We start from the raw sequence: 72,089 nt of genomic DNA on the forward strand, positions 1-72,089 counted from the left end.
GAGCTGAGATGAAAGGATGGACCATGTAGAGACTGCCATATCCAGGGATCCACCCCATAATCAGCATCCAAATGCTGACACCATTGCATACACTAGCAAGATTTTATCAAAAGGACCCAGATGTAGCTGTCTCTTGTGAGACTATGCCGGGGCCTAGCAAACACAGAAGTGGATGCTCACAGTCACCTAATGGATGGATCACAGGGCTACCAATGGAGGAGCTAGAGAAAGTACCCAAGGAGCTAAAGGGATCTGCAACCCTATAGGTGGAACAACATTATGAACTAACCAGTACCCCGGAGCTCTTGACTCTAGCTACATATGTATCAAAAGATGGCCTAGTCAGCCATCACTGGAAAGAGAGGCCCATTGGACACGCAAACTTTATATGCCCCAGTACAGGGGAACGCCAGGGCCAAAAAGGGGGAGTGGGTGGGTAGGGGAGTGGGGGTGGGTGGGTATGGGGGACTTTTGGTATAGCATTGGAAATGTAAATGAGCTAAATACCTAATAAAAAAGAAAAAAAAAAAAACAATTGGAGGACAGATTAAAAAAAAAGGGGGGGGGACGTAGCATTAGGAAGGTTGAGAACCAACGGTTTAGAGAGTATTTCCTTCCTGCTCGGCATAGTCTAAGCTGTTTTACAAATGAGGACATAGACTTAGGGTCAGACCTGGCTACCTGACCTCCAGAGCTTGAAGTGTTATATCTATCAGATTGTACACTGAAACCCACAAGTAGGTAGTTAAACCAGCTAGGGATATAGCCACTGACCATGTTTCATTGTTTGGGTTTGGCTTTTTTTCTACTAACAGGAAGAATTTGGCAAATTTCCAACCCATCTGCCCATAACTCCACTTTATCTAATAAAACAGAAATAATACTCTGAAGATTGAATGAAATACATGCTTATAACAGTGTCTAGCCTGTGCTACAATTTGCTGCGAATTTCCATTGTATGTTACCATCAATAAATGCGGTACTTACTGTTTCTTTGGGAAACAAAAAAAAAAAAAAAAAGACTTCTGGTGAGTGGAACACAGCATCTGCTCCAATCCAATCGCGCGGGACCTAAGACTGCATTAGTTAGGAAAGCAAAAAACCCGGTCTGAGTAGGGGCACAAGCCCCCTCCGGTCTGAGCAGCACCAGGGTAGCTAAGGCACACAGTCGGCTGACTACCACTAGATACCCACAACACCAGCCACGCCATCTTAAGAATTCTGAGGATTGGGATCTGCCCGGAGCAGGAGGGCTTTGCCTGAGCATCAGCAGCAGACATCTTGGTTCCTCGACCCTGCCGAGTGTATCCTGCCCAGACAGCTGGCCATTTTCCTGGCCAGAGGATAGGGATCTGCCCGACGTGGGAGCATTTTGCCTGAGCATCAGCAGCAGACATCTTGGTTCCGGGATCCTGCCGAGTGTACCCTGCACAGACATCTTGGTTCCAGGACCCCGCTGAGTGTATCCTGCACAGCTCCAGAGAATACCAGATGGTGAAAGTCAAACGAAAGAATCCTACTAACAGAAATCAAGACCACTCACCATCATCAGAATGCAGCACTCCCACCCCAACTAGTCCTGGGCACCCCAACACAACCGAAAAGCTAGACCCGGATTTAAAAGCATATCTCATGATGATGGTAGAGGACATCAAGAAGGACTTTAATAACTCACTTAAAGAAATACAGGAGAACACTGCTAAAGAGTTACAAGTCCTTAAAGAAAAACATGAAAACACAACCAACATATCAAAATTTATGGGACACAGAGAATACAGTTCTCAGAGGTAAATTCATAACACTAAGTATCTTTATAAAGTATTAGATTTCTCATACTAGCAATTTAATACTACACCTGAAAGCCCTAGAAAGAAAAGAAGTAAACACATCCAATAGTTGTAGACAATAGAGCTGAAACCAATCAATTAGAAACAAAAAGAACAGTACAAAGAATCAAGCTAACAAGTTGGTTTTTTGAGAAGACCAACAAGACAGACAAATCTTTAGTCAAACTAACAAAAGGCAGAGAGACACTACCCAAATTAACAAATTCAGAAGTGCAAATAATGACAACAGGCACCAAAGAAATCATTAGGTTTTACTTCAAGAACTTGTACTCCTCAAAACTGGAAAATCTAAATGAAATGGAAGATTTTCAAGACAAATGCAACTTACAAAAGTTAAAACTCAATGTCAGGTTAACTGTCTAGTCGTATAACGCCTAGGGATATAGTAGTAGTCATTAAAAATCACTCATCTGCATATGTATCAAAAATGGCCTAATCGGCCATCACTGCAAAGAGAGGCCCATTGGACTTGCAAACATTATATGCCCCAGTACATGGGAAAGCCAGGGCCAAAAAGGGGGAGTGGGTGGGTAGGGGAGTGGGGGTGGATGGGTATGGGGGACTTTTGGTATAGCATTGGAAATGTAAATGAGCTAAATACCTATTAAAAATGGAAAAAAATCACTCATCCAAAAAATTCTTATGGTCAGATGGCTTTAGTGTAGAACTTTACCATACTTCGAAAGAAGAGCTTATGCCAATAATCCTCAAATTATTCCATATAATAGAAACAAAAGGAACACTGACAAACTCATTCTAAGGCCAGAGTCTCCCTGCTGCCTAACTTATATAAAGCCTCAACATAAAAGGAGAACTTCAAACTAACATCCCTTATGAATATTTATACAAAAATACTCAATAAAATATAGGAAACTGAATCCAAGAACACAACAAAGACATAATTCACCATAATCAAGTAGGCTTCATCCCAGGGATGCAAGGAGAGTTCAACATATGAAAATTCACCAATGTATTTCACCATAAATACAAACTTAAAGAAAAAATATCACATGACCATCTATATCACTATATGCTGAGAAAGCCTTTGACAAAAACTAACAGCCTATTATGTTAAAAGTCTTAAGGTTATCAGGATTCATGTTGGATATGTAAACATAAGAGAAGCAACATACAACAAACCAATAGGCAACATCAAATAAAAAAGAGAAACCTAAAGCAATCTCATTAAAACCAGCAACAAGTCTTCCCACTCTCTCCCTATCTACTCAGCACAGTACTTGAAATTCTAGCTAGAGCAAAAACCAAAGGATTTCAAGGGGACAAAAATTGGGAAGGAAGAAATTAAAGTATCACTAGTCACAGATCATATCGTAGTATAGATAAGAGATCTACAAAATTATATCAGAGAATCCCTACAGCTGATAAACACCTTCAGCAAAATGGCTAGATAACCAAACTCACTGTAAAAAAAAAAAAAAATAACCCTTTTTTAGACAAATGATAAACTGACTTAGAAAGAAATTAGGGAAACATCACCGTTTATAATACTTACAAAATATCTTGGTGTAACTCTACTCAAGCAAGTGTAAGACATGAATGACAAGAACTTCAAGTTTTTGAAGAAAGAAACTTGAAAGAAATTGGAGGAAGAAATTTAGGAAGATATCAGAACATAGAAAAATCTCCACATACATCGATTCATGGCCTCAATCTAGTGAAAATAGCTGTAATACCAAAAGCAATCTACAGATTCAATGCAATTTCCGTCAAAATTCCAACACAATTATTTACAGATATGGAAAGAACTATTATAATCTTCATATGGAAAAATAAACAAGATAATTAAAACAATCCTGTATAATAAAAGTTCTGGAGTCATCACCATCTTTGACTTCAAGTGGCTCTAGAGAGTAATAGTAATAAACCTTGAATCATTGGTATCAAGACAGAGAGGTTGAATCAAATTGAGGACCCAGAAATAAACCACTATAATTATGGACAATGGTTTTTCACAAGGAACTCAAAAGCATACAATAAAAAAAGAAAAGATCGCCGGGTGTGGTGGCACACGCCTTTAATCCCAGCACTCGGGAGGCAGAGGCAGGTGGATTTCTGAGTTCGAGGCCAGCCTGGTCTACAAAGTGAGTTCCAGGACAGCCAGAGCTATAAAGAGAAACCCTGTCTCGAAAAAACAAAAAACAAAACAAAACAAAAAAAAAAGATCTTCAACAAATGGTGCTGGTCTAACTGGATGTCTTCAAGTAAAAGAATTCAAATAGTTCCATATCTATCACCATACAGAACACTGCAGTCCAAGTGGACCAAAAACCTCAACCTAAACCTAGATATATTAAATATAATTAAAAAGTGGGTAATAGCTTTGAAACCATTATTACAGGAGCCATCTTCCTGAAAGATCCAACATCTCAGTCGCTAAGATCAAAAAGTAATAAATGGGACCTCATGAAACTAAAAAAAATCTCCTGTATGGAAAAGGAGATTTTGTCAAGGACAATGGTCAAAAGGACAAAACAGTAGCCTAGAGATTGGGAAAAGATCTCCACCAACCTTCCATCTGAAAGAGGGATGATATACAAATTACCTAAAGAACTAAAAAAAGTAGACACTAACAAACCAAGTAGCCCAAATTTTTAAAATGGGGTAGACAGCTAAATAGAATTTTCAACAGAGGAATATTTAATGACCAAGAAGCACTTACAGAAATGCTCAACATCCTTAGTCATCAGGGAAATCCAAATCAAAAATGACTCTGGAATTTCATTTTACACCCTTTAGAAGGGCAACAGTTCATGCTAGCTAGAGTGTGGAGCATGGGGAACACTCTCTTTCTTTGCTGGTAGGAGTGCAAACTTGTACAACCAGTCTGAAAATAAATTCAGTGCTTTCTCAAATAATTGGAAATAATTCTCTCAGAAATGATTATACCACTCCTGGCCATATACTCAAAAGATGCTGCATCATACCACAAGAATAGTGTTTTAACTATGTGCACAGTTTTTTTTTTTTTTTTTTTTTTTTTTTTTTTTTTTTTGGAAATAGCCAGAAACTTGAAACAACTCAAATGTCCCTCAACTGAAGAATGGAAAATGAATATATGGTACATTTACACAACAGAATACTACTCAGCTGTTAAAAACAATGACATCATGAAATTTGCAGACTAAACCGAGACTCAGAAAGGCAAATGTGGCATGTACTCATGAGTGAATATTAACCATAAAGTACAGGATAACCTTGTTATCCACAGACCTAAAGGAACTAAGAAGGAAGGCCCCGCAGAGGATATTTGGATCTTACTAAGAACATAAATAAAGTATACATCAGGAGTAGATGGATGGAGGGAACTATGTGTAAGGGAAATTCTGGAATGTAACCAGAGTTGTCACATGTGGTGAAGATGAGGTGATAGAGAAGTGGAATCTGTGACTTTGGAGAATCTCTGAGATGAGCTAGATAACTAGGACAATGGAAACTCCCTTGAATCTATGAGAGTGACCCTAGCTATCTATGACTTCTTGCAATAGGACCTATGGAACATGAACCAGTCACCTCTTGTAATTAGGCAAATCTTCTGATGGAGACAACAACTCACCCACAAACTTTTTTTTTTCCTGCTTATAAATATGCATGGATAAAGAAGGAGCAGAAATTGAGGGAATGCCTAACAAACGACTGGCCCAATGTGAGACCCATGCCATGAGAGAAACACCACCCCTGATGTTATAGTAACAATAGTGTGGATATTTACAGACAGGAGCCTAGCATACATGCCATTTGAGAGGCTTCATCCATCAACTCATGGAAACACATGCAGAGGCCCACTGCAAAACATTAGGCAGAGCATGAAGAATCTGTGGAAAAGGGGGAGGTAACATTGAAGAATCAGATAAGCCAAGGATACAAGAAAACCTACAGATTCAACCAACCTTGCCCTATAGGGTCTCACTGAGACTGAATTACCAACATAGGATAGAAATAGGCTCCCTACACAGATGTAACAGATATGCACCTTGTTCTTTCCATGGGATCCCTAATAGCAGGGCCAGGGGCTAACTGCCTTTGGATCCCTTTCCCCTAACTTGGCTGCCTTTTCTTACCTTAATAGAAAAGGATGCAACTAGTTCACTGAAACTTGATATACCAAGGCAAATCCATGGGAGGCCTCCACTTCTCTGGGGAGAAACTTTGGGAGTGGAGGGAAGGGAGGTGAAAGGGAGTGACTGGGAAGACAGGGAGGGGAAGCTTCACTCTGGATGTAAAATAAATAACTTAATACATTAATGGAAATCATCCAGTCTCTCCTCCTTTTGGGTTCCCTTGTACAGCCTTGATATGGGGGCCTTTGTCTCCCCTTGCTTTGTTGTCTCTGGCTTTCATCCCTTGGAAACCTGCTTTTTTTCTGAAGAGAAAACAAAGGGGGGTTGGATCTGGGGAGGGAGGTATATGTTGACAGTGAGTTGGGCAGAGTAGAGGAAGAGGGAAATGTGCTTTAGATGTGTCATATATATTAGAGAAGAATATTGTAAACAAAATATCCATTCGCTTTTAAAATACAAAATCTCCTTTCAAAGTTCAAAGTCCCTCAAGTTTGGGCTCCTGTGAAAATCAAATGTCAATTAAATTCTTACTTCAAGAGGAGAGAAACAGGGCACAGTCACAATCAGATTAGAGTCAACCTCAATGGCAAGAGTATAATGTACTCAATGTCCAATGTCTGGGTACTACCCTGTCTTTTCTGGGTTCCTTCAAAGGGCTTGGGTCACTTCTCTACTCTGCCCTGTATAGCACACAGAGCTTGTCTTCTAGAATCAGACTGGCTCCATTCCATACCTGCTGTTCTTGGTGCTCATGCCTAGGTACTGTATCTCCAAATGCCGGGGTCTCTCAACTGGGTAGCACTTTCACCCATAGCCTTTCCTAGACTCCAAGACTCCAAGACTCCAGCACTGCTTTCCAGTGCCAAGCTTCACCTGTTCTTCCCTTAGTAACTTCAAAAACAGCACCACCAGGGTGATTCTTTCACTACCTAGTTCAGCTGTCAACCTTCAATAAAGCTTCTTTGGATTCTGAAAGAACACTTTCCAGATGACCTCACCTCAATAATGCTGGTCTGTTATCTCAGCTGATTCTTCAGCCCCAGCTGACCTGTTGATATTTCAGGAAATCAAAGGTTTCACTTTACTTGTTCTGGTGACTTGTTAATCAAGAGCTGATTCTTAAGCTAAAATCTGAACTATGAAGTCTTAACTCAAATGACTCAGTAGTGTCTTGGCTTCCCTCTGAAACATCACAAGCCAGGCCTCCATCATCTGTACTGCTCTCATTGCTCTTACCTTCCAACATCCTACAGAACATCTAACTGAGATCTCCTCACTCTATGGATTTTCGAGTCCAAATTTCCAAAGTCCTTCCACAATCCTCCCTAAAACATGACCAGGTGTGTCAAAACAACAGCCCACTATGCCAGTACCAGGTTATGTCTTTGGGATTGTTTGCTGTGATGAACCAGGTCCACGAGCCCAGGGGTGGAACTACCCACAATGGGCTGTGCCCTTCCTCATTAATCACTAATTAAGAAAATGCTCCACAGGCTTGCCTATAGCACAGTCTTATGGAGGCGTATTCCCTCCTCTCAGATGACTCTAGCCAGTGTCAGGTTGCCACAAAACACACCACTCCCTCTCCCTCTCCCTCTCCCTCCACACACACACTTACACACACACTTATACACAATCACACACAAATTCCAACCCAACAGAGTTTTCTCTTATTAGCAAGAGAGGTAAACTCCTCTTCAAGATATTTAATGTATTTTTCTATATATTTCTCTTAACCATGAGAATTTCACTTTTCTTTAATGAGTCTATGTTTCCTGAATGCTGACAAGAAGTAAATGAAATAAAAGTTTAAATGTAGATACTAGACATGTAGTGAGTTGAAGGAAGGCTTGTCTAGCATGATTTGAGCACTCTTCATCACCACATGCTGTTAAGACACTTGTGTCCCACCACTTAGGAGGTAGAGGCAGAAGGTCTCTGCTGCTCAAACTCATCTAAGATACATATATATTTCTGGGGTAGCCTGGACTATAGGAGACCATGTTTCAGCTTAACAAAAAACTAACCAAGCAATCAAACTAGCCAGAAACACTAAAATGAAAGAGAAGATTCTTGAGTAATAGCCTGTAATGTCAGCTCCTGGGAGCTGTGGCTGGATTTGGTGACACATGCCAATGACTCAAGTATTCAGGAGACAGGGACAGAAGGACTGCAGGTTCCAACCACTCTTAGCTACATGGTCAGTTCCAGTCCAATCTGGGCAACATAGCAAAATGCTGTCTCAAAAATTAAAAGACTTACAAATTATCAAAGAAAACACTCTTTCAGTTAAAGCTAAAACTGAATTTGTCTTGCGCGCACTCAACTGGCCAGGAAGAATGATGCTGCAACAGGATCCTTCTGCACACATTTATTCAGTCCTGTTTCTTCTTGTTTAGATCTCCCTTGTTTAGATCTCCCTTGTTTATATCTCCCTTGTTTAGATCTCTTCCAAACCCTGGGCCTCTCACTCTTTTATACTCTCAGTTCCCATCCATGCATAGCAGGCCACGCCACCTCACCAGGCATGCAGCTTCAGCTAATCAGGGCAGCAGGGGCATATCTCCATCAAAATGGATTCACCGGTATCCTGGAACACCTGTGCAGCTCTCAAGATGTTTTTGGCTTATATGAGGAAGTCAGGGGCAAATCATACGACTTAGCTGCAGTCCCTGGCGCCGGTGGGACTGCCGCCACACCCGCTCCTCACAAATTTGGGTTTGAATTCAATATCTAATCTGCAAATTTGGGGTTAGAAATTACAGTGCCTGTTGCCACCTAATGTCCTCAGCATGGAGTGAAAGGGTGGGCTGCAGAATGCAGGGGTTTAACTTACCTGAGGTGACAGTGTCCCTAGTTCAAGCAAGGACAGGCTGAAGTTTTAGGTTCTACAACTCTGAAAGTTTTCCTGACTCCTCTGGAGCAAAAAGCCACTTTCCTCCTCACTCCTCCTCTTTGCCACCCCAGATCCACCCACAAGCTACAATTTGATTCGATGGGAAGGGGTAAATCTCAGAGAGCCCCACCTCTAGTTCAAAAATTGCAGTTAACTAAGGGCTGCTGAGAGAAGGGGGAATTATTACAAAAACCCGAGCCTCCTAATTGCTGTGCAGTTCCAGGTGGTTGGACTTGAAAACACATATACACAGTAAAGAGTAAATAAGACTCAGCAGGTTGTAGGTATATATATTAGGCATTTAAGTAATTTCATGTGTGTATGTGTAATTGTGTATGTGTATTGTTACTGGAAGTGATCCATGATGTCTCACAATGCAAAGCTCATGTTCTTTGCGTCATGAACAAAGAGTAAGATTGACACATCAATCCAGGGGAGAAGTGGAGTTCCTCTTGTTGATGAGAAAACAATAACAACAACCACCACCCCCCCCAAAACCAAGCAAACAAAATAACAACAACAAAAATAAAACAAAAGAAAACAAGACAAACCAGCTCTGATCTCCAAGGGAATAAAACATACTTTATTCTGGTGTCAAATAGGAGTAGCCATGTTCTGAAAAAGGATTTACTTTACACCAAATTTCATATTTGAACATAAAAGCAGGTTTATGAAGTTCTTATGGTAGCAACTCAAAAAAGAAATCATAAAGCAATTCTTAGATATATCGGTAAAAATTTAAAAATATTTACATCGGATGGATCCCCAGGTATGGCAGTCTGTAGATGGTCTATCCTTTCGTCTCAGCCCCAAACTTTGTCTCTGTAACTCCTTCCATGGGTGTTTTCTTCCCGATTCTAAGATGGGCCAAAGTGTCCACATTTTCGTCTTCGTTCTTCTTGTGTTTCATGTGTTTTGCAAATTGTATCTTATATCTTGGGTACTCTAAGTTTCTGGGCTAATATCCACTTATCAGTGAGTACATATCATGTGAGTTCCTTTGTGATTGGGTTACCTCACTCAGGATGATACCCTCCAGGTCCATCCATTTGCCTAGGAATTTCATAAATTCATTCTTTTTAATAGTTGACTAGTATTCCATTGTGTAAATGTACCACATTTTCTGTATCCATTCCTCTGTTGAGGGACATCTGGGTTCTTTCCAGCTTCCGGCTATTATAAATAAGGCTATGAACATAGTGGAGCGCTGAAAAGACCCTGATATAGCTGTCTCTTGTGAGGCTATGCCAGTACCTGGCAAACACAGAAGTGGATGCTCACAGTCAGCTATTGGATGGAACACAGGGCTCCCAATGGAGGAGCTAGAGAAAGTACCCAAGGAGCTAAAGGGATCTGCAACCATATAGGTGGAACAACAATATGAACTAACCAGTACCCTTCAGAGCTCATGTCTCTAGCTGCATATGTATCAGAAGATGGCCTAGTTGGCCATCATTGAGAAGAGAGGCCCCTTGGTCTTGCAAACTTTATATGCCCCAGTATAGGGGAACATCAGGGCAAAGAAGTGGGAGTGAGTGGGTACGGGAGAAGGATTGGGGGAGGGTTGTGGGGATTTTTGGGATTGCATTTGAAATGTAAATGAAGAAAATATCTAATAAAAAATTAAAGGAGCTAATGAGGAAGAGTCATGTCTTTAGAGTTAGGGGCAGCAGTGGAGGTCTGCAAACACAATAGAAAAAGATCGTCTACATAAGAAAATGGCAAAAAGCCCAGAATAGTTCAGCAGGCATGTTTAGAATTTACACAGGTATTGGAAGGAGAAAGACTGTATTCACAGCTTTGAGTTGGAACCAGGGCAACAGGCTAGTTTGGCAGTGAAAATGACTGACCAACTGGTAGTAGGGAAGTGTAAGAACAGCGGCTCATTATGGGGTTGATCATTCCTCCCATGTCCTTGGAATATCTTCAGGTGAACCAGCCTTCTTGTGGGATGGTCTCCTTTGTGGGATTAACTCACAAGATAAAGGGATAATATAATGTAATGTTCTAATCTTTGGTGCAGGTTAAAATGACAGGTTCTCTCAAGGTCAGGTGTATAACTCAACTCTCACATTCTATGCCCAAGAGAAAGTAGATTTCCTTTAGCATCTGTTAAAAAAATCTAATACCTCTGCCTGATTCCTAGTAAGACCAGTGACACTTGCTGTGAAGAAATTCCCAAAAGAAGCATTTTTCCTGGAAAAGGGTCTTCGTTGTCTCAAAGTTCAAGGGAATACTGTCCATCACAGCAAAGAAGACATCATGGCAAGAGTGAGAGGCAAGTGGTCAGGATGTGCACAGTCGGGAGCAGAGAGAAGGCAAGGGTCATAGTAAATTTACACTCCCTTTCTTATTCTCTCATGACACCAGCAAATGGGGTCAGCCTATGAAACAGTACCTCCACATTCAGATTGGAGCATCGGCCCAAAGCCTCTTTTCACAATGCCATCAGGTATGTTTGCTTGATGTATCTAAAGTGCACCAAGGTGACAAAGTTAACCATTTTATAAATGCTTTTTATGTTGTAGTTTGATTGGTTTTGGTTTTGGACAGTTTGTCTGTATAGCTTTGGCTGTGCTTGAACTCTGCAGACAAGGTGAGCATACAAGGCTCAGAGCTCTTTTTACCTCTCTGTTTTATGATGCTGGTATTGAAGGTAAGCTCCACTAGACCCAGCCCCATAAATGACTCTTAGCACCCAGAGTAGAAAACTAGAAGTTTTCACTGAAGTTGGAGAAAAGGTACAAGACTGTGGCTAAAGACATTAAATACTTCCAAGGATTTGCTCTTTGAGCCCTAGCAAGTCAGCAAATGGAATCCTCAAAGGTGAGAGCAAGTTGTGCTTTCTAGTAACAAACATTCAAACTACCACACCTTCAAACTTTAACTGAATTCAGAAACTAACTCTCCTGAATTCCCAGAAACCTCTTATTTAGGTGATTAGACCCTGTCTAGTTGAGAGATGATCTCTTTTGCCAAAACCTCATCCCAATGCCAATCAAAATATCTACTTATCTGATTTTGGTGTTTGGGTTCTGTATTAGTCAGGGTTCTCAAGAGTCACAGAACTTATGGATAGTCTCTATATAGTAAAGGAATTTATTGATGACTTACAGTCTGCAGTCCAATTCCCAACAATGGTTCAGTAGTAGTGAAAGATCCTGGCAGAATGTAAAAGGACACAGAAGTCCTGAAATTGGCAAGATAGACGTCAGTGTTAGCAGAACTAGCTTCACTGATTTAGAAAAATAGAGGTGCACAATGCTCTGGCCACTCCTTGAACCTGTGTGTCTGCCAATGTTCTGACCAGGTGTGTGTCCATTGCTGCACCTTCATTAGACTCTTTCCTTGTACCCCTCCCATACCCATTTCTTGAGAATAGACATTGTTTAGATCTGGAAATCACCTACTCTCCCTCTTCTCCTTTCCCCCCTGAGGGCCTATAAAAACTGGGAACTCTTTCCCCTCGAGGATGACTCCTCTACCCCTGTGTGGGATATGAGTCGTCCCCAGAGCTCTGGCTTTCCCCGAATAAAACCTCATGTGGTTTGCAACAAGCTCGGTCTGTCGTGAGTTCTTGGGTGTCCACTATTGTCCTGAGGCCTGAGCGAGGGGCTCCTCTCGGAGTCTTTCAGTAGCTGTGAATGGAAGTCCAAGGATCTAGCAGTTACTAAGTCCCACAGGGCAAGCAGGCAAAGGAGAGAGAGTGAGAATCCCTTCTTCCAATGTCCTTATCTGGTCTCCAGCAGAAGGTGTAGCCCAGATTAAAGGTGTGTTCTACCACACCTTTAATCCCAGATGACCTTGAACTCTGAGATCTCCCTGTCTTAATCTTCTGGAATCCATAGCCACTATGCCTTAAGATCCAGATCAGAAATTTCTATCTCCCAGCCTCCAGATTAGGGTCACTGGTGAGCCTTCCAATTCAGGATTGTAGTTCATTCCAAATATAGTCAAGTTGACAACCAGGAATAGCCACTACAGGTTCCAAGTGATGGCTAAGCATGTTTATGGATTTAGAATCTGTATGGAAATCCACCTGAGAATATTTCCTAAAACCTGCAACTGAGAAGAAAGGTAAAACCAACTAAAATGGGAGTGGTACCATCTAATGGACTAGAGGCCAGAACTGAATGTGTGAGGAGCAGGTGTGGCAGTAGTCCCAAGATGATGCCTGGGACTGCTGCTAAATCTTATGACTTGCACCTGACTTCCTCATACACCTGAAAATAAGCCACGACCATCGTGAGAACTGCGCAGGTGCACCATGATGCTGGCGGTGTAAACAAGTCCATATTTGGTGGAGATGTGCCCCTGCTGGCCTGATTGACTGAAGCTGCGTGCCTGGTGAGGTGACGCAGCCTGTTGTGAGTGGATGGGGGCTGAGAGTATATAAGAGTGAGAGGCCCGGGGTTCAGGGAAAAAGAGAGATGAAGAGGGAGAGAGATGTAGACTGAAGCTTGCTGAATAAATTGCTGTTAGAAGAACTGGTGGCCCTGTAGTTCTTTCTGGTCGAGAGCAGATGCGACATGAATTAAAGAGAGAAATCAAGCTGAGCACCACATACTCTCTGCTTCCTGTTAGGATACACTGTGACCAGGCCTCTCCTCTTTCCACAAGTTCTTTCCCACAATACCATGCTGTAGCATCCCAAGAACAGCAGGCAAAGTAAACTCCTTTCTCTCTTAAGTTGTTTCTTGTGAGGGTTCTGACGACAGCATTTGTTTTTGCAGCTACTAATGTTCAGAGCCTGAGGCTTGATAGACCTAAAAAGTCAGATGTGGTCACTCTTCCCCAGTAAGTCAATTATCAAGTAAGTCATCAGGACCTTGGGCCCAAACTCAGCGGACTGTCTTACAGTCCCCAGAGGACTCTCTACCCCCACCCCAGGTACCCTAGCATGCCCAGGATCTTAGGATCACTGGTGAGTAGGACACAACATCTTTTCAAAGAGAACCAGGAGTGCCTGGGCCCAGCTGGAGCACAGACACAGGAACCCCACTGACCAGTGTCTCAGGTTCCTTCAGGTTAGCTGTGGTCTACATTTGTTTTGAACTCAGCAGACAGTTCCCCAGTCCCCAGAGGAGGTACAACTTCCAGGCACTCTAACACCCAGGATCCCAGGAGCTTGGTCACATCAGGATCTCAGGGTCTCAGCATCACATGATCCCACAATCACAGGATTACAAAGAAAGCTGGACTTTGAGAAGTTCTGACGCAACTGGGGTTAGAGGAAACACAGGCTCCAATCAAAAAATCAAGGGCAGGGAGCACTTGAAATAATCAAATGGCAAGAGCAAGCATAAGAATAGAAGCAACACAAACTGAATCTTGCTTTTTGGGTGTGTTGGGTTATCCAGGACTCACTGTGGTGGGTGTACTGTGTTCTGATGATGTCCAGTGGTCCTGGTTACTGTTCATAAGATTCTTTTTGCCTTTCGGCATCTGGTAATCTCTAGTGTTAGATATTCTACCTGTCTCTGGCTGGAGCTTGTTCCTCCTGTGATTCTTTAGCCTCTGTCATCACTCATGGGTGACCAACTCTCTCCTGTGTCCCAGTGGTTAGAACATTTTCTGCAGGGAAGCTCTCCTCTTGCAGGGAAGGTGCACAGAAGTTTGGAGCTCAGATCCACCTCCTGATTCCTGGAGTCAGAGCCCTCCCTGGAGGCCGACTCTCCTCTGGCAGGGAAGGTGTCCATGGGTCTGGGTCTCAGCTCTGTCTCCTGGCTAAGGATGAAGGACCGAAGGGACCCTGTTCACGAAGCTCTCTTGCTTCTGCTGCCCCCATGCTCTCCTGCTTAGATTGGTGTTAGTGATCCCAAGATTCTGGGTTTGCTAGGGCCTGCCTTTGTCCTTTGACCCTGTTGCTGCTAGCACAAGACCCTCTGTGTATTTTGGAACTGATGTTGCCGAACTCACCAGTGATCTCAGGGTCCTTGGTGTGCTAGGGTGCCTGCAGCATGGAGAGACATCTGGGGACCTTGGGGCCCTCCGTGGAGATCGCACAGAAGATGGCATGGGGGTGGTGCAGACCAGAATGAACCCCAGCCAGCAGCCGTCCTTTGTCCCTGTTGCTGCTAGCACAAGACCCTCTGGGTTTTTTGGAACTGATGTTGTGTTCCACTCACCAGTGATCTCAAGGACCTGGGTGTGCTAGGGTGCCTGCAGCATGGAGAGTCCTCTGGGGACCTTCAGGCCCTCTGACTAGATCACACCCAAGATAGCGCAGGGCTCTTTACTTCTTCTTGTGTCTCCCTATCTCTCCCATCTCTAATACTGTCAGACTGCCTTCTTTATCCACTACCCAATAATAGGCTCTAGTGATTGCTGGTTATGCCCTATTATCTTGTGCCTGCCTTCACCTGCATATAGACAACAATCCATATTTCTCCTTTTTTGTCCAGTTAAAAGGCTCTTTCCTCTCCAAAATAAATTGAACACCACTATTACCATTTTGTAATTTATAAACTGTATCTTACACCTAATATAGAGTTCATCATTTTTGCCATTTAAATAGAGGCTTATAATTCCATATCTGTTATGTCCTAGTTTAGCTTGCATATTATTTGAACACTATCCTCTCAAATATATACTCTCTATACTAAATAGCCTGGGTTGACTATGAGACTATAACTAGTCTTCAATCCTGTCAGAAATCCAAGAAGGAACAATATTATCTGAAAATATAGGAAACCTAATACAGCTTCCAGAACTGAGACAAGTTGTAGAGACAGCTGCTTACCTATACCACCCCTGTGTGTCAGGAAGTTGGAGTATCAATCTTCAGCCTTCTGGCACAGGATCATCTGACAGTCCTTTGAAACAGGAAATATTAAGGACTAGCTTATTCTGTCTTAGCAGAACTAAGCTGTGCTATCCTGTAACGTGTGTCCTCTCATGAACAATATGAGACTATAGATGAACTGAGGCAACTCTTGCCTAGTGGTTGTCTCTCCACAACTAGAACAACTCCACTGATGCTTACTTTCTTCTTTGAATCCAGAAATGATGATGTCAGGAACAGATGTGTCTCAACAATAAATGAATAAATATCATTAAATGTCACATGATGTTGATTTCTGATGTTTTTGAAAACTACCTATTTATGTAAAATAATCTGGACTGTTTTCCATTAACTCAGCTATTTCTAAACAAAATATCTTGCAAATAATATATCTAAATTAACTAAGAGCCAAGAATTTGTTATCTGGACCTTATTTCATAATGTATAAGCATTTTAGATCAGTTTGTAATGACATTTATCGAAGAAGTGGATCTAGCTCTGTATTTTCAAAAATTTTGTATCAATAGAAGAAATTTATACTAATAAAAACCTTGATTCTGCATCAAAATAAATTCTGTACCCGTGTAAGAAATTATAACTTCGAGTTGGTAACAATTATAAAGATTTCTACCAAATGAGATTATGGCCACATAATCAATTCTATCTATATCCTGTTAAAGTCTGACCATTACTAAATTCCCCAGAAAGACAACCTCAGAATGATCACTGCCAGCCCCCAAGCCCAGGGAAGTGGGATGACTCTTCATAACTTTTCCCAGCCTAATATGGGCATTAAGAGATATTGAATGGGCAGGGTTAGGGAAAATGACAGAGTTGGTTGGTCTTAAAAAGGCTACATCAATGGTTGCTGTAGCCTCTGGTGTCCCTGTCCTGACTGGATCCAGCTGAAAGTCTATGAGATCAGGAGATCAGTTCATCATGTCTGGCAAAGAAACTCACCAAGCTGTGCATTCTGTAATACAGAAATCTCAAAACAAAATTTTAGTTCTATCAATATATCTGTATGGATTGTTTTAGTCTGGGTAGGGTGTTCAGACTAGTTAGGATGAAATTCTGTGGCAATCATAAGTCTTTGTTTGTGCCACATGAAGGATGGCATAAAAAGTCTTTACCTTTTTTGTTTGATTGTCTTGACTCTAGTTCTTCAGGGGGTCCCCCCTCTGTCACAGCTGATCCATATAGCTCTGGAAGGTGTCCAGAGTCTAATAACCTTCTCTAAAAATGCAAAGACAAAACCTTTCTCCCAAGTCAGCATATCCTCTAGTTGGCAACCAGGAAATCTTGTCGCTCTCCTTCTCTTCCAGAGGAATAATAAAACAACCACAAAATTCATAACCCTACCAATTTTGATAATAATACCTATTCAAAACAAATGAAGGAAACTAAACCAATACTGTATAAACCTATTTCTAGGCCTATTCTAATGTGACACACCAGGATATTAACACAAAATTCCCATGGAACCCACAAAGAATATGAGTATCCTGTACACTATATATATTAGACCATCTATCCATTATGCTCTCTGCCCAGAGCTACAGAAATTTGTTGTATTAATACCTGTTCATAGCTGGCAATTATCACTGCTCTCTGATTGGAGTCAGTGAGTAAGTTTTCCCTATACTAGTTCTGAACCACTGGCAAAATTCCCCATATGATTCGGTCAAAATCTGTATATAAATCTATCCTAAAAGCAAATAATCCCAATGTTATAAATTCATAGTTCAATCGATATCTGCTCCAAGAAGTAGGCAGCTTCCAATCTCTGCCTCTCTGTGACTCAGAGCAGCCTGCACTCCCCAGAGCAGGGGTCCTCAGAGCCTGCAAGCAGGAATCTGTCCATTTTCTGTTTTAAGGTTCGCACCCTTGAGTCATTGTATTACTTGTCCCTGTGAGGCTTGCCCAGACTAAATGACTGACTCACGGGCTAAGAATCTTAAATTTCTAGTGGATTATGGCTTCAATTGTTAGATCGCCACCATTGCATGAAATATTAAATAAGGCACCCACACTATTGTTGATTATGTTATATTCTCGAGGTCTCCGTGCCCTCAAGGTTTCCATGGTACTCATGGTGTGGCTGCCCAACTCCCAGTTCTCTTGCTGTGGGTCCTGCTTGCATTCCCAGCTATATGTCCCCTGTTGTTAGCTGACACAAATCCCCACAACCCGGTAAAATCAAAACTCTGGAGGCTTGTGATTTATCAGTCAGATTTATATCAGAAAATTCTCAACCAACAAAATGCCCACACAATAAACTGAGAGCCCATAGATACTGATATAAACTGTTCACCCAGACTAGTCAAATTATCCTGTCATTATCTATCCCTTATATGACATTTATAGCTACCTGTGGCAATTTAAAGCCACTCAGATCTTATTAGATCTTATTAGTCTTTCTCCTCCTCCATCTTTCTTCCTTCTCCTTGTGTCTCCCCATCTCTCCAGTCTCTAAAACTCTCAGCCTGCTCTCTTTATCCTCTGCCCAATTGCAGGCTCTAGACTTAAAGTGTTCCTGCCCTCACCTGCAAATAGACATCAATCCACACTCAAGCACAAAAACAAACAAATAAATAAGCAAATAACAAAAACAACGAAACCTGCCAAGATCTCCAACCTTCTATACACAGTTTATAGTAAATAAGACTCGACAGGTTGTATTTATATATTAGGCATCTATACATACACTCGTGTATTCATGTTTGTATGTGTAATTGTTTGTGCCTGTGTGAGTGTGTGTGTGTGTGTGTGTGTGTGTATTTGTAACAAAGAAATAGAAGTCGTGCATTTGGGGTAGATCAGGGAGGGATACATACATGAAAAGAGTTGCAGTGAGATAAAAGAAATCGTATAAACATATTTTAATATAAAATTATTTTAAAAACAAAAATATGGGATAAGTAGATGACTGTACAATAAAGAGCACCGCCTGCTCTTTTAGGGTACCATACTTGGGTTCCCAGGACTCCCTTCTGCTAGATCACAACCCTCTGTAACTCTAGATGCAGGAGGATCCATTATATTCTTCTGGCCGCCCTTGGGACTCCCACTCACCCACAGATACAAATGTTTAATTAAACGTTTTAAACCAAATTATTAACAGAAAATTAAAAGACAACTTTAAAATTATTATGTAGCTTAACTCCACAGTGGAGTGTTTTTCTTCTTCTACCTAACCAAAGTACTTTTATTTTGATTATCTTGAGTTTTCTGTTTCATGAGCCTGATCCTAGAGGTCTGTTTGCAAGCAAGATGTAGTTTCCTTATGGCTTAAGGATCATTAGTGGAAGTGATCCTATGATGTCCCACAATGCAATGCTCAGGTTCTTTGTGTCATCAACAAAGAGTTAAGATTGACACCTATTAGTGGAGAAGTGGAGTTCGTCTTGTTGATACAAAATCACGGCTCTGATCTCAAAGGAAAGAAAAAAAATAGTTTCTTCTGGGCCCAATTATGAGTAGCCATGTACTGAAAACAGATCTAGGTTACTTCAAATATCATCTTTCAACATGGAAACAGTTTCATGGAGTTCTTATGGTTACAACTCAAAAAAAGTCTTAAGTTAAAGCAGTTCTTAGGTATATCAGTACAAAATTAAAAATATTTCCATTGCTGCAAACATTAGTGTGTGGGTTTAACAAAGTTGAGATATTCATATTGGTCTCAGATGGCATCTGAGAATATTCTAAAGCCCTTTGGTGGGACTTGGGTTCTTTAACATAATACATTATAAGTTCTTAAAAGATCTATTAGGCTATTAGGTCCTGTTTTTTTTTTTTTTTTTTTTTGTTAGTGACAGGATGTTCAGTGGGACCTGTAGGAAGAAACAAGGCATGGCTATTTAATACACAAAAGCTTCCCCAAGTAACTGTGTTGGGAACCCAAATAAACATCCCCAAATTGTTTTGATCATGATTTTTCATTGCAGCAATAGAAACCCTAAGTAAGATAATTAATTTGGTTTGTAGGATCTTCTCAAATCTATAGAATGCAGCTATTAATGGATTGTGACTTTTCTGTCTCAGGTAATACATATTTTGAAGAATGATCCTTACTGGCTCTGAAGCAATACTGTGATTCAGATCAACCTGTTGGCCAGTAGAGGGCAGCACAGACACACACTAAAAGTGCTTGGGGGTAGTGTGTTCTCACCAAGGCCTAGGCTAAGAAGGTCCCCATCACCACCAACCCCTCCCCAACACGTGCAAGTATGATTTATTTGTATTTGAAAATATAACTAGATAGAAACTCATTAAAAATGTAGCTAACAAAAGCTGAGCTTGTACTGATCCTTCTGGCAGTAGAAAATGGGCTACAATGTCCTCACGTGTCTTCAAGGTTGTTTAGCTCACCTGGGCCTCAGAGTGATTTTATTCCACATTTTTTCTTCTTTTGATTCTTCTGCCTTTCCTACCAGCAGACTTTGCTCCTTCAGGAAACCATTGATAAGAAATGCCAGTCTCTCTTCCTCACCCTTGCTCAGGTGTTTCCAGAGCACTGTAATGTATACTTCCTCTTTAAGCTGCAGCTCCTGGTGGCTCTTGGGTATGGGAAGGTAAAAATAACATAGACTACCTCCTCCTTCGGCTCTTACAAACAAGAGGCCATGTGTGGCACTTCCCACACCAATGCTGTGGACAAAGGGTGTTTGAAGTTAGGTATTTACAGTCTCTCTATTGTGGGCTCCTGTGAAAATAAAAATTAAATTAAATACTTTCTTACTATAGAGAAAAGGACCAGGGCACAGTGCCAATGATACTAGAGCAAAATCAAACTGCAATAGTGTAAATAGTTCAATGTCCTCCACTCCTACTAACTTCTCCAGATACACAGAAACACTCCTCCCCAGAGATGACAGCCAGACAGGACAAAACAAGATGCTGTAAGTCAAGGCAAACATCTCCATGTCAAGGATGTAGAAGGGAACCCAACAAGAGGAAAACGGTATGTTTTCAGTCATTCTCTAATTTATTTTACACCCTATATTATGTTAGTTTACATATCATAGCTTCCCCTCCCTCCCGTCCTCTCAATCATTCCCTCTCTTCTCCCTTCTCCCAACTCCCCTCCCCTTCTCAGAGAAGGTGAGGCCTCCCATGAATATATTTTGGCTGACCTAGGTGCATCTTTTTCTATTGAGTCTAGATAAGGCAGCCCACTTAGGGGAAAGGGATCCCAAGGCAGGCAACAGTCAGAGAGAGCCCTTGCTCCTATTGTCCCAGGTGCCACATGAAGACCAAGCTGCAGAACTGTTACATTTCTAGGTGGCTCAGGTCTATCCTATGCAAGCACTCTGGTTGTTGGTTCAGTCTCAGTGAGCACCTATGGGGCTAGGTTGGTTGATTCTGTTAGTGTGTGTGTGTGTGTGTGTGTGTGTGTGTGTGTGTGTGTGTGTGTGTGTGGTGTGGTGTGCTTGACCTCTCTGGCTCCTTCAATCCTTCTTTCCCTCCTCCAGAAGATTCCCCAAACTCTGTCTAATATTTGGATGTAGGTCTCTGCATCTGTTTCCATCAGTAGCTGAGTGAAATCTCTCAAAGAACACTTATGGAGGTCTCCTGTTTGTAGAATATTATAGTGTCAGGGCTATTGAACTAATTGAGAAAGGTCACCACCTCCTAAACAGAACACCCATATTTCAGGTGCTAAGATCAACAATAAATGGGGCCTCATGAAACTGAAAATCCCCTGTAAGGCAAAGGACAGCATCAATAGGACAAAATGTCAGTCTAAAAGAATGGGGGTATGGATTCTCTTAAACTGCTTCCTGCTGTCTAGGGTGGTCATTAATTTTGGGGTGTAGCCAACATTCACTATTGGGGTCTACTTAGTAAATGTTCACACCAGGTTCATCTGTTGACAGCAGCTCCTCTGTAGACAGTGTCTAGTAATCCTGTAACAGGAACTGATTAATAGTTTGTTTATAAATTTTTTGTATTTGCCATTGAAGGAATGTAGAAGATTAATGAGGCAGGGTGTGAATAATAAAACCAGGAAGATGGCTAGGAGAGGCGTTACAAAAGGGAGTATCCACTTGGGTTGGGGGTATCCATGTTGGGTTCTGGAAAATCCCAGAACTGGAGGTCTTGGGTTCCCTGAAATTCTGTATGTCTGATTCTAGCTACTGGATTTTATTTCTCACTATCTTGGATTGGTTGACTTAGAAACAGCATTCTTCTTGGAGGAATAAGCAAAGACTACCTTCTTTAGCTGTCAGGACATCTAGCACCCATCAGTTCTGAAGCACCACAGCTGTCAAAGAATTGGTCTGTTTCTGGATAGTAAGAATAGTTTCAGACATTTTTTGAAAACTGCTTTCAAATTTAGAAGTGCACTTATTATATTGGGAAATGGAAGTCATTATCCCTGTGATTCAAGTTTCAGCTCCTATGGCTATTCCTGCAGTGACTTAGAGTGGCACAACCTGAATTGCCCTCTTATGTTGAGCAGCTGTCTACAACTGGGATTGGCAAGGGTTCATATCCATGGATTACTCCTAATTCAGGGAAAAGGAGTACCAACATGCAAATTCCTTACCAGCCAGCAGGTAGGTGCTGGGCTGCCTTGTCTGGCCTCAGTGGGAAAGGATGCATTTAGTCCTGATGGAACTTGGGTGTGCCAGGGTGGTATGGTACCTGGTGGGGGTGAGGAGTAGGTGTTGAAGTCTTACTCACAAAGACCACAGAGATCGCCATCACTGCAAACCGCATGAGGATTTTTATTGATCCAATATGTTGGGGACTCCCCTCTCTGTATGCAGGCCAGAGGAGAGACCCAGAACAAAAAAGAACACACTTTTTATACCTTGTAAGGAGCAGATTTAAGCAACAGGGTTCTCATTGGTGTAGCAAGTAACCCTTTCAGACATTGGTTGGTTTGTATAGTGACTACCTCTGACCTAGTGACTCACTTTGGTTGCCCCCATGGTGGGTTATTATGATTTGGTCAGCAAAGCAATAGTACATTTTGAACTTATGGGTCAGTCACAGCTACTAACGTCACAGGGAATCCTAGCAAGGTCAGTGCGGTTTGTGGTCTTTCTCAGAATTTAGTGTGGGGCGGGGTAGGGGATTTCTCTGGGAGCTGCTATCCTGTTATGGTTATTTCTCTGAGAACGGCTAATATTGTTTTGGCAGCTTGTAGGCTTAATCATTTTGAACACCCAAACTAAGTTTTTACATTTGTTTAGTCATCCAGCTTCCTTATTTGGCTCTGCACTTGGCCTGCTAGTACAGTTTGGAAAGTCCTTTTTGAAGGCGGAGGGTACTGGTGGTCTTGACTTCATTTTGGATATTCTGTCAGTAACTCTCCTTTTCTGGGGAGAATGGGAGAAGGAAATGAGGAGAAAAGACAGAGGGTAGGTAGGACTGGAGGGCAAAGAAAGGCATGATGTGATCACCTGGTAAAGAGAATAAATGAGTTAATGGAAACCAAAAGAAACGATAAAGAAGGAGGTAGATATTTTAAACAATTAAACTTTGTCCACTGCAAACAGAAATGAAACAAGTTTTCCTTGAAACATGTTAGCAACATATGTTTTCATGGGCCACTTTTAATTACACTAAAAAACCTCATGAATTATGCAAGTATTTTGGTATAAAATAAAGTTCTAAAGATTGTTTTGAAGCTTGATGGCTGTCATTAGTATGTACTTATAACTGATGATTAGCATATGCCAATTATACAAAGAATCTTGTTTCAGTCAGCCCTTTCCCTACAGACATAAATAGATAAAGTTATATTTATTCTTAGTTTTGTATCTCCCTCCCTCTTTCCTTTTTTCCTTTCTCCTCTCTTGTTAATATGTGCTTAAGATTTATACTATAGAAATCATTAAGGTTGTTTTTTTTCTGTTTTTTTTTGGTTTTTCGAGACAAGGTTTCTCTGTGCAGTCCTGGCTGTCCTGGAACTCACTCTGTAGACCAGACTGGCCTTGAACTCAGAAATCCACCTGCCTCTGCCTCCCAAGTGCTGGGATTAAAGGCAGGCGCCACCACTGCCCAGCTAAGGTTTTTTATTATTTTGATTTTTATTTACTTATTTTTCACAGCTTTTATTCCATTCCTGAGCAGGAATAAGATAAAGTCAAGAGAGACCAGAAGGAAAGTGCTGAGGGACACTAGCTCCATGTCAAAAAGAGGTTTCTTGAATTTTCACAGTAGGTATTTATAAAAGTAGATAGAATGATACTGAATTTCTGCTCTGAAGTCTCAACCTGTATGGTGTTGAGTAAACAGTTATGAACACCCTGTTTAATGGGGTTCACAGATCCAGTGAATGGATAAATAAAAACTCTAGGAAGTGAACTACATCCAGACCTTTCTTGGACTGACCCCGGCTGGATATTGCAATTGCTTTGGCAGACCTACATAGTGAATATGTAAGAAACCAACAAGCAAACCTGGAACACACACGTACAAAAAACGTTTGATAGACACTATTGCATACACCAGAAAGATTTTGCTGAAAGAACCCTGATATAGCTGTCCCTTTTGAGGCTATGCCAGTGTCTGGCAAACACAGAACTGGATGCTCACAGTCACCTATTGGATGGAACACAGGGCCCTCAATGGAGGAGCTAGAGAAAGTACCCAAGGAGCTGAAGGAGTCTGCAACCCTATAGGTGGAACAACAATATGAACTAACCAGTACCCCCAGAGCTCGTGTCTCTGTAGCAGAAGATGGCCTAGTCAGCCATCATTGGGAAGAGAGGCCCCTTGGTCTTGCAAACTTTATATGCCCCAGTACAGGGGAATGCCAGGGCCAAGAAGTGGGAGTGGGTAGGTAGGTAAGCAGGGTGGAGTGGAGGGTATAGGGTACTTTCAGGATAGCATTTGAAATGTATATGAAGAAAATACCTAATAAAAAATTGGAAAAAGAAAAAAAAAACATTTGAAATGTAATGAATTAACCATAATGCCAAACTGGTAAGTTTTTATGTAAAATAGACACCTCATTCCTTGTGATTGTGTATCCACAAGTACTTCTTGCATTGTCAAACATGGGCCGGGAGAGAAGATGGCTCAGTAGTAAGAGTCCTGGCTGCTCTTCCAGACAACCAGAGTTCAATTCTACACAACCACCTGGCTAGTTTACAACCATCTATATAGGGTTCTGATGCCTTTTCCTGACATGTAAGCCAACATGCAGCTAGAACAGGAATATACATAAAGAACATACAGAAATAAATATTGAACATTGACAACCTCCTAATTTCTTCTCACTTACCCATGGTGCAGGATGTCAAACTCTGGAGCCCAGAGCACCCTACACTATTGCTCACCAACAGAGGTCAAAGGACACACCTGAAACTCCACATGCTCTCTTCACTGAGCCATACAACTGCTGTCACCTCCCCAGCCTGAAACCTGTTTGCTCAGGTTTCAGTGTTAGCTAGAAGAGAGCATCAGGGCGGAGCTTGCAGCCCTATCATTTTGCCACTCCCACTGCCGCTTACTGTTCTGGAGTAAGTAAAATTGGTCACTTGCAACTTTACTCCAGGATGATTTGGCAGGAAAGGGCCCCTTCCCCTGCTTCATAACCGAGGGTCAGAAATAGTAAAATCGAACCTTGATCAGACTGGCTGTCTTGTTTCCATCTTTATCGCACCGCCTAGCGCCCCCCCCCCCCCGCCCCTTCTCTTGCAGATTCCAAGATGCCTTTGCAGACTAGAACCCACACATGTGAGCTGCTGGCCAGCCACAACAAACTGCTACTGATCAACATCACCATTTTAATTAATTGAGCCATTTTTTATTTCTTTGTGAAATTAAGTCATTATTTATTTATTTTTTATTTAAAGACTTCTTTGGCTAGGCCTATAGCTAAATGAGTATTATGTGGATTTGTGCTTGTGAAAGTCAGGGTCCACATAACCCAGAAAAGAGGGTCCTATCACCTGAAGACTGAGTACCTGTAAAGAACAACCTGATTATTTCCACTGAAATCAAACTTTGGTCCTCTGCAAAAGCAGCACATACTCTTAAGCTGTGAGCAATCTCTCTCAATATATGGCTTGCTTGTTTAAAGAACTTGAATGCATGTTTATTATTAGCAAATCTCAGGTGAGTTCACTGGTCCAAAGGAACAAGGCCAGAGAACCTGACATTCAGACAGGGAGTCAGGTTGTGGGGAAAGACAGAAAGGAGCCTGAGAGAGGTTTGTTGTTTGTCTTCTATCCCTTAAGCCAGCCTAGATGTCCATGTGTCCCACAATAGCTGATTCCTTTATCCACCTTCCAAAGATTGAATTGTGACAGGCCTGGCATCAATGTGTACATTTTGACTTATCTCCAGAGGGCATCTGTTGCCGAGGCCTTAAGTTTAGCTATGCTATTCAATGCAGAAAATAACAATGATATTTAAACAGAGAACTCATGTTCTAAGTGTTCGGTAAATACAGAGTAACAATAAATTATTTTATTGACAGTTTACCATACAGAAAGGGTTATAATGACTAGGCAGAAGGAGATTTTTCTTTTGCTTTTAATATAATTGGAGACTTAAAATACAAGTCTTTTTTAAAGTAAATACTTTATGTAGCAAAGTTACCCACATAATATTGTACACCATTTTATACTCTATGGTTACTTCATAGAGTTTGGGACTCCATAGGAATAGGGCTCTAGGGACATGTGGCATAAAGACTGTATATAGAGGTTCTTGTTAGTAAGCCCATTAAGGCATGAGAAAAAGATCAGGAGTTCAAAGCCAGAATGGAAAGCCTGTTTACTTTGCTCTATGTTGTCTTCTTACCTTTAGGCATCTTTGATGGGTACAAGGTGCCTTGTGGTCTCAACATACTGGATATTAACCATCTGTGATCATTTTAATCTGTCTTCACCAGATTTGTGTCTATGTTGCTCACATTAATGTAAATGTTTTGTGCACATAACTGATCAACTACACAAAAGTGTTATACATGTAGCCCAAGCAAGAGACTAGGGAAAGATGTGTCAAGAAAACTTTTATTTTATACATGCCATATTCACCTGGAACTTTGCTTCCTTCATAAAATAACAGTGTCTTTCCAATCCTGGACCTATTCTATCATCCTGACCCTGAACCTGGTAGTAAGGTTGGTAAAAGTCAAAGACCCTGGAGAGAGAGGTTATAGGTACACAAAAAAGCATCTAAATATACTGTCTGGGCAGAAGCCACATATAAATGCCAAACTGTTTTTCTGATTCCATCATGCCCCTGGTCCAACAGTCTATTGGAATAGTCCACATTTCTATCTAAGCATTCAGGGTCCCAGTCACTACCCATCTCTTTACTTCTAACCATATGGGAAGTGTCTGAAGTCACAGTCTCTGAGCACCCTGGATGAGAGATGTGTCCCAGGCATGTCATTTATTCATATTCAGAAGTCCTGTATCCATGTTTACTGCAAACAGGAACAAAGTCTTGCCCCCTGGCCATAGACACAGGTCTTGCCACAATTTTGGCAGACATTTGTTGCAAAAGATATGCTCTTAGGCTCTCTTTTGGCCCTGAGGGTATCCATGAGCTCCTGACAAAGTTCCACAAATCTTTCTCTGGAGACATGACCCAATGCATCATAGCACTCCAGAGGGACAGGGTATTGTTCCACATTCATCTTGCTCCAGTTGGCTGTGTGCTGCAAAAGGTCCTTCAGGATGGCCATGGAGAAGTCATTGCTGTAGAAGTTGATCTGGTTGAGCTGAGAGCATTGACTGAGGGCAGGTAAGAGGACAATGAGCTGGGAGTCCTTCATGCTACACCACTGAAAATCCAGAGACTCAAGAGTACCTGCCAGTTTTCCTAGGAGACCTCTCAGAGGCATAAGATCGAGAGCAAATAATGTCACTCCTCTGATTTCCAGATTTTTTAACTTAAAAAGGTTGTGACAGCAGGAAAAGGAATCCAAGTCTGTCTGTGAAATTAGGCAGTGAGTGATGGAGAGGGTCTGCAAGGGCGTCCTCAGGCACCTAGGGATAGAGGAGACCAGAGGGTTAGTTCTGGCAAGTGGTGTTGTAAAGGTTTGGCTGGGATGTACACAGTGGTAGAATGAACCAAGTGCCCCAAGGTCAGTTTAAGTAAATGATCAAGGACAACATCTATGATGCTTCCTGTTGGAAACTGCTCAGTCATGCCAATCTCACAATTCACCCTTGGGCCTCACCCTCAAGCTGAAAACCAGTTCATCACTTAAGCTAAGAAGGCACACAGAAGCTGGGCTTGGTGGTGCACGCCTTTAATGCCAGCACTCAGGAGAAAGAGGCAGGTGGATTTCTGAGTTCGAGGCCAGCCTAGTCTACAAAGTGAGTTCCAGGACAGCCAGGGCTACACAGAGAAACCCTGTCTCCAAAAGACCAACCCAAGAAACCCCTGACAGGATTTTGATATTTGCTGTGAACTCATTGAATCTCCATTCTATCATTTCCTCTGCAGTCATGCTGGCTCTAATTTTCAGTCCAAGTTATACTCCTTGTCCCATGCACTCAGTGCTACTTGGGCTCAAAACATTTCATCCAGGGGAACTGGGCAAAGATAGAAGGCTGTTCCCACAGATCTGAGCATATAGTTCACATTCACAATGAGCTGAGGTGTACCCTGACACCTTACTACACACTCCCCTGCTGGTCCCTTTCCATTTGATTGAGTGGGCATGATTGACGAAGAATTACAACCCATGCTTACTAGAACTGACCTCCTCTTTACATCAAATCACTTCTGTACTCCATGAGTGCTTATTTGAAACACTGAATTAACTTGTAAAATTTCCCTTGTATATGTCAGTATACATGGAAACAAGACATAACTTTCAGAGTGTTATGAGTATCTAAATTTTGTTCCTAGTGAGTGGCAGGCATTACGTACCACTAATCCTTAAGAGAAGAGAGACAGATTTGCTTTGGTAGCTGACCCAGGTCTCTATACTTGCTTACCCTAGTATCTGATGCAGGTGGTCTCTGAGAAAATGGACACGTTTCATGAAGACATGTTGGAGACAGTTGAATTTGGAAAACTGAGAAATAATTTTTTTAATACACTTGACTTTTGAGTCCCTTGTCAAATTCATAATAGGGGAGGTATTCTTGTGGAGTGGTGCCAGGAAGACTCTTTCAAGATTTTTCATCTGCCCAAAGTAGGGAGCAAAATGTGCCAGCCGCAACAGAGTCCAGTCGGTATACAGTTCTAATTCTGTAATGTGCTCTGGATGGAAAACATTCATGATTTCTCTGATAACTTCGTCTGGTGCATCCCAGATCTTCATCTTTGTACAGCAGAAATTTATGGACCCCTTTCTCTGCTTGGCCCAATTCAAGAAATATGCTTTTTGTTCATTGAGCTGAGAACTGATTGACAGATCAACTATGATCTTCAGACGCTGCCTCAGTGCATATCTGCGAGGGGCCTTCACTACTTGCTTTTCATCCAAGGTCTCTGCATCAGAGTCACTGTCATTTGCATCGCTCCATATGTTCCAGAAGACATGGTCCACGTTTCTCATGTCGAGAACCTGAAGTTTTGGCCTCCTGTGGGTGAAACTTATGAATGTCAGCAGTCATCTTGCTATATATATCTAAACTCAGCTCTCCTCCCTGCTAAAGCTTTTTTTTTTTTTTAAATTTTTAAAAAAATATTTTTGATACAGGGTTTATCTGTTTAGCCCTGGCTGTCCTGGAACTCACTCTGTAGACAAGGCAGACCTCAAACTCATAAATCTGACTGCCTCTGCCTCCCAAGTGCTGGGATTAAAGGCGTGTGCTACCATGCCCGACCCTGCTACAGTTTTTGTTTTTAAGCACTTCGATATCCAAGGTGGACTCAGGCATGCTACAAAAGCTTTCCTGGGCTTCTGTACACTTGAATACTTTTCTTTCACTAAGGTACACATTATTTCTATTATTATTATTATTATTATTATTATTATTATTATTATTATTATTGGGAAGGCCAGGGATAGGCTCATTCTACTGTGAGGCTAAGTGTATTCTAGTCCATATTCAAGTCTAATCCATATCCAAATGTGCTCTCTACAAGTAAACAGTAGATTTCCAAAACCTTGTATCTCTGCTTGTTTATGCAATCAGAAGCATCTAATAGACTTAGGACAAAGCCATTCTCCCTGGCAATGTCTACTGTGTACTCTTTATGCTCCCATATACAATACTTGGATATTGCTTACCAGGGGTGAAATTTTCTTGTTAGTCTCATGTCTACTCCATCTAGCAGAGCTTGCAAGGTTTCCAGGTTATGCATATTTATCAATGGCCCCACAGGGAGATCGTGGAAAGGCCAGGCTGCCACCATTGCCTTTATGAGCTTGTTGAGTCTGCCAGCAAAGGCCTCTTGGAACAGTGGTGGGAAGACCACAGCTGGCAGCTCCTCCAGAGAGGATATGGCCAAAGCCTCATCTCTCAGCAGTGTCTGCCTTGCTAGCTTCTGGAGTGTGGGTGGGGTCTGACCACTCATCCTCTCAGGTCTTCAGGAAGAAGGCTCCTGGGGAAGTAGTTAGAAAAGAATACATATTCAAGACAACTTTATAATACTTCCTCACCACCACATTAACTATTTAGTTTCTGAATTACTGCTCTAGAGTTACAGTGCTAGAGACATCAATTTATTTCTGCATCCTAAACTGGTGGTGTAAAGACAGACTGGCATCATGGGAGCCTCTCTAGTACTCTAATGGACACATAATTTTGGGGTCAAAATATTTTTATGTGTTTCCCTTTCTTTACAAAGGAAAGAATGAAAGGAACCAAAATGGAAGAGATTCCCAGGACCCAGTACAGATGATCCTAGCTGAAATATGGAACATAGAGGAGATAGAACTTGAAGAGGACACCCCAGTCGATATGCATGGCTCCCTTATGAGGGAAGGGGCCACTCATCCATCTCAAAAATTTTAACCTAGAATTGTTCCTGACTAAAGGAAAAACAGGGAAAAGAGATGGTTCAGAGACTGAAGATTAGGCTCTTGAGAGACTGGGATCTTGGGATCTATAAAATCAGCAGACACCAAACCTAAACACTATTGCTGTTGTCAACATATGACTGTCCTCTGAGAGGCTGTGCCACTACCTGTCTAAGGACAACTGCAGATACTCACAGGCAACCTTTGCATTGAGCATGTGGACCCCAATGGAAGAGATAGGGAAGGATTTAAGGAAATATAGGGGATTACAACCTCATAGGAAGAAAAACAACATCAACTAAGTGGACCTCTCAGATTTCCCTGGGACTAAGTCTCCAAACAAGGAGCATACATGAGTGGGTCTATGGTTCCTGATAACATATGTAGCAAATGGCTTATTTCAGAGAGGAGGCCCCTTGTCCTTTGGAGGCTTATTGTCATAGTGAAGGGTGAGGCAGGAGTATGTGGGTAGGTGGGGGAGTGATGTTTTAGAGGTAAAGGGAACACATCATGGGAGGGGGTTTGTGAGGTGAAGCCTGGAAGAGAGATAACATTTTAAATGTAAATAAGTAAAATCATCAAAAGGGTGGGGTGATGAGAATGAAGAATGTGATGAGGAACAAATGGCAGACCAGGAAGGGAATAATGACTGGACTGTAAAACTTAGTTGAAGAGAAATTAAATTTAGTAATAAAAAAGAAAAAAAAAGGACAAACAACACAAAACAACAACAACAAAAAAAGACCAGCAATCAAACAACAACAACAACAACAACAACAACAACAACAACAAAACAAGAAAAGAAACAATAATACAACCAAAAAGTTCGTGTGTTGTATAACAATATCGAATTTCCAGTAAGGAGGATAACATCTGTGGGTTCCTACCAAGACTGTCAGGCTCACCTTGGTTCCAAAAGCAGACGTTATCCAAAAACCACAGCTATGTGAAAATGATCTAAAGCAAAGACTAAGGTAAGACATTTGAGTAACTTACAAATGTAATTCCAGCTACCAGGAGTTAAAGATGATCAAAGTTACATGAGCTAAGGTCTCACAAAAACAAAAATAAAAACAAAAACAAAAACAAAAACAAATCATCATTTCAGTGAAAGGAAATATGAAAGACCACATTAGTCAGAATGATCTGATTTTCAGCTAACCCAGAGCAACACGCCCAACATCTTAGAAAATTCTTGTGTCAAAAAATATATCAAGCACAGTAATGAAATATACAAGTTATCTTAGAGATATAGTGGAGATGAGGCTAAAACATCATTGGGAATGAAACCCAAGGTCTTCAATGTATTTTATTAAAGAAACAGAAAATGAAATTTCCTGTACTATCCTGGAATCTAAAGGGTTTCAAATCAAACTGCTTAACCCTAGGGAAACCAGTTACATACCAGTTCTGAGTACTGCAGATAGGTCTCTGAGTCCTAGATAACCCAGGCAGTTATCCAATCTCCAGATCTGAATATTTTCTGTCTCCACTGAAGCCTCTCTGAATAACCCTTCCTATTGCAGCCATATAATTCAACCTCAAACTAGAATTGGATTGGATGGTTAAACTCTGCCCTTTTAATTCTATATGTAACATCCAGCCATTTCATTGATTGCACTAGAGCTCTCAGTGAGAATACCTCCATAGCATATCCCTCAAACATTTCACTTGTTACTTAATAACACATCACTGAATTTGTAGATTTTCTCCTTCATTTGCCTTATGATTACATAGTTTTGAGGTTGCTACAGGATTGGGTCTTGCTGTGAAGCCAGGGTTGTTTCTAAACTCTAAGTTCTAGCAATCCTCCTGCCTCAGCATAGTTCTTGCTGCTAGGATTAATGTTGAGAAACACCACACCTGGGCCAATTTTATTCATGTGCACAAAGTCAGTCTGATTTGCCTCAGATCAGGGTTTAATCTATTGATGATAATAGACAGAAAATAATTCATCGATATTATTGTCACTGGATCTAGGACAAAGAGTTTTTAATAGAAAGGAGTATGTTCTGGAGCTCAAGGCCTGAATTGGATGCTTTTTCAATAAACTGCAGTAGCACCTACATAAATGTTAGAGGAAGGAGCATTGTCTGATTCCATTAACAGTGTCCAAGTGTGCTGGGTGTGCACTCAGTTTGTAAGGAGCTACCCAGCATACAGCCATTCCTCTCTCCAGCACTGTATGCAGCAGACATAATGGCTATGCCTGGAAACTCACAGTTCAAGAGTTGGAAGCAGGGGAATAAATTCAAAGCCATCATCAGCCATATTGTAAATAGAAGGACAGCCTGAGCTTACATTTGGGTCTACTTCTAAATAGACCTAAAGAGCAACAGAAATTGGAGGGTCTGAGGGAGATGCTGCCTTTGGCTGACAGAAAACAGATAATGTGTCAGGTAGGATCTGACCAGCATGCTTGCCCAAGATGAAATCAGGAGTGAGCCGTGTGCTGAAGAGTTTGCTCCCCAATAATGAGCACCTATTAATACTCTATTCTGAACACCTACATGGTGACTTGAAATGATCTGTAACTCCAGTTTCCAGAAACCTGAAAACTCCATCTGACCTTCTTGGACACCAGGCAAGCATGTGCTGAACATTCATACATGTAGGAAAAACACCAAAACACAGTGAAGAAAACGCTTTTGTTTTGTTTTTTTTGAGACAGGGTTTCTCTGTGTAGGTCTGGCTGTCCTGGAACTCAAGCTAAGACCAGGCTGTCCTTGAACTAAGAAGTCTGTCTGCCTTTGCCTTTCAAGTGTTGAGTTGGGAATAAAGGCGTGTGCCACCACTGCCAGGCTAAATCTTTAAGAGAATTAAATTTGTAAAAGGAATTGTGGCAAACACCTTTAATCCCTGCACTCTGGAGGCAAAGGCAAACTGGGCACAGTGAGTTCAAGGCTAGTTTTATCTAAGTAGCTAATTCTTAGCCAGTGAAGCCTATTGACTAAGGTCTGTTTTACAATTAAGGCAGAGTGGGGTAGGGTAGGACCAGACTTTAATCCCAGCACCCTGGCTGCAGAGGGAGGAGCTGGATCTTTAGACTCCAGACTGATCTACAGATTAAAGTGTGGGACAAGGAGGGCTCCAAAATAGAGAAACACTCTCTCACAATCCAAACCAAACCGAACCAAACAAATAAAAACAAAATCTAGCTAGGTGTGAGATGCTACTATAGGCCTTTAATCCCAGAATTAAGGAGGCAGATGTAGGTAGGTCTGGGAGTTTGAGCTAGTCTGGTCTACACATTGAGTTCTGGATCTGCTATGCCTGTTAAACAGAAACCCTGTCTGAAAAAAACTAAAAACAAAAAATGAAACGTGTATTTTCTAAGAAAAAACTTTTTTTTTGGGGGGGGGGGGGACAGTGTTTCTCTGTGTAGCCCTGGCTGTCCTGGAACTCACTTTGTAGACCAGAGGCTGGCCTTGATTTAAGGCATGCACCACCACACCCAGCTCTAAGAAAAAACTATAAGGGAGTTTAGTAAACTGAGAGATGGCTCAGTGATCAATGGTACTTGTTACCAAGCCTGAATTCAGAATGGGACCCACAGGTATAAGGAGAGAAACCCTTTAGGGTCTAGTGGTTTCTAGACCACCAACACATTTTTGGGATCCAGGAAATATATGAAGACATAGATGGAATATAAAACCTAGGTAACTGTTACATATTGGAATATGACAAAATAAAGAAACAGAAAAAATAGCCCATGAAAAAAACCACAAGGAATGCATATAGATACAGGACAGGTTCACACAAACAAGAATCCAATAAAAACCAAAATTGGTAGTCATAATACATGAGCAAAGGAGCAGAAGGTTATTAAGACACTGTAGGAAATCCAGTAAGAGTCAATTAATTGGGACCCTTGGTGCTCTCAGAGACTGAAGCTCCAACCAAAGAACGTACATGGGCTGGGAGTAGGCCTCCCCACACAGATGTAGGAGATGTATAGCTTGGTCTTCATATTGGTCCCTTAACAAATGGAGTGCAGCCACTTCAGAAGTTATTGCCTGTTTGTGGGGTATGTTCTTCTAACTCAGCTACTTTGCCTGGCTTCAGAGGGAGAGGATATGTCCTGCCTTGAAAATACTTAAAGTACCAGGATGTGGGGATGCCCAGGGAGCCTCCAACCACTCAGAGGACATGATAAGAAGGTACCTAGAAGTAGTGTGCTAGGGTGTAACCTTGAGAACAGTTAGTGGGTTGTAAGATTAAAAAAAAAAAAAGAGTTAAATTAAAAAGCAAAACCAAAAAACCCCAAAAGACAAGAGGCCTGACAAAACATTATGAGACATAGGACCTCCAAAGAGGCCTCTGAGTTCACTTTGTGTTGGCCTGTAGACCTGCCCATATGAATGAGATTTGTACCCTCAAGGAGAGTCCATTTGAGAAAACTAATTTTTCATTTGTAAATGGTTTTCAATAATTTCTGGGTTTGGGATGGGAACTTGTGTCTACTTCCTTTCTCAACACTGATAGCCTATGTGGTATAGATCCACACAGGCCCTGAGAATTATACTTCAGTCTCTCTGAGTTTATATGTGTTTTAGTTCTCCTGTATTTAAGAAGGCCTGGCTTCCTTCCCTCTGACTCTATCCCTCTTTCTTTGTTCTCTTCTACAGGATTCCCTGAGCCTTGAGGAGAGGATTTGATGAAGATTCCCCTTTAGGTCTGAATCATCCAAGGTCTCTGTGTGAGTGAGTGAGAGAGTGTGTGTGTGTGTGTGTGTGTGTGTGTGTGTGTGTGTGTGTGTGTGTGCATGTGTGTGTGTGTGTTTCTGCATGGTAGCATACTACTTATTAAGCCTAGGAAAGGGAAGAGGATCCCAGAAACACTGAAGCTAAAGGTAGTTCCAAGACACAACCACACTTGTTGGGCATTGAATTTATGTGTTTTGCAAATATCAGGTATTCTGAAAATCTCCTAATCCTAGAGATTTTCTCTCTGCCCAGTAAACCCTGATCATCTCTCCATGTCCAGTGATTCTTTTCTCAAATCTGCTCCAACTTTTTAGAATCATTGATGGCATGCCCCTCCCTGACATACCTTTTAACTTGTTTTGAAAACATTTTAGTACAGAGCAGGCTTGCCTCACACTATCTATTAAAGCAAAGATGCCATTGGATTTCTGAGCCTCTATTCAGACTCACATGTTCTGGGAACACAGGCATGCCCCCATTTTTCTAGATTGTACAGTGGTTTATAACCTAAAATATGAATGCCAAGCAAAGATTTACTACTGGAGTTACACCACAGAATTCCCTGCAAAATGGATGAAGCCATCCTGCCTCAGCTTTCTGAGTGCTACTACAGTTAAAGATTGGCAAAGCATGAAGCGAGCCTCTTTATTCCAGAATGGAAAAATAATTGTGTAAAGTATGACAAAGCTAGCTCAGTCAGGCAACAGGGTCTCAAGGTTGTGAATGACGATTGAAAAGACAATGACCATTAGACAACATTATTCCATGACTCTATCCAGTGCTAAGGCTGAAGTAGATTCACTTTTCTCTAGTCTGCTTTTATACCAGTCTAAATACATGCAAAGGATAAAGTCAGTTTTAGGTCAAGGAACAAACAAGGCAATAAACAAAGTTCAGAGTAAGGGGTCCCCAATGGAGATGTTAGTAAAAGAACTGGAGGTGCTGAAAGGGTTTGCAGCTCCATAGGAAGAGCAACAAGATCATCCAACCAGAACCCAAGAGCTCCCAGAGACTGAACCACCAACCAAAGTATCCACATGTATGGACCCATTGCTTTAGCTGCACATGTGTCAGTAGATGGCTTTGTTGGGCATCAGTTGGGGGAGAGGCCCTCGATCCTGTGAAGGCTAGATACTCCAGGGTAGGGGAATTCCAGGGTGGGTAGTCAGTAGTGGGTGGGTATGGGAGCACGTTTATAGAAATGTAAGATTGGGGGAGGAGATGGGATAGAGGTTTTTCAGAGGGCAAATTGGTATGGGAAAGTGGAGAACATTTGAAGTGCAAATAAATAAAATATCCAATAAAAATTTTATCGACAAAAACCATCAAAGAAACAAAGATACAAACAAACAAATGAAAGTCCCATGTTGCCTGGTTCTCTGGGCTTATCACGATGACCATGGAAAAACTCAATGCTACATTCCTCTGCTGAGTTTTCCTTGAACTTTGTATTAGCCCAAAAGTAAATATTTTTCCCCTGGGGGGGGGTGGAGCTCAAGACAGGGTTTCTCTGTATAGCCCTGGCTGTTCTGGAACTCACTTTGTAGACCAGGCTGGCCTCCAACTCAGAATCTTTCTGCCTCTGCCTCCTGAGCGCTGGGATTAAAGCCTTGTGCCACCACCCCCAGCAAAAGTTAATATTCTTAGCTGAGCCTACTTCTCTGTTCTAGGCCAATATCAAATTCCTGCCAAACTCCTACAAGGACTCTCCAAAAGTTCTGCACAAAGGTATTTGTCAGGTCCTCTTACAATGGTATTTTATGGTTTCTTGCATGTATTTTCAAGGACAGACTATGGCTCCCAGGTGAATTTCCCTCTGAACCATGCTGGTCACAAATGAGGAAAACATAACCAGGTGATGTGCCTCACATAATAATCCTTCCAGCAGGAAGGCCAAGGCAAGAGGATCCCTCTTGAGTTGCAATTCTAAATTATCCCTAGCAATAGAACAACCATGTGTCTCAGAATAGGATTCTAACCAAGAAGGTCAAGAGCAAAAAGGAGAATAAATCAATCAAACAATAAATAACCAAGCAATCAAAGAATAAAATTCAAGATGAAATATGCCATTCAGGGGAGACAGAACCTGAAGAGACCACCTCCAGTGGCTAGGCATGGCTTCCAGTTGAGGGAAGGTGCCACTCACACATCTCAAAATTTTTAACCTAGACTTGTTCCTGTCTAATGGAAGAACAGGGACAAAAACTGGAGCAGAGACTGAAGAAAGGGCCATCCAGGAACAGGCATCCTTAGATCCATCCCATCAGCAGACATCAAAAACCTATAGTATTGTTGATGACAAGATGTGCTTACATAAAGGAGCCTGATTTGGCTGTCCTCTGAGAGGTTCTAATAGCACCTAAGACAATTGCAGGCATTCACAGGCAACCATTGGACTGAGACCAAGGACCACAATCCTCTACAACACGTGAATTCCTAGAAGTATCGCCATCTCTGATCTGAAGTAGTATTACATGCCCATAGTATAACGAAAACTGTGTGGTATTGGCAGTAAAACAGATAGATTGATCAATGGAATACAACTGAAGACCTGAAATAAACCAACACAGCTATCAAGCATGGACACTAGACTTTTAACAGAGAATGCTAAAGAGACATTGTAAAAAAGAAATCATCCCTATCCAATTGTGCCTGTCTAACTGGACATCTGCATGTATAAGAAAGCAAGCTGCTCTGTATTTATCATCCTCCAATACTCTCAAGTCTAACTGATCAAAACCTCAACATAAAAATGGATACACAGCATCTAACACAAGCTAACGTGGATGTACTTGTCCAGGTTTTCTAGAGTTAGAGAACTTACTGGTGATCACTGTATAGTAAGGGAACTGATGATCACTCACAGTCTGTAGTCCAACTCCCCAACAATGGTCAGCAGCAGATGTGAATGGAAGTCCAAGGATCTAGCAGTTGCTCAGTCCCACAGGCACACAGAAGAGAGTCTTTCTTCTTCCACTTTTGTGTAAATCTCCAGTAGAAGGTGTGGCCCAGATTAAAGGTGTGTACCACCACACCCGAATCTGGAACTTACATTGCCCCAGATGACCTTGAATTTAAAGATCTCCTTGCTTTAGTCTCCTGAGATTCATAGCCACTATGCCCCAAGATCTCCATGTCAAGATCCAAGGCAGAATCCTGTATCTCCCAGCCTCAAGATCAGGATCACAGGTGAGCCTTCCAATTCTGGATTGCAGTTCATTTCAGATATAGTAAAATTGAAAACCAGACATCCACTACAGTGGATATTCTACCTCACACCAGTCAGAATGGCTAAGATCAAAAACTCAGGTGACAGCAAATGCTGATGAGGATGTGGAAAAAGAGGAACACCCCTCCACTCCTGGTGGGATTGCAGACTGGTACAATCATTTTGGAAATAAGTCTCTCTCTGTTCCTCAGGAAATTTGACATAGTTCTACCATAGTATCCAGCTATACCACACATGGGCATATATTCAGAATATGCTCCAACATGTAATAAGGATACATTCTCCACTATGTTCATAGTAGACTTATTTATAATAGCCAGAAGCTGGAAATAACCTTGATGTTCTTCAACAGAGGAATGGATACAAAACATGTGGTACCTTTACACAATGGAGTACTACTCAGCCTTTAAAAAGAATGAATTTATGAAATTCCTAGCAAATGGTTTGACCTGGAGGGCCTTATCCTGAGTGAGGTAACCCAATCACAAAAGAACACACATGGTACGCAATCACTGATTTGATATTAGCCCAAAACCTAGGAATAACCAAGATACAATTCACAGACTACATGAAGCTCAAGAAGAAGAAAAACCAAAGTGTGGGTACTTTGGCCCTTCTTAGATAGGGGAACTAAATATTCACAGGAGCAAATATGGAGACAAAGTATGGAGCAGAGACTAAAAGAAAGTCTACCTAGAAACTGCCCCACCTGGGAATCCATGCCATATACAGTCACCAAACCCAGACACTATTGTGGATGCCAAATAGTGTGAGCTGACAGGAACCTGATATAGCTCTCCTGAGAGGCTCTGCCAGAACCCGAGAAATACAGAGCCAGATGCTCACATCCAACCATTGGACTAAGCATAGGCTCCCCAATGGAGGAGTTAGGGAAAGGACTGAAGGATCTGAAGGGTTTTACAATCCCATAGGAAGAACAGCAATATCAACCAACAAGAACCCCCAGAGTTCCAAGGGACTAAACTACCAAACCAAGACATGGAGGGACCCATGTCTCTCCACCATATATAGCCAAAGATGGCATTATTGGGCATCAATAGGAGAAGAGGCCCTTGGTCTTCTGAAGGCTCTATGTCCCAGTATAGGGAGAATTCAATGGCAGGGAGGAAAGGGGGTAACATTTGAAATGTAAATAAAGAAAATATCAAGAAAGAAAGAAAGAAAGAAAGAAAGAAAGAAAGAAAGAAAGAGCAAACAAACATGGTTCCCTTCTTTAGATGACATTACTGTTGTTTAAGTAGAATAAAGTATCTAAATTGAAGGATTCTGCAACAAATGCCTTCTGGGATGAGTTAAAATGAACACATGGATGCCAGATGTGCCAGGATTCAAAATCTTGAGTAGGTGGATAAAGTTATCAGCTAAGGTAGTTCACATATGGATATCTAGGTTGGCCTTTTGCCACATCACCTCCAGTAAAGATCTGTGTGACAATTTCCACAGTCTAAGGTGTTTGACTTCAAAAGGGGGAGGCCTCCTGGAACCAGTTGTAAAATTCCTCACAGGAGAAAAATTAATGAGCCGTAGTTCTCATATCAGTTTTATGTTTTCTATTCCTTTTCCTATATACAAGATGTTCCTAATTGCCCAGGCCAAGATCTTAAGTATTATGGCTACAAAACCATCTCTTGAAATGGAATCACTAAACATGACCTCATCTCTTGGAAAACCAGGACTTCACTTTATAAATCACGTATAAGATAGTAGTGATAAATCTAAACTTTCCCAACAATAATATTATATGTGTCTGCATGTGTGTCATCAGAAGTAGGTTTTGGAATCTTGTTTAAGAAAGCCTTAAATAGAATTAAAACAGTTTATGTTTTGAAGAATTACAGAAGAACAGGAACTAGAGGTTAAATAGTAACTGATCATAAAAACTCATTAGCTTGTTCTTGGAAATTTGCCACTATCCCTAGATGACTTTGTATTTTGATGTATAAAATGATTATTGCACATGATTATGATTATTGTAAATGATTATGTCTGTTCTATTTTGATTCTTCACTGAATACAGCTTTTCAGAGCTGTAACACCTGTTTCTCTATTGATTGAGAGCTACAGAATACACTCAGATTCAAACTGCCTCTGTGTTTGTTTCTGTTTGTCACCACCAAATCCTTACCCACCTGACTTTGAGAATCCACATCCCAGGGACTCTCCTACCCAGCTGTGGTGGTCTGTGGCAGCCTGTGGTAGAGAAAAGTCATAAAAACAATATCTATGTCTCTCAGCTCCTTTTATCTTCCTCCACCCATACCGTCTCCCAGTTTGTCAACTTGACAGGCCTTCTTACTTGGAATCTGTCAACCTGCTTTTTGCACTTTCTTTGACTGTTGTGTCAATGTTTTCTATGGTATCTTCTGCACCTGAGATTCTCTCTTCTATCTCTTGTATTCTGTTGGTGATGCCTGATCTCTTTCCTAGGTTTTAAATGCCAGGGTTGTCTCCCTTTGTGATTTCTTTATTGTTTCTATATCCATTTTTAGATCTGGGATGGATTTGTTCATTTCCTTCACCTATTTGATTGTGTTTTCCTGTATTTCTTTAAAGGGTGTATGTTTCCTCTTTAAGGGCTTCTGGCTATTTACCTGTATTCTTCTGTATTTAAGAGAGTTTTTATGTCCTTCTTAAAGTTCTCTATCATCACCATGAGAAGCGATTTTAGATCTGAATCTTGCTCTATCAGATGTGATGGTATATCCAGGACTTGCTATGGAGGGAAAATTGGGTTCTGATGATGCCAAGTAACTTTGGTTTGTGTTGCTTATGTTTTTATAGCCTCCAGCTACCTGATTATCTCTAGAGCTACCTGCCCTTGCTATTTACTGGAGCTTGTCCTTCTTGTGATCCTGGTTGTGTCAGAACTCCTCAGAGTTCAGCTTTCTCTGTGATCCTGTGGTTCTGGGTTCCTGAAGTCCTAGGATCCTGAATTCCTGAGATCCTGTGTATGTCAGAGCTCCTGGAAGTCAAGCTCTCTCTGGAACCATGCGATCATGGTGTGACCAAGCTCCTGGGACCCTGAGGACCTGGGCATGTTAGAGCGTCTGGGAGTGGATTTTTTTCTGGGTATTGTGGGGCTGGCTTCTGAGTTCACACCCAAGGTCTGCTCAGGGCAATGGTCCAGATTGGAAGAAATCCATGCCACTGGTCAGATGGAGTTCCTGGGTTCCCGGGTCCCATTCGTCTCAGTTACTTCAGGTGTTGGGGCAGATTTTGTGTCCTCCTCTATGATCCCGGGAGTGTTAGCACTTGGAGTGGATCTTCTCTGGGTGTTGTGGGATTGGCTGTGGAGTTCACACCCAAGCTCTGCTCAGGACATTGGCCCAGACTGGAAGGAACTCGTGCCACTGGTCAGGCAGAGCTCTACATTTGACTTTTCAACAGAGACTCTAAAATATAGAAGGGCCTGAACTGAACAGATGTCTTGCATCTTTTATGAGACCACAGATGTCAATGTAGACTACTATCCCTAGCAGAACTCTCTATCACCATAGATGGAAAAGATATTCCAAGTCAAAAGCAAATTTTAAAAATATCTATTCAACAAATCTAGACCTACAGAAAATTTTAGATGAAAAACTTCAGCCCAACGGGTTAACTACAACTTAAAAACTACAGGGGGGCTAGAGAGATGGCTCAGCAGTTAAGAGCACTGGCTGCTCTTCCAGAGGTTCTGAGTTCAATTTCCATCAACCACTTGGTAGTTCACAATGATCTATAAGGGGCTCTTATGCCCTCTTCTGGCATGTCGGTGCATATGCAACAGAGCACTCATACATAAAAAAAAAAATAATAAAAAATACAATAAAATCATCCATTTCATGTAGATTAAAAAAAAACACAGACAATAATTCCATTACAGAATAACCAAAATAAGGGAAGTACACACAATCACAACCTCTAACACACCAGAGAGAGAGAGAGAGAGCAAGGGGGGCAAGTTCTTCATACTTCCTGCTTCTCAAAAATTTATATCATACTGGTCAGAAGACTTAAGTTGGATAATCCAATTTTATATAGAAAATTTGGGTAGTTCTCCATGTAGACTGCTGTCTGTTTTTTTTTTTTCAATAATTTTAGAAGTTGCTTATTGTGCAAGCACACTAAAGTTATGTTCCTTATCAAATCTCTAATGAGGTGGAGCACTAGATGCTTTTAATCTCACAATTAACCTGAAGATATTTTAGATTAAGCAAAATGCTTTAAAAAGATAGTTTTAGGTCTAGGTAGATTTTTTTTCAGGATGACAACTGCAAGCTATGATAGAAAATGACTTAAGTACAGGACTCTGAACTCAATGAGAGAGGATAGATAGTACAGTACATTCTCCAAAGCTGGCTAATACAAATGGAGTGGATATTATGACTAATTCTTACCTGATAAGTTTTCATAACTTTTTCATCATTGTTCTTATTGTATAGTTTGTTATATGGATAAAGCCTTTTTTTGGACTAAAGGTGGGAGATTTTGGAGGAGGATCTTGTGTGTTGTGTACTCAGATGATGATTTCTGTATCCTGAGAACTGGGTACAGTCTAGGCACAGGCATTGTCAAGAGTATTTAACCGTCTCCTGTGTCTTTCTTTGTGATGTAAAAATGCTCCCCAATTATCCCTGGTTGGTTAATGAAAAGCTGAATTGATGAAAAGACTTGCCTTGGTCATGCTATCTCTTCAAAGCAATGGAAACCCTAAGATAATGACATTTAAAATGTCTATGTTTGGGCCACAGAGATGACTTGGAGGTTAAGAGCATTGTTTGCTCTACCAGAGGTCCTGTGTTCAGTTCCCCACAACCATATGGTGGCTTACAACCATCTATAATGAGATCTGGTGCCCTCTTCTGCCCTGCAGGATACATGCAGACAGAATGCTGTACATATTATAAATAAATAATTCTAAAAAAAAGTTTAAGTTTTCTATTACTCCTAATAGTAACATCTGAGGTCTCTGTGGTAATACTAACTACAGGGTGGAACTGACTGATGCCTCTATGCCAGGAGATTCTCCACAAACAGTGGACAATTTCAGTTGACAGCTGTGTTCTACCTAACCAGGGTTGCCACTAAACAGATAATTACACCCAATAAATAATTATACATCAACAAAACCAACACACACACACACACGCAATCACCACCATCAAAATATCAGGAATTAATATTCACTGGTGATTAATGTCTCTCAACATCAATGGACTCAATTTACTTTTTAAAAGGTGGGGCTTAACCGAGTAGATACATAAACAGGATTCATTTTTCTGTGGCATATAAGAAATAGAGCCCAGCAACAATGATAGACATGACTTCAGTAAAGGCCTGGAAAAAGATTTTTGAGCAAACGGACCCAAGAAAGAAGCTGGAATAGTTTTGTAACATCTAATAAGACTTTTAACCAACATTAATCAAAAGGGATGAGGAAGAATATTTAATACTCTTCAAGGAAAAATCTACCAAGATGATGTTTCAATTTTCAACATTTGTCAAGATGCAAGGGGATCCACATTCATAAATAATACATTACGAAAGCTTAAATCACACAACAAACCTCTTGTAGACTTCAACACCCCACTCTCACCAATGGACAGGTCACATAGAAACTAAACAGAAGTAATGTAATTGATCTTATGAATCAAACAGACCTAACAGACCTGAAGAACATTTCATCCAAATGCAATAGAATATATATCTACTTCTCAGCATCTCATAATTCCTATTCCAAAACTGATCATGAATTGGGTTATAGAGCAAGCTTCAACAGATAAGAGTGAAATAACACCTTGTATCCGGACCACAATGGATTAAAGCTGGGCAATGATAGAAATAATGAAGCTTACAAACTCATGGAAAGCCTACAAACTCATGGAAACTCAACAACAACCCATTAAATTGTCCTGAGTCAGGGAAGAAATAATGAGATTAAAGATTTTTTATAATTCAATGAATATGAAGGCAGGACATACTTATGGGAGCCAATGAAAGCAGTACTAAACAGTACTGAGAGGAAATTTTGTTGCACTAAGTGCCTTCATAAAAAAATTGGAGAGTTCTCATGCTATCAATTTAAAGTACATTTGCAAGTTCTATTAAAAAAGAATCAAACACAACTAAGAAGAGTAGACAGCAGGAAATAATCAAATTCAGGGCTGAAATCAATCAATTAGAATCAAAGAGAATACAAAGAATCAATGAAACCAAGAGCTTGTTCATTGTGAAATTCAACAATATAGACAACCCCTTAGCCAAATTAAAAGTCAGAGAGACAGTACCCAAATTAACAAAATCAGAAATGCAAAGGGAGACATAACATTTGATACTTAGGAAATCTAAAGAATCATTATTTCTTACCTCAAAAACCTGTATTCCACAAAATTGGAAAATCTAAATGAAATGGATGATTTTCTAGACAGACAAAAACTTACAAAATTAAATCAAGGTCAGGTAAATGATCTAGTCCTATAAAAATTTGATGGGTTGTACATGCACTATTAGAAGGTGTGGCCCTGTTGGAGTAGGTATGGAGTAGGTGTATCATTGTGGGATTAAAGACCCTCATCCTACCATCCTGCAAGCTAGTCTTCCACTTGCAGCCTTCATATAAAGACGTAAAATTCTCAGCTCTGCCTGGATGCTGCCATGCTCCTGCCTTGATGACAATGGTTTGAACTTCTGAATCTCTATACCAACCTCAACCAAAACTTGGCCAGGGGCAGATGGTTTTTAGTGCATAATTTTACCAGACTTTCCAAGAGCAGATAATATCATTACTTGTGTTCCCTTTCCCCAGACTTGAGCAGGATAAACAGATCTTGAGTGCTTGCCACAATGGGTTTTACAACCTAGGTGGACTTGTCTGCACCTGAAATTTCCTACAGGAACTTAGAGGAATAGACTGACTTCTGTGCTTTCTTTGCAACATAATCCAGCTGAAAGAAAAAATGGGGTCTGTGGGGTTTCCCTGTATAAACAAAATGCTGAATATTTAACTTGGAGCCTTGATCATAAACTTTATCTTCCCTTCATCCTTCTCTTGCATTCCATCCTTTATCATTTCCAGGCAACCCAGTTCTTCCATGGCAACTGGACAGCTACAAATACCCCTCAAGCTATTCCACAATGTAGAAACAGAATGAACATTGCCAAACCTAATCTATGAAGGAAGAGTCATCCTGATACCTAAACAACACAAAGCCTCAACAAACAAAGAAAATTTCAGACACCTTTCCCTTATGAACACTGATGCAAAAATACTCGATATGATATTAGCAAACAGAACCCAAGAAGACATCAAAGTCACAATCCACTAAGATAAAGTAGGCTTCATACCAAGGAAGCAGGGTTGGGTTAAAATACAAAAATGCAGCCAGGCATGGTGGCACACACCTTTAATCCTAGCACTTGGGAGGCAGAGGCAGGCGATTTTCTGTGTTCGAGGCCAACCTGGTCTACAGAGTGAGTTCCAGGGCTACATGAGAAACACTGTCTTGACGCCCCCCCCAAAAAAAATGCATGAATGTAATCTACCATATAAACACACCAAGGGAAAAATTATATGCTATTGAGAAAGACTTTGACAAAATCCAACATTTTATATTGAAAGACTTGGAGAGATCAGGGATACAAGGCATAGAAAAAAAAGGATATAAATTGGAAAAGTGGAAGCCAAAGTATTGCTATTCACAGATTATATGATAACATATGTTTATGAGTCCAAATATTTTTTCAGAGAAATCTGATAGCTGATAAACATCTTTAGTAATGTGGCTGGATAGAAAACTAATTTAAAAAATCAGTATCCTGCCTTTATACAAATGATAAATGGGCTGAAAAAGGAATTAGGCAAACAATGCCCTTCACAACAATCACAAATAATATATCTTTGTATAACCAAGCAAGTGAAAGACCTGTATGACAAGAACTCAAGTCCTTGAAGAAAGAAAATGAGGAAGACATCAGAACGTGGAAAGATCTTCCAGGCTCACAGATTGGTATCAATGTCTAACTCATTGGGTACCAAGGGTAGAGTTGCATTAATCAGTACACAGGGGATGCATAGTAACAGTGTGCCAATGCATAGTTTATTGAGCATTCAATCATCTTTATAGGCAAGCAGAATAAAGTTTTCCTACAGTTTCTAATTCTCAACAGCTTCCATATTCCAAGCAATAACTTATCTAGGTTCATGGTGACCCAAACCTCCTTGCTGAGTCAGAAGTCTCTCAGCAGCCCACCTCTTTTAAGTGTTGCTTAGTTTAATTAAAAACAAAGTACATTTCTAATGAGATAATAATGGCCATGAAGGCTATTTCCTCAGGCACACAGCTAAATTGACTGAACATCAGGGTTCTCTGCTGAGAAAGAATGTCTTTCCCATGTTCCAGTATGCTGAGATTTACAGAAATCCTTAAGTCACCTTGCAGATAGCAGGCTGGGAGTCATACCATTTTTCTACAGATCAGTAGGATTAACATAGTGAAAATGGCTACCTTATCAAAAGCAATCTACAGATTCAATGCAATTCCCATCAAACTCCAACACAATTATTTACAGACCTTGAAAGAGCAATTCTCAATTTCATATGAATAAACAAAAAACTTAAGATAGTTAAAACAATCCTGAACAATAAAAAAAAAACTTCTGGAGTTATCACCATCCCTTACTTCAAGTGGTACTACAGAGCAGTAGTAATATAAACTGCATGGTGGTATTGAGACAAACAGGTTGATCAGTGGAAGTGAATTGATTATCCACACACCCATGGTCCCTTGATTTTTGACAAAGCCAAAACCAGACAATGGAAAAAAGGATCTTTAACAAATGGTACTTGTCTAACTCAATGCCTGCATGTAGAAGAATGTAAATAGATCCATATTTATCACCCTGCAAAATACTCAGTCCAAGTGGGTCAAAGTTTTAGTATGTTGCTTCTCTGAATCCCAGTGTCCTCCACTTGATGCTACATGGGTCATGTTACATATAAAGAGAGATCTATTGAAATTACACCCAACTTCTCAAAAGAGACTTTATATCCAGAAGGTCCTTGGCAAATGTCTTACAACAGAAACTGCGAATGGCTGGCCCAGACAAATATACCCAGGTAAAACTGCATCACTGTCGATGGTGAAAACAAGACTTTCCATGAGAAAACAAAATTTAAACAATATTTATCTCGAAATACAGCCCTACAGAAGATACTAGAAGGAACACTCCAACCCAAATACAGTAATTCCACACCAGCAAAACCAAAAGCATGGGAACACACACACACACACACACACACACACGCACAAACACCCATCACCAACATCAAAATAGGAATTACCAATCATTAGTCATCAATATCTCTCAACATCAAGGACTCAATTTTCAAGTAAAAAGACACAGACAGAATGGATGTGAAAAGAACATCCTGCATTCTACTCCATATAATAAACAGACTTCAACAACAAAGATAGACATTACCTTAGAGTAAAGGTCTCGAAAAAGATTTTTCCAAGCAAACAAACCAAAAAAAGCAAGTTAGTGTAGCCATCTTGATATTTTTACAGATTTTCAATGAAAATTATTGTAGGACACTTCATAGTAAAAAAAAAATCCATTAAGAGAATGTTTCAAGTATGATCATTTATGCTCCAAATGCAAAGCACACACAAACATAAAACAAACTTTTCTAAAGTTAAATTCAAACCTGGAATATCACACATTAATAGTGTGATACATCAATACCCCACTTTCACTAAAAGACAAGTCATTGAGACAAACAGTAAACAGAGAAATAATGAAAGAGATGTATGTTTCAAGTGGACATAACAGATATCTACAGACCCTTTCACCCAATTACAAAGGAAATGCCTTCTGCTCAGCACCTCATGGAACATTCACCAAATTAAATATGTAATTGGTTACAGGGAAAACCTAAAAAGATATAAGAAAGTTGAAATAAATCCCTGTGTCTTATCAATTACTATAACAATAGAAACAACAGAAAACTAACAACCTCATACGAGCTGAACAACTCTCTACTCAATGATCACTGGATCAAAGAAGAACTAAATTAAAATCTTTTGATAATTCAGTAAAAATGAAGGCTGAACATATCGAAACTTATGGGACACAGAGAATACAGTTCTCAGAGGTAAATTCATAACACTAAATATCTTTATAAAGAATTAGATTTCTCATACTAGCAATTTAATACTACACCTAGAAAGAAAAGAAGCAAAGACATCCAATAGTTGTAGACAATAGAGGTGAAACCAATCAATTAGAAACAAAAAGAACAGTACAAAGAATCAAGCAAACAAGTTGGTTTTTTGAGAAGACCAACAAGACAGACAAATCTTTAGTCAAACTAACAAAAGGCAGAGAGACACTACCCAAATTAACAAAATCAGAAATGAAAATAATGACAACAGGCACCAAAGAAATCATTAGGTTTTACTTCAAGAACTTGTACTCCTTAAAACTGGAAAATCTAAATGAAATGGATGATTTTCAAGGCAAATGCAACTTACAAAAGTTAAAACTCAATGTCAAGTTAACTGTCTAGTCCTATAACCCCTAGGGATATAGTAGTAGTCATTAAAAATCACTCATCCAAAAAATTCTTAGGGTCAGATGGCTTTAGTGCAGAACTTTACCATACTTCCAAAGAAGAGCTTATGCCAATAATCCTCAAATTATTCCATATAATAGAAACAAAAGGAACACTGACAAACTCATTCTAAGACCAGAGTCTCCCTGCTGCCTAACTCATATAAAGCCTCAACATAAAGGAGAACTTCAGATTAACATCCCTTATGAACATTTATACAAAAATACTCAATAAAATATAGGAAACTGAATCCAAGAACACATCAAAGACATAATTCACCATAATCAAATAGGCTTCATCCCAGGGATGCAAGGAGAGTTCAACATATGAAAATCCACCAATGTATTTCACCATAAATACAAACTTAAAAATATCACAGGACCATCTATATCACTATATGATAAGAAAGCCTTTGACAAAAACAGCCTATTATGTTAAAAGTCTTAAGGTTATCAGGATACATGTTGGATATGTAAACATAATAGAAGCAACATACAACAAACCAATAGGCAACATCAAATTAAAAAGAGAAACCTAAAGCAATCTCAGTAAAACCAGCAACAAGTCTTCCCACTCTCTCCCTATCTACTCAACACAGTACTTGAAATTCTAGCTAGAGCAAAAACTAAAGGATTTCAAGGGGACAAAAATTGGAAACGAAGAAAAAGAATCACTAGTCACAGATCATATGATAGTATAGATAAGAGATCTCCAAAATTCTTTCAGAGAATTCCTACAGCTGATAAACACCTTCAGCAAAATGGCTAGATAACAAAACTCACTGTAAAAAAAATAACCCTTTTTTAGACAAATGATAAACTGACTTAGAAAGAAATTATAGAAACATTACCCTTTATAATACTTACAAAATATCTTGGTGTAACTCTACTCAAGCAAGTGTAAGACACCAATGACAAGAACTTCAAGTTTTTGAAGAAAGAAAATTGAAAGAAATTGGATAAAGAAATTGAGGAAGATATCAGAACATGGAAAAATCTCCACATACATGGATTGGTAGCCTCAATCTAGTGAAAATAGCTGTAATACCAAAAGCAATCTACAGATTCAATGCAATTCCTGTCAAAATCCCAACACAATTATTTACAGACATGGAAAGAACTATTATAATCTTCATATGGAAAAATAAACAAGATAATTAAAACAATCCTGTATAATAAAAGTTCTGGAGTCATCACCATCTCTGACTTCAAGTGGTTCTAGAGAGTAATAGTAATAAACCTTGAATCATTGGTACAAGACAGAGAGGTTGAACCAAATTGAGGACCCAGAAATAAACCACTACAATTATTGACATTGGTTTTTGACAAAGAAGGCAAAACCATACAACAAAAAAGAAAAGATCTTCAACAAATGGTGCTGTTCTAACTGGATGTCTGCATGTAGAAGAATTCAAATAGGTCCATATCTATCACCCTACAGAACACTCCAGTCCAAGCGGACCAAAAACCTCAATCTAAACCTAGATACATTAAATATAATTAAAAAGTGGGTAATAGCTTTGAATCCATTAGTACAGGAGACATCTTCCTGAAAGATCCAACATCTCAGTCACTAAGATCAAAAAGTAATAAATGGAACCTCATGAAACTAAAACATCTCCTGTATGGAAAAGGAGATTTTGTCAAGGACAGTGGTCAAAAGGATAAAACAGTAGCCTAGAGATTGAAAAAAGATCTCCACCAACCTTCCATCTGAAAGAGGGCTGATATCCAAAGTACCTAAAGAACTAAAAAAAGTAGACACTAACAAACCAAATAGCCTAAATTTTAAAAATGGGGTACATAGTTAAATAGAATTTTCAACAGAGGAATATTTAATGGCCAAGAAGCACTTACAGAAATGCTCAACATCCTTAGTCATCAGGGAAATCCAAATCAAAATGACTCTGGGATTTCATTTTACACCCTTTAGAAGGGCAACAGTTCATGCTAGCTAGAGTGTGGAGCATGGGGAACACTCTCTTCCTTTGCTGATAGGAGTGCAAACTTGTACAACCAGTCTGAAAATAAATTCAGTGCTTTTGCAAATAATTGGAAATAATTATCTCTGAAATGCTTATACCACTCCTAGCCATATACTCAAAAGATGCTGCATCATACCACAAGAATAGTGTTTTAACTATGTGCACAGTTTTATTGGAAACAGCCAGAAACTTGAAACAACCCAAATGCCCCTCAACTGAAGAATGGAAAATGAATATATGGTACATTTACACAACAGAATACTACTCAGCTGTTAAAAACAATGACATCATGAAACTTGCAGGCTAAACCCAGACTCAGAAAGACAAATGTTGCATGTACTCAGGAGTTTATTGTAACCATAAAGTACAGGATAAAAGAAGAAAGGCCCAGTAGAAGATATTTGAATCTAACTAAGAACATAAATAAAGTACACTTTAGGAGTAGATGGATGGAGGGAACTATATGTAAGGGAAATTCTGGACAGTAACCAGAGTCGTCACATATGGTGAAGATGAAGCGAGAGAGAAGTGGAATCTGTGACTGCGGAGAATATCTGAGATGAGCTAGATAACTAGGACAATGGAAACTCCCTGGAATCTATGAGAGTGACCCTAGCTATGACTTCTTGCAATAGGACCTATGGAACATGAACCAGTCACTTCTTGTAATTAGGCAAGTCTTCTGATGGAGACAACAACTGACCCACAAACTTTTGACACACAAATTTTCCTGCTTATAAATATGCATGGATAAAGAAGCAGCAGAAATTGTGGGAATGCCTAATGAATGACTGGCCCAATGTGAGACCCATGCCATGAGAGAAACACCACCCCTGATGTTATAGTAACAATAGTGTGGATATTTACAGACAGGAGCCTAGCATACATGCCATCTGAGAGGCTTCATCCAGCACCTCATAGAAACAGATGCAGAGACCCACTGCAAAACATTAGGCAGAGCTGGAAGAATCTGTGGAAGAGGGGGAGGTAAGATTGAAGAATCAGATAAGCCAAGGATACAAGAAAACCTACAAATTCAACCAACCTTGCCCCATAGGGGCTCACTGAGACTGAATTACCAACCGGAATGCATCCATAGGATAGAAATAGGCTCCCTACACAGATGTAACAGATGTGCACCTTGTTCTTTCCATGGGATCCCTAATAGCAGGACCAGGGGCTAACTGCCTTTGGATCCCTTTCCCCTAACTTGGCTGCCTTTTCTTGCCTTAATAGAAAAGGATGCAACTAGTCCACTGAAACTTGATATACCAAGGCAAATCCATTGGAGGCCTCCACTTCTCTGGGGAGAAATGAAGGGGAGTGGAGGGAAGGGAGGTGAGAGGGAGTGACTGGGAAGACAGGGAGGGAAAGCTGCATTCTGGATGTAAAATAAATAAATTAATACATTAATGGAAATCATCTAGTCTCTTTTCTCCTATTGGGTTCCCTTGTACAGCCTTGGGGCCTTTGTCTTGCCTTGTTTTGTTGTCTCTGGCTTTCATCCCTTTGAAACCTGCTTTTTTTCTGAAGAGAAAACAAAGGGGGATAGGATCTGGGGAGGGAGGTATATGTTGACAGGGAGTTGGGAGGAGTAGAAGAGGAAAATGTGCTTTAGATGTGTCATATATATTAGAGAAGAATATTCTAAAAAAAATCCATTCCCTTTTAAAATACAAAAATCTCCTTTTAAAATTCAAAGTCTCTCAAGTTTGGGCTCCTGTGAAAATCAAATGTCAAAAAAGGAGAGAACCAGGGCACAGTCACAATCAAATTAGAGCCAACCTCAATGGCAAGAGTATAATGTACTCAATGTCCAATGTCTGGGTACTACCCTGTCTCTTCTCGGTTCCTTCAAAGGGCTTGGATCACTTCTCCACTCTGTCCTGTATAGCACACAGAGCTTGTTTTCTAGGCTCAGGCTGGCTCCATTCCATATCTGCTGTTCTTGTTACTCATGCCTAGGTACTGCATCTCCAAATGCTGGGGTCTCTCAACTGGGTAGCACTTTCACCCATAGCCTTCCTAGACTCCAAGACTCCAGCACTGCTTTCCAGTGCCAAGCTTCACCTGTTCTCCCGTAACTTCAAAACCAGCACCACCAGGGTGATTCTTTCACTACCGAGTTCACCTGTCAACCTTGGAATAAAGCTTCTTTGGATTCTGAGAGAACACTTTCCAGATGACCTTACCTCAATAATGCTGGTCTATTATCTCAGCTGATTCTTCAGCCCCAGCTGACCTGTTGATATTTAAGGAAATCAAAGGTTTCACTTTACTTGTTCTGGTGACTTGTTAATCAAGAGCTGATTCTTAAGCTAAAATCTGAACTATGAAGACTTAACTCAAATGACTCAGTAGCGTCTTGGCTTCCCTCTGAAACATCACAAGCCATGCCTCCATCATCTGTACTGCTCTCAATGCTCTTACCTCCCAACATCCTACAGAACATCTAACTGAGATCTCCTCACTCAATGGATTTTCTAGTCCAAATTTCCAAAGTCCTTCCACAATCCTCCCTAAAACATGACCAGGTGTGTCAAAACAACAGCCCACTCTGCCAGTACCAGGTTATGTCTTTGGGATTGTTTGCTGTGATGAACCAGGTCCATGAGCCCAGGGGTGGAACTAACCACAATGGGCTGTGCCCTTCCCCATTAGTCACTAATTAAGAAAATGCTCCACAGGCTTGCCTATAGCACAGTCTTATGGAGGCGTATTCCCTCCTCTCAGATGACTCTAGCCACTGTCAGGTTGTCCAAAACACATACACATCTCTCTCTCTCTCTCTCTCTCTCTCTCTCTCTCTCTCTCTCTCTATGTACACACACACACACACACACACTTATACACTTACACACAATCACACACAAATTCCAACCCAACAGAATTTTCTCTTATTGGCAACAGAGGAAAACCCCTCTTCAAGATATTTAATGTATTTTTCTATAAATTTCTCTTATCCATGAGAATTTCACTTTTCTCTAATGAGTCTATGTTTCCTGAATGCTGACAAAAAGTAATTGAAATAAAAGTTTAAATGTAGATACTAGACATGTAGTGAGTTTCAGGAAGGCTTGTCTAGCATGCTTTGAGCACTCTTCATCACCACACGCTGTTAAGAGGATATGGTGCTTGGATTTGTGTCCCACCACTTATGAGGTAGAGGCAGAAAGTCTCTGCTGCTCAAACTAATCTAAGATACATATATATTTCTGGGGTAGCCTGGAGACCATGTTTCAGCTTAGCAAAAACTAACTAAGTAATCAAACTAGCTAGAAACACTAAAATGAAACAGAAGATTCTTGAGTAACAACAGCCTGTAATGTGAGCCCCTGGGAGCTGAGGCTGGATTTGGTGGCACATGCCAATGACTCAAGTATTCAGGAGACAGGGACAGGAGGATTTCAGGTTCCAACCACTCTTAGCTACATGGTCTGTTCCAGGCCAATCTGGGCAACATAGCAAAATGCTGTCTCAAAAATTAAAAGACTTACAAATTATCAAAGAAAACACTCAGTTAAAGCTAAAACTGAATTTGGGTTTGAAACAAATCTCTAATCTGCAAATCTTGGGTCAGAAATTACAGTGCTTTGTGCCACCCAATGTCCTCAGCATGGAGTGGCAGGGTGGGCTGCAGAATGCAGGTGTTTAACTTACCTGAGGTGACAGTGTTCCTATTGCAAGCAAGGACAGGCTGAAGTTTTAGGTTCTACAACTCTGAAAGTTTTCCTGACTCCTCTGGAGCAAAAAGCCACTTTCCTCCTCACTTCTCCTCTTTGGCACCACAGATCCACCCACAAGCTACAATTTGATTCGATGGGAAGGGGTAAATCTCAGAGAGCCCCACCTCTAGTTCAAAAATTGCAGTTAACTAAGGGCTGCTGAGTGAGGGGGGAATTATTACAAAAACCTGAGCCTCCTAATTGCTGTGCAGTTCCAGGTGGTTGGACTTGAAAACACATATACACAGTAAAGAGTAAATAAGACTCAGCAGGTTGTAGTTATATATATTAGGCATCTATACACACACCCGTAAGTTCATGTGTGTATGTGTAATTTTGTATGTGTATTGTTACTGGAAGTGATCCCATGATGTCTCACAATACAATGCTCAGGTTCTTTGTGTCATGAACAAAGAGTTAACATTGACACATCAATCCAGGGGAGAAGTGGAGTTCCTCTTGTTGATAAGAAAACAATAAGAACAACCAACACCCCTCCCCCCAAAAAAATACCAAGCAAACAAAACAATAACAAGAACAAAACAAAACAAAACAAAACAAAAGAAAACCAGACAAACCAGCTCTGATCTCTAAGGGAATAATACATACTTTATTCTGGTGCCAAATAGGAGTAGCAATGTTCTGAAAAAAGATTTACTTCACACCAAATTTCATATTTGAACATAAAAGCAGTTTCATGAAGTTCTTATGGTAGCAACTCAAAAAAGAAATCTTAAATCAATTCTTAGATATATTGGTAAAAATTTTAAAATATTTACATTGGATGGATCCCCGGGTATGGCAGTCTGTAGATGGTTCATCCTTTCGTCCCAGCTCCAAACTTTGTCTCTGTAACTCCTTCCATGGGTGTTTTGTTCCCAATTCTAAGAAGGGGCAAAGTGTCCACACTTTGGTCTTCGTTCTTCTTGAGTTTCATGTGATTTGCAAATTGTATCTTATATCTTGGGTACCCTAAGTTTCTGGGCTAATATCCACTTATTAGTGAGTACATATCATGTGAGTTCTTTTGTGATTGGGTTACCTCACTAAAGATGATGCCCTCCAGGTCCATCCATTTGCCTAGGAATTTTATAAATTCATTCTTTTTAATAGCTGAGTAGTACTCCATTGTATAAATGTACCATATTTTATGTATCCATTCCTCTGTTGAGGGACATCTGGGTTCTTTCCAGCTTCTGGCTATAATAAATAAGGCTGCTACGAACATAGTGGAGCACTGAAAGGACCCTGATATAGCTGTCTCTTGTGAAGCTATGCCAGGGCCTGGCAAACACAGAAGTGGATGCTCACAGTCAGCTATTGGATGGAACACAGGGCCCTCAATGCAGGAGCTAGAGAAAGTACCCAAAGAGCTAAAGGGGTCTGCAACCATATAGGCGAAACAACAATATGAACTAACCAGTACTCCCGGTGCTCGTATCTCTAGCTGCATATTTATCAGAAGATGGCCTAGTTGGCCATCATTGTGAAGAGAGGACACTTGGTCTTGCAAACTTTATATGCCTCAGTACGGGAGAACACCAGGGCCAAGAAGTAGGAGTGGAGGGGGGAGTGGGGGGAGGGTCTGGGTAACTTTTGGGATAGTATTTGAAATGTAAATGAAGAAAATACCTAATTAAAAACTAAATTAAAAAAATATTTACATTGCTGGAAATGTTATTGTGTATGATTTGAAAAGCTGAAAAATCTCTCATATCAGCCTCAAATGCCATCTGAGAACATTCTAAAGTTTTTGATTGGTGGGACTGGTGTTTTTAATTTAATATACTATAAGATTTTAAAAAATCTATTAGGGTATTAGGTCCTGTTTTATTTGTTAGTGACAGGATGTTTAGTGGGATATGTTGGGAGAGCAAGGCATGGCTATTTAAGATACTAATGCTTCCCCAAGTCTACTGCATCTAGTTTCCCGCTTGAAGCATTCCATCTTCCCTATGTCAGTGAATGCCAGTCAGCCAGTCAGCCTCTGAAGACTCAGCAGCTTCCTGGGAATCCCTTCGTGGCCCTTCTTACTGAGATGAATTACATTAAAAAGAATTGAAAATGAAATTCAGAAGGAAGTGTCTATATCATCTTTTTAGAGTCTGAGAGGAAGAGAGGCCAGCAGTAAATCCAAGAAGGTACCAGATAAGATGAAAACCAGTCTGGCAGTTCCTCAGAAAACTGGACATAGTACTTGTTGCAGACCCAGTAGATCCAGCAACACCTCTCCTGGGCATATACCCAGAAGATGTTCCAACTGGTATTAAGGACACATGCTCCACTATGTTCATAGCAGCATTATTTATAATAGCCAGAAGCTGGAAAGAACCCAGATGTCCCTCAACAGAGGAATGGATATAGAAAATGTGGTACATTTACACAATGGAGTACTACTCAGCTATTAAAAACAATGAATTTATGAAATTCTTGGGCAAATGGATGTATCTGGAGGATATCATCCTGAGTGAGGTAACCCAATCACAAAAGAAATCACTTGATATGTACTCACTGATAAGTGGATATTAGCCCAGAAACCTAGAATACCCAAGATACATTTGCCAAAATACAAAAAAAAAAAAAATCAATAAGAAGGAAGACCAATGCATGGATACTTCATTCCTCCTTAGAATAGGGAACAAAATACCCATGGAAGGAGTTGCAGAGACAAGGTTTGGAGCTAATATGAAAGGATGGACCATCCAGAGACTGCCCCACCCAGGAGTTCATCCCATAATCAGCCACCAAATGCAGACACTGTTGCATATGCCAACAAGTTTTTACTGAAAAGACCCTGATATAGCTGTCTCTTTTGAGGCTATGCCAGTGCCTGACAAATATAGAAGTGGTTTTTCACAGTCATCTATAGGATGGAACACAGGGCCCCCAATGAAGGAACTAGAGAAAGTACCCAAAGAATAAAGAGGTCTGCAACCCTATAGGTGGAACAACAATATGAACTAGCCAGTACCCCCAGAGCTCTTGTCTCTAGCGCATATGTATCAAAAGATGGACTAGTCGGCCATCATTGGGGAGAGAGGCCCTTTGGTCTTGCAAACTTTATATGCCCCAGTACAGGGGAACACCAGGGCAATGAAGTGGGAGTGGAGTGGGTAGGGGAGCAGGGTTGGGGGAGGGTTTAGGGGACTTTTGGGATAGTATTTGAAATGTAAATGAAGAAAATATCTAATAAAATTTTTTTAAAAAAGAGATAATGAGGAAGAGTCATGTCTTTAAAGTTAGGGGCAGCAGTGGAGGTCTGCAAACAGAATAGAAAAAGGCCGTCTACAGAAGAAAATGGCAAAAAGCCCAGAATATTTCAGCAGGTATGTTTAGAATTTACACAGGTATTGGGAGGGAGAAAGACTGCATTTACAACTTTGAGTTGGAACCAAGGCAACAGGCTAGTTTGGCAGTGAAGATACTGGTAGTAGGGAAGTGTAAGAATAGCCGCTCATTATGGGGTTGATCATTCCTCCCATGTCCTTGGAATATCTTCAGGTGAACCAGCCCTCCTGTGGGATGGTCTCCTTTGTGGGATTAACTCATAAGATAAAGGGATAATATAATGTAATGTTCTAATCTTTGGTGCAGATTAAAATGGCAGGTTCTCTCAGGGTCAGGTGTATAACTCAACTCTCATATTCTATGCCCAAGAGAAAGTAGCTTTCCTTTAACATCTGTTAAGAAACCCAATACCTCTGCCTGATTCCTAGTAAGACCAGTGACACTTGCTGTGAAGAAATTCCCAAGGGAAGCATTTTTACCTGGAAAAGGATCTTCGTTGTTTCAAAGTTCAAGGGAATACTGTTCATCATGGAAAGGAGGACATGGTGTCAAGAGTGAGAGGCAAGTGGTTAGGATGTTTGCACCATCTGGAGCAGAGAGTCATAGTCAGTTTGCACTCCCTTTCTTATTCTCTTATGACACCAGCATATGGGTTGATGACCTCAGCCTATGAAACAGCACCTCCAAATTCAGATTGGAGCATCTGCCCAAAACCTCTTTACACAACGCCATCAGGTATATTTCCTTGATGGGTCTAAACTGCACCAAAGTGACAAAGTTAACCATTATGTAAATGTTTTTTTTCTCTTGTTGTTTGATTGGTTTTGGTTTTGGACAGTTTCTCTGTGTAGCTTTGGCTGTGCTTGAAATCTGCAGACAAGGTTACCCTACAATGCTCAGAGCTCTTTTTACCTCTCTGCCTTATGATGCTGGTATTGAAGGTATGCTCCACCAGGCTCAGCCCTATAAATGGCTCTTAGCACCTAGAGTAGAACACTAGAAGTTTTCACTGAAGTTGGCGAAAAGGTACAAAACTGTGGCTAAAGGCATTAAATATGTCCAAGAATTTGCTCTTTGAGCCCTAGCAAGTCAGCAAATGGAATCCTCAAAGGTGAGAGCAAGTTGTGCTTTCTAGTAACAAACATTCAAACTACCACACCTTCAACTTTAACTCAATTCAGAAACTAACTCTCCTGAATTCCCAGAGACCTCTTTCTTAGGTGGTTAGAGCCTGTCTAGTTGAGAGACGATCTCTTTTGCCAAAATCTTATACCTCATCCCAAAGCCAAAATATCTACTTATCTAATTTTGGTGTTTAGGTTCTGTATTAGTCAGTGTTCTCAAGAGTCACAGAACTTATGGATAGTCTCTATACAGTAAAGGAATTTATTGATGACTTACAGTCTGCAGTCCAATTCCCAACAATGGTTCAGTAGTCGCTGTGAAAGGTAGTCCAAGGATCTAGCAGTTACTCAGTCCCACAGGGCAAGCAGGCAAAGGAACGAGAGCGAGAATCCCTTCTTCCAATGTCCTTATATGGTCTCCAGCAGAAGGTGTAGTCCAGGTTAAAGGTGTGTTCCATCACACCTTTAATCCCAGATGACCTTGAACTCTGAGATCTCCCTGTTTTAATCTTCTGGAATCCATAGCCACTATACCTCAAGATCTCCATACCAACATCAAGATCAGAAATTTCTATCTCCCAGCCTCCAAATTAGGGTCACTGGTGAGCCTTCCAATTCTGGATTGTAGTTCATTCCAAATATAGTCAAGTTGACAACCAGGAATAGCCACTATAGGTTCCAAGTGAAGGGTAAGCAAGTTTATGGATTTAGAATCTGTATGGAAACCCACCTGAGAATGTTTCCTAAAACCTGTGACTGAGTAGAAAGGTGAACCAACTTAAATGGGAGTGGCACCATAAATGGACTAGAGGCCAGAACTGAATTTGTGAGGAGTGGGTGTGGCAGCAGTCCCAAGATGGTGCCCAGGACTTCTGTTAAGTCTTATGACTTGCACCTAACTTCCTCATACACCTGAAAATAAGCCACGACCATCGTGAGAACAGCACATGTGCACTATGATGCTGGTGGTGTAAACAAGTCCATATTTGGTGGAGACGTGTCCCTGCCACCCTAATTGGCTGAAGCTGCGTGCCTGGTGAGGTGATGCAGCCTGTCATGAGTGGATGGGGGCTGAGAGTATATAAGAATGAGAGGCCCGGGGTTCGGGGGAGAGAGATGAAGAGGGAGAGAGATGAAGACTGAAGCTTGCTGAATAAACTGCTGTGAGAAGAACTGGTGGCCATGTCGTTTTTGCTGGTCGAGAGCAGATGCGACATGAATTAAAGAGAGAAATCAAGCTGAATACCACATTCTCTCTTCTTCCTGTTAGGATATATTGTGACCAGGCCTCTCCTCTTTCCAGAAGTCCTTTCCCACAATACCATGCTGCAGCATCCCAAGAACAGTAGGCCAAGAAACTCATTTCTCTCTTAAGTTGTTTCTTGTGAGCGTTCTGATGACAGCATTTGTTTTTTGCAGCTACTAATGTTCAGAGCCTGAGGCTTGATAGACCTAAAAAGTCAGATGTGGTCACTCTTCCCCAGTAAGTCAGTTATCAAGTAAGTCATCAGGACCTGGGGCCCGAACGCAGTGGACAGTCTTACCGACTGTCCGATTCTCTACCCCCACCCCAGGTACCCTAGCATGCCCAGGATCTTAGGATCACTGGTGAGTAGGACACAACATCTGTTCAAAGAAAACCGGGAGTGCCTGGTCCCAGCTGGAGCACAGACACAGGAACCCCACTGACCAGTGTCTCAGGTTCCTTCAGGTCAGCTGTGGTCTATATTGGTTTTGAACTCAGCAGACAGCCCCACTGTCCCCAGAGGAGGTACAACTTCCAGGCACTCTAACACCCAGGATCCCAGGATCTCAGGAGCTTGGTCACATCAGGATCTCAGGGTCACAGGATCACAAAGAAAGCTGGACTCTGAGAAGTTCTGACTCAACTGGGATTAGAGGAAAGACAGGCTCCAATCAGATAATCGAGGGCAGGGAGCACTTGAAATAATCAAATGGCAAGAGGCAAGCATAAGAATAGAAGCAACAGAAACCAAGGTTACTTGTCATCATCAGAACCCAACTCTTCCACCATAGCAAGTCCTGGATATACCATCACACCAGAAAAGCAATATATGGATCTAAAGCCACTTCTCACAATGAAAATGAAGTACATAAATACATAAGTACATAAATAGCTCCCTTAAAGAAATACAGGAGAGGGCTGGAGAGATGGCTCAGCAGTTAAGAGCACTGATTGCTCTTCCAGAGGTGAGTTCAATTCACAGCAACCACATGTTGGCTCACAACCATCTGTAATGCAATCTGATGCCCTGTTCTGGTATGTCTGAAGACAGCTACAGTGTACTCATATAAATAAAATAAATCTTAAAAAAAAAGAAATAGAGGAGAACAACATCCAAGCAGGTAAAAGAATTAAACAAAACCATCCAGGATCTAAAAATGGAAGTAGAAAAAATAAAGAAATCACAAAAGAAGACAACTCTAGAAATAGAAAACCTAGGAAAGAAGTCAGGAGCCATAGATGCAAGCATAACAAACAGAATACAAAAGATAGAAGAGAGAATCTCAAGTACAGAAGATACCATAGAAACCATTGACACAACAATCAAAGAAAATGAGAAATCAAAAGAGATCCTAACCTAAAACATCCAAGAAATCCAGGACACAATGACAAGATCAATCCTAAGGATAAAAAGTACAGACGAGAAGGAAGTTTTCCAACTTAAAGGGCCAGTAAATATCATCAACAAAATTGTTGAAGAAAACTTCCCCAACCTAAAGAAAGAGATGTCCATGAACATACAAGAAGCCTACAGAACTCCAAATAGTTTTGGACCAGAAAAGAAATTCCTCCTGTCACATAATAATCAAAACACCAAATGCACAAAACAAAGAAAGAATATTAAAAGCAATAAGGGGAAAAGATCAAGTACCATATAAAGGCAGACCTCTTAGAATTACACCAGACTTCTCACCAGAGACTATGAAAGCCAGATGATCTTGGACAAATGTTATGCAGACACTAAGAAAAAACAAATGCCAGCCCAGGCTACTACATCCAGCAAAACTCTCAATTACCGTAGATGGAGAAACCAAAGTATTCCATGCCAAAACCAGATTCACACAATACCTTTTGACAAATCCAGCCCTTCAGAGTATAATAATGGGAAAACACCAACACAAGGATGGAAACTACATGCCTTTAATCCCAGCACTTGGGAGGCAGAGGCAGGCAAAATACCCAAGGTACAATTTGCAAAACATGAAATTCAAGAAGAAGGAAGACCAAAGTGTGTATACTTCTTCTTAGAAGGGAGAACAAAATTAACATGGAAGGAGTTACAGAGACAAAGTTCAGAGCTGAGACTGAAGGAATGACCATCCAGAAACTACCGCATCTGGGAATCCATCCAATAAACAACCACCAAACCCATACACTATTGCAGATGCCAACAAGAGCTTGCTGATAGGAGCCTGATATTGCTGTCTCCTGCGAGGCTCTGCCAGTGCCTAACTAATACAGAAGTAGATGCTCACAGTCATCCATTAGAAGGAGCACAGTGTCCCCAATGAAGGATCTAGAAAAAGGACCCAAGGAGTTGAAGGGGTTTGCAGTTGTCCCCTAGGAGGAACAACAATATAAACTAACCAGTAGCCCCAGAGTCCCCTGGCACTAAACCACCAATCAAAGAAAATACATTGAGGGACTCGTGGCTCTAGCTGCATATGTATCAGAGGATGGCTTAGTTGGTCATCAATAGGAGGAGAGGCCCTTGGTCCTGTAAAGGTTCTATTCCCCAGTATAGGGGCATGCCTGGGTCAGGAAGTGGGAGTGGGTAGGTTGGGAAGCAGATGTAGGGGGAGAGGATAGGGGTCTTTTTGGGGGGGAAAATAGGAAAGGGGATAACATTTGAAATGTAAATAAAGAAAGTATCTAAAAAAAAAGTAAGTCTTCAGAACAGCAGATATGAGTTGACTGAGCATTTATTTGGTGGGCAGGGGTCTAGAACAAAGTTTTTATAATATCCCTGGTTATCAGGGCAGAAATGCCAAAAGGAAGCATTGGTTCCTTATCTCCTGGGTGAACATTGTTGCCTGAGGACCATATGGGAGAATGTGATCAAAAACACAGTGCAGACACAAATCCCTTCTGGTGAAGAGATTTTAGAATCATACTAAAATTTTAATGAGTTTAAAATGAGTTTTATCAATTGCACTATTTTCTTCAGTGCATCTACTAAATCAGTGGTTCTCAACCTGTGTGACAGGACACCTTTGATGTACCATATTATATATCCTGCATATCAGATACTTATACTACAATTCATAACCATGGAATATTACAGTTAAAAAGTAACCATGAAATAATTTTTTGGTCGGGGTTCCCACAACATAAGCAAGTACATTGAAGGGTCACATCATTAAGAAGATTGAGACCCACTGGTCTAGACTGTCTTCCCCTTTCATCCCTGCCAGCATAGTCACAGGGAAGAAGCTTCTAGGCTAGACAGGGAGGTGAGAAGAGAGTCTGTCCTGTGGACTGCATCACAGCTCTGGGAACTGTGAAGTGCAGGAGAAACACCAGGATCTAGGATAAAAAACAAAAAAGCCACAGAAATTGAAGTCATAGGGAAGGAAAGTGACTTTTCCAAACCACAACTTAGTTCTTACTGGGGTTGTCAGTTGAAGATAACACACCTCAATTGGGGCTTGTAGCAGGAAGGAGGTTGTTGAAGTAAGGGTATTATCTCTGCTCAAGAACCCGAAACCAAGGATTTCTGGACTTGTAGACATAAGATGGGAAGAGAATGTTAGCCAGTTTATTAACAATTGAAACACTTTTTGTGGGAGGTCTTGAGGTCACAGCCAGTCATAGGTTTGAACCAAGGAATTGATGCTGTAGAATTGTAACCGCATGTCTAGAAAAGTCCTGAGGGCTGAAGGTTGGGTAAATTGAGGCTTATTCTTTTCTTTTATTAGATATTTTCTTCATTTACATTTCAAATGCTATCCCAAAAGTCCCCTATATCCTCCCCCGGCCCTCCTCCCATACCCACACAACTCCCAATTCTTGGCCCTGGCATTCCCCTGTACGGTGGAATATAAAATTTGCTAGAAAAGGGGCCTCTCTTCCCAACGATGGCTGACTAGTCTATCTTCTGCTACATATGTAGCTAGAGACACGAGTTCTGGGGGTACTGACTAGATCATAATGTTGTTCCACCTATAGGGTTGCAGACAGCTTCAGCTCCTTGGGTACTTTCTCTAGATCCTCCATCAGGGACCCTGTGTTACATCCTATAGATGACTGTGAGCATCCACTTCTGTATTTGCCAAGTACTGGCATAGCCTCATAAGAGACAGCTATATCAGGGACCTTTCAGCAAAAACTTGCTGGCATGTGCAATAGTGTCTGTGTTTGGTGGCTGATTATGGGATGGACTCCTGGGTGAGGCAGTCTCTGGATGGTCCATCCTTTCATTATTTGCTCCAAACTTTGTCTCTACAACTCCTTCCGTGGGTATTTTATTCCCTATTCTAGGGAGGAATGAAGTATTCATGCATTGGTCTTCCTTCTTGATTTTCTTGTGTTTTGGAAAATGTATCTGGGGTATTCTAGGTTTCTGAGCTAAAATCCACTTTTCAGTGAGTGCATTTCACGTGACTTCTTTTGTGATTGGGTTACCTCATTCAGGATGATATCCTTCAGATACATCCATTTGCCCAAGAGTTTCATAAATTCATTGTGTTTGATAGCTGAGTAGTAGTACTCCATTGTGTAAATGTACCACATTTTCTGTATCCATTCTTCTGTTGAGGGACATCTGGGTTGTTTCCATCTTTTGGCTATTATAAATAAGGCTGGTATGAACATAGTGGAGTATGTGTCCTTATTACCAGTTGGAACATCTTCTGGGTATATGCCCAGGAGAGGTATTCCTGGATCTACTGGTAGTACTATGTTCAGTTTTCTGAGGAGCCACCAGACTGATTTCCAGTATGGTTGTACAAGCTTGCAATCCCACCTTCAATGGAGGAGTGTTCCTCTTTCTCCACATCCTCAGCAGCATCTGCTGTCACTTGATTTTTTGATCTTAGCCATTCTGACTGGTGTTAGGTGGAATCTCAGGTTTGTTTTGATTTGCATTTTCCTGATGATTAAGGATGTTGAACATTTTTTCAAGTGCTTCTCAGCCCTTTGGTTTTTCTTAGCTTAGAATTTTTTGTTTAGCTCTGTACCCCATTTTTTAATGGGGTTATTTGAATTTCTGGAGTCCAGATTTTTGACCTCTTTGTATATATTGGATATTACTCCCCTATCAGATTTAGGATTGTTAAAAATCCTTTCCCAAATCTGTTGGTGGCCTTTTTGTCTTATTGACAGTGTCTTTTGCCTTACAGAAGCTTTGCAATTTCATGAGGTCCCATTTTTCAATTCTTGATCTATTTTTTTAAAATTAGGTATTTTCCTTGTTTACATTTTCAATGCTATCCCAAAAGTCCGCCATACCCACCCCCCCAACCTCCTACCCACCCACTCCCCCTTTTTGGCCCTTTGGTTCCCCTGTACTGGGGCATATACAGTTTGCAAGTCCAATGGGCCTCTCTTTGCAGTGATGGCCGACTAGGCCATCTTTTGATACATATGCAGCTAGAGTCAAGAGCTCTGGGGTACTGGTTAGTTCATATTGTTGTTCCACCTATAGGGTTGCAGTTCCCTTTAGCTCCTTGGGTAATTTCTCTAGCTCCTCCATTGGGGGCCCTGTGACCCATCCATTAGCTGACTGTGATCATCCACTTCTGTGTTTGCTAGGCCCCGGCATAGTCTCACAAGAGCTGACTGGAGTGAAGTGGAATCTCAGGGTTGTTTTGATTTGCATTTCCCTGATTATTAAGGATGTTGAACATTTTTTCAGGTGCTTCTCAGCCATTCGTTATTCCTCAGGTGAGAATTCTTTGTTCAGCTCTGAGCCCCATTTTTTAATGGGGTTATTTGATTTTCTGGAGTCCACCTTCTTGAGTTCTTTATATATATTGGATATTAGTCCCCTATCCGATTTGGGATAGGTAAATATCCTTTCCCAATCTGTTGGTGGCCTTTTTGTCTTATTGATGGTGTCTTTTGCCTTGCAGAAGCTTTGCAATTTTATGAGGTCCAATTTATCGATTCTCGATCTTACAGCACAAGCCATTGCTGTTCTATTCAGGAATTTTCCCCCTGTACCCATATCTTCGAGGCTTTTCCCTACTTTCTCCTCTATAAGTTTCAGTGTCTCTGGTTTCATGTGGAGCTCCTTAATCCACTTAGATTTGACCTTAGTACAAGGAGATAGGAATGGATCAATTCACATTCTTCTCCATGATAACCGCCGCTGTGCCAGCACCATTTGTAGAAAATGCTGTCTTTTTTCCACTGGATGGTTTTAGCTCCCTTGTCAATGATCAAGTGACCATAGGTATGTGGGTTCATCTCTGGGTCTTCAATTCTGTTCAATTGGTCTACTTGTCTGTAACTATACCAATACCATGCAGTTTTTATCACAATTGCTCTGTAGTACAGCTTTAGGTCAGGCATGGTGATTCCACCAGAGGTTCTTTTATCCTTGAGAAGAGTTTTTCTATCCTAACTCAATTTTTCAACGAATTAGAAAGGGCAATCGGCAGATTCATCTGGAATAACAATTCTTGATCTTAAAGCACAGGCCATTGCTGTTCTGTTTAGATTTTTTTCCCCTGTGCCCATATCTTCTTGGCTTTTCTCCAATTTCTCCTCTATAAATTTTAGTGTGTCTGGTTTTATGTGGAGTTCTTTGATCCACTTAGACTTGAGCTTTGTACAAGGAGATAAGAAAGATCAATTTGCATTCTTCTACATGATAACCACCAGTTGTACCAGCACCATTTGTTGAAAATGCTGTCTTTTAACCACTGGATGGTTTTAGCTCCCTTGTCAAAAATAAAGTAACCTTAGGTGTGTGGGTTCATTTCTGGGTTTTCAATTCTATTCCATTGATCTACCTGTATGATGCTGTATCACAATTGCTCTGTAGTACAGCTTGAGGTCGGGCGTGGTGATTCCCCCAGAGGTTCTTTTATTGTTGAGAATAGTATTTGCTCTTCCAGGTTTTTTGTTATTCCATTTGAAATTGCAAATTTCCCTTTCTAACTCCATGAAGAATTGAGTTGGAATTTTGATGGGGATTGCATTGTATCTGAAGATTTCTTTTAGAATGATAGCCCATCCTTACTATATTACCCCTGCCAGTCCATAAGCATGGAAGATCTTTCCATCTTCTGAGACCTTCTTCAATTTCTTTCTTCAGAGACTTGAAGTTCTTGTCATACAGATCTTTCACTTCCTTAGTTAGAGTCACAGCAAGGTATTTTATATTGTTTGTGACTATTGAGAAGGGTGTTGTTTCCCTAACTTCTTTCTCATCCTGTTTATCCTTTGTGTAGAGAAAGGCCACTGATTTGTTTGAGTTAATTTTATATCCATCTACTGCACTGAAGCTGTTTATCAGGATTAGGAGTTCTCTGGTGGAATCACTTTAGGGTCACTTATATATACTATCATATCATCTGCAAATAGTGATATTTTGACTTCTTCCTTTCCAATTTGTATCCCCTTGATCTCCATTTGTTGTCGAATTGCTCTGGCTAGGACTTCAAGTACAATGTTGAATGTTAGGGAGAAAGTGGACAGCCTTGTCTAGTCCCTGATTTTAGTGGATTGCTTCTAGCTTCTCACCATTTACTTTGATGCTGGCTACTGTTTTGCTGTAGATTGCTTTTATTATGTTTATGTATGAGACTTGAATTCCTGATCTTTCCATAACTTTTATCATGAAGAGTTGTTTGATTTTGTCAAATGATTTCTCAACATCTAACAAGATGATAATGTGGTTTTTGTCTTTGAGTTTGTTTATATAGTGGATTATGTTGATGGATTTCCATATATTAAACCATCCCTGCATCCCTGGGATGAAACCTACCTGTTCAGGATGGATGATTGTTTTAATGTGTTCTGGGATTCCATTTGCGAGGATTTTAATATTTTTGAATCGATATTCCTAAGGGAAATTGGTCTGAAGTTCTCTTTCTTTGTTGGATCTTTGTATGGTTTAGGTATCAGAGTAATTGTGGCTTCATAGAATGAATTGGGTAGAGAATCTTCTGTTTCTATTTTGTGGAATAGTTTGAGGAGTGTTGGAATTAGGTCTTCTTTGAATGTCTGATAGAACTCTGCACTAAACCCATCTGGTCCTGGGATTTTATTTTTGGTTGGGAGACTATTAATGACTGCTTCTATTTCCTTAGGAAAAATGGAACTGTTAAGATCGTGAATCTGATCCTGATTTAACTTTGGTACCTGATATCTGTCTAGGAAGGAGTCCATTTCATCCAGGTTTTCCAGTTTTGTTGAGTATAGCCTTTTGTAGTAGGATCTGATGATGTTTGGGATTTCCTCAGGATCTATTTTTAAGTCTCCTCTTCATTTTTGATCTTGTTAAGTAGGATACTATCCCTGTACCCTCTAGTTAATCTGGCTAAGGGTTTATCTATCTTGTTGATTTTCTTAAAGAACCAGGTCCTGGTTTGGTCGATTCTTTGAATAGTTCTTTTTGTTTCCACTTGGTTGATTTGAGCCCTAAATTTGATTATTTCCTGCAGTCTACTCCTCTTGGGTGAATTTGCTTCCTTTCATTCTAGAGTTTCTAGGTGTGCTGTCAGACTGCTAGAGTATGGTCTTATGGTCTCTCTGGTTTCTTTTTGGAGGCACTCAGGGCTATGAGTTATCCTCTTAGGACTGCTTTCATTGTGTTCCATAAGTTTGGGTATGTTTTGGCTTCATTTTCATTAATGTCTAAAAAGTCTTTAATTTCTTTCTTCATTCCTTCCTTGACCAAGGTATCATTGAGTAGAGTTTTGCTCAGTTTCCATGTGAATGTTGGCTTTCTATTATTTATGCTGTTACTGAAGATCATCCTTAGTCCATGGTGATCTGATAGGATGCATGGGATAATTTTAATATGCTTGTATATGTTAAGGCCTGTTTTGTGACTGATTATATGGTCAGTTTTGGAGGAGGTACCATAAGGTGCTGAGAAGAAGGTATATCCTTTTGTTTTAGGATAAAATGTTCTGTAAATGTCTGTTAAATCCATTTGTTTCATAACTTCTGTTAATGTCCATGTGTCTCTATTTAGTATCTATTTCCAGGATCTGTTCATTGGTGGGATGGGTTGTTGAAGTCTCCCACTATTATTATCTGAGGTGCAATGTGTGCTTTGAGCTTTACTAAAGTTTCTTTAATGAATGGCTGCCCTTGCAGTTGGAGCATAGATATTTAGAATTTAGAGTACATCTTGGTAGATTTTACTTTTGATGTGTATGAAGTGCTCCTCCTTGTCTTTTTTGATATCTTTGGGTTGGAAGTCAATTTTATTCTTTATTAGAATGGCTACTCCAGCTTGTTTCTTCAGACCAAATACTTGGAAAATTGTTTTTCAGCCATTTACTCTGAGGTAGTGTCTGTCTATGTCCCTGAGGTGGGTTTCCTGTAAGCAGGAAAAAGTTGGGTCCAGATGGTGCAGCCAGTCTGTTACTCTATGTCTTTTTGTTGGGGAATTGAGTCCATTGATATTAAGAGATATTAAGGAAAAGTAATTGTTGCTTCCTGGTATTTTTGTTTTCAGAGTTGGGATTCTGTTCTTGCTGCTGTCTTCTTTTAGGTTAGTAGAAGGATTACTTTCTTGCTTTTTCTAGGGTGTAGTTACCATCCTTGTGTTGGTGTTTTCCCATCATTATCCTTTGAAGGGCTGGGTTTGTCTAAAGATACTGTAAATCTGGTTTCGTCATGGAATACTTTGGTTTCTCCATCTATGGTAATTGGGAATTTTGCTGGGTGTAGTACCCTGGCCTGGCATTTGTGTTCTCTTAGGATCTGTATAACATCTTTCCAGTCTTTCATAGTCTCTGGTTAGAAGTCTGGAGTAATTCTAATAGGCCTGCCTTTATATGTTACTTGACCTTGTTTCCCTTACTGCTTTTAATATTCTGTCTTTATTTAGTTCATTTGTTCTGATTATTATGTGTCAGGAGGAATTTCTTTTCTGCTCCAGTCTATTTGGAGTTCTGTAGGCTTCTTGTATGATCATGGGCATCTCTTTCTTTAGGTATGGGGAGTTTTCTTCTATAATTTTGTTGAAGATATTTGCTGGCCCTTTAAGTTGAAAATCTTCTTTCTCCTCTACTCCTATTATCAGCAAGTTTGGTCTTCTCATGGTATCCTGGATTTCCTGAATGTTTTGGGTTATGATCTTTTTCCATTATGCATTTTCTTTGATTGTTATGTCCATGTTCCCTATGGGATCTTCTGCATCTGAGATTCTCTCTTCCATCTCTTGCATTCTGTTGCTGATGCTCACATCTATGGTTCCTGATTTCTTTCTTAGGGTTTCTATTTCCAGAGTTGTCTTCCTTTGCTTTTCTTCATTGTTTCTACTTTCGTTTTTAGATCTTGGGTGGTTTTGTTCAAATCCATCCCCTGTTTGGTTGTTTTTTCCTGTTTTTCTTTAAGGGATTTTTGTGAATCTTCTACCTGTTTAGCAGTGTTTGCCTGTAGTTCTTTTAGGACTTCTACCTGTTTAATAATGTTCTCCTGTATTTCTTTAAGTGAGTTATTAATGTCCTTCTTAAATCTTCTACCACCATCATGAGACATGAGATATGAGTTTAAATCTGCATCTTGCTTTTCGGGTGTGTTGGGGCATCCAGGACTTGCTGTGGTGGGTGTACTAGGTTCTGATGATGCCCAGTGTTCTTGGTTTCTGTTAGTAAGATTCTTACGTTTGCCTTTCACCATCTGGAAATTTCTGGTGTTAATGTTCAAGCTGTCTCTGGGTGGAGCTTGATCCTCCTGTGATTTTGTTAGCCTCTGTCTGCACTCTCCAACTCTCACCTGAGTTCCAGTGGTCAGAGTACTCTCTGCAGGCAAGCTCTCCTCTTGCAGGGCAGGTGTCCAGAAGTGTGGGGCTCTGATCCATATCCTGAGTTCTGGGGTCAGAGTCATCCATGTAGGCTGACTCTCCTCTGGCAAGGAACGTGCCCAGGGATCTGGGTCTCAGCTCAGCCTTCTGGCTGAGGATGAAGGCCCAATGGGACCCTGACTAAGATGCTCTGTTGCTTCTATTGCCCAACTGCTCTCAGATGATCATAAGGTCCTGGGTATGCTAGGGGTCCTGCGGTGTGGATCATCCTCTGGTGCCCTAGATGCCCTTGGCCTGGTTCATGGAGAAGATGGCCGGGCTGCCCCTGACCTGAATGGGTCCCAGCCTCTGGTCGGGTGGGGTTCCTCTGTCCCTGTTCCTGCTGGCACAAGACCCCCTGCCATTCTCTGGAGCTGATGTTGCTTTCCACTCACCCATGATCCCAAGGTCATCCCAAGGTCCTGCAGTGTGGAGAGCACTCTGGTACCCTTAGTGGCCTCCGCAGGGCTCAGAAGGAAGATGACAGGTATGTCCCCGACCAGAATGAGGATCATTGAGGCTTATTCTTAAGTTACTACTTTTAATATGAACTGGTGGAACTTTGTGTGTGTGTGTGTGTGTGTGTGTGTGTGTGTTGGTTGGGAGGGTTATATTGGAGAGTTTGAAAGGAGGAAAAGGAAGAGAGAGATGTTGTAATCATAATCTCAAAAATAAAATTTTATAGTGTTTATTATAAGAAATTTGCCAATAAAATCTCACATCAAAGTCAACCAGACTCAAAGTCTGTATATCTTTATAAACTTCTACACATGAAAAACAGTATTCTGATCTGTGGAACTTCACAATTGATTCTATAATTTCAATAAGGAATATATTCTAGTGCACCTATCTACCACAAAGCCTGAAAATCCCATGACATTTGAATGAGAAAACCATGTGATATATATCCT

General features: G+C 40.7%; 1 protein-coding gene across 2 annotated transcripts; it reads right to left on the bottom strand.

The window, feature by feature from the left end:
- Positions 1-26,577: 26,577 nt before the first annotated feature.
- LOC665290 (PRAME family member 8) lies at positions 26,578-54,921 on the bottom strand. Of its 2 annotated transcripts, XM_977084.4 has the most exons (4): positions 54,706-54,921; positions 29,780-30,093; positions 28,536-29,126; positions 26,578-27,575 (listed from the first exon to the last, which is right to left on the bottom strand). In XM_977084.4, the coding sequence occupies exons 2-4, from the start codon at positions 30,064-30,066 to the stop codon at positions 27,008-27,010; spliced, it is 1,446 nt and encodes a 481-aa protein (XP_982178.1). In that variant the 5' UTR covers positions 30,067-30,093; positions 54,706-54,921; the 3' UTR covers positions 26,578-27,007. The 2 variants fall into 2 exon arrangements, 1 of the variants encoding a protein (XP_982178.1); XR_001782940.1 differs by lacking the exons at positions 26,578-27,575; positions 28,536-29,126; positions 29,780-30,093 and adding an exon at positions 53,237-53,287 and having other exon boundaries at positions 54,706-54,782.
- Between the last annotated feature and the right edge of the window lie 17,168 nt (positions 54,922-72,089).

This window comes from Mus musculus, assembly GCF_000001635.26.
Source record: "Mus musculus strain C57BL/6J chromosome 5 unlocalized genomic contig, GRCm38.p6 C57BL/6J MMCHR5_RANDOM_CTG4".
In the NCBI taxonomy this organism is placed as follows: domain Eukaryota; kingdom Metazoa; phylum Chordata; class Mammalia; order Rodentia; family Muridae; genus Mus; species Mus musculus.

Bases quoted from the DNA above. Each gene is read 5' to 3' on its own strand.
- LOC665290 (XM_977084.4), bottom strand. From the start codon at position 30,066: ATGAGTGGTCAGACCCCACCCACACTCCAGAAGCTAGCAAGGCAGACA. The intron at 29,127-29,779 runs GTAAGCAATATC...TTTCACCCACAG, and splicing joins ACAAGAAAATTTCACCCCTG to GAGGCCAAAACTTCAGGTTC. The intron at 27,576-28,535 runs GTAAGCAAGTAT...CTCTATCCCTAG, and splicing joins CACCTGCATCAGATACTAGG to GTGCCTGAGGACGCCCTTGC.